The sequence below is a fragment of the Pollachius pollachius genome (assembly GCF_949987615.1).
Source record: "Pollachius pollachius genome assembly, chromosome: 16".
Lineage (NCBI taxonomy): Eukaryota > Metazoa > Chordata > Actinopteri > Gadiformes > Gadidae > Pollachius > Pollachius pollachius.
Window position 1 is genome coordinate 7,919,961 of NC_136949.1, and position 72,089 is coordinate 7,992,049.

Consider the following 72,089-nt stretch of genomic DNA (forward strand, 5'->3'; position numbering starts at 1 on the left):
GATGGGACCTCTGGGTGGCGGTAAATACACGTTTCATTAGGCTTGGCCGCAGGGGGTAGCTGATGGACTATGTTGACATTTCTATACACATACTCCATTTAAAACGCCATTTGAGCAGATCAGCTTGTATTATTGTGAGAATAGAATGCAGAGGAAAGAATTTATCAAATGTTAAATAACCATACATGGATGTAAACACTTTGATATTAATATAAGTCTATATAAAGTAGAAGACTTTAGAACAGTAGTATAATTAATAATTGTTTTCTGATTGTTCAGCTAGATTGTTTTAACCGATATACTTAATCTGTAAAATGAGGACACATGCACTCAAAATGTATGAACTACATTCTATTTGTTGAATTCTCTTTTTAATTGTTATATTGCATATCCATGAAGCCAGATGCAACATGCTCATAGGTGCAGGTTGAATAGAGGCATGGGTACATTGGCTCTAATGATGTTCAGCTCACTAATACAGCATTTCCCAAATGTTCCTGGGATCGGCCAGAAGAGGCAGTGTTGGGCTCCGCACAGCTGGAAAATGCTTAGTGCCTTTGGCTAACAGGTCCTGTGCTGCCAAAGGCACAATCGATTGAACAATATACCTATCTATTCACACACACACACTTACACTCACACTCACACTCACACACACACACACACACACACACACACACACACACACACACACACACACAGCTGATGCTCACTGGGGTCCACTTCAGGTGACAGTCATTCCCTCTATCCTAAATATATGATTGCAAAAAGAGGGACGACTACCTGAAGCTTCATTATGTCTGAATGACTATCCTACACCTCAGAAAAGTTATGCCTGTTTTTGGTCAAAACAGGCAATTTGAGAAAAAAGGTGCAGAGGGTTTTACAGCTATAGAAAAGAAACATATATATATATACAGATATACAGATGCAACCTTTGTAAAAATGCATTTATTTTTGGCATATTGCATGATGTGTATTACGTTACAGAAATCAGTATTCTATTAAGCTAATGTCAGACAATGGCTCGGATAGAACACATAATGCTCAGACAAAGATCCCTTCAGCTTCAAGATACTTGAGGGCAGAAAAGGTTGTCCATTCATATTAAAAGTCGATGTCAGGAATAGTGAAGGATAAAATCAATTCCCCACACGTTAGTCCTTCAGTCGACTCATCCCAAGAACCAGAGGGCCAGCGGTGGAACATCTCCTAGGAGAAGTATCTTCACGGTGTTTACAAGCATACATAACAGCAGGCTCCCCGAACCTGAAACACAAGAAACACGACTTAGTACAACATGATCAGGCTACACAGGAATGAATGACAGCAGAGAACATGATTCATGGTGAGCTGTCATTCATTATAGGCTATTATGTTAACGCCGTTGTGAATATAACATAATATATATATATATATATATATATATATATATATATATATATATATATATATATATATAATACATCGTTATTACATTATTTGTGTCAACGATGGATTTAGAAACTAAGCAACGATTCTGTTTTCATATTACACTAATGTATACGGGGTGAGCCTGTTTTTCAAGTCGTGATGCTATCATAATCAGTTAAATAATATAAAAATAATAAAAATCACAAGCTAGTAATAATCGGTTTGGTTATTACCTATGTAGAACACCACAATAATAAAATATATGTGACCTAGCATAAACCTAAATATGCATTTCTTATATAAGATTCAAGTAAGGTGATCTTACCATTCAGGCCAGATCCAATTTCTTCTGTGTTTCTGTGAGTTTCGCCTGTAGACGCTTCTTTCTCCAATCAAGAAACTGTCGTCTCATTCGGTTTGCTTGCCAGCCCGATGCGAATCCGACCGCGAAGGAAATCGCGATGGCAACTTGTAACGTCCTCTCTGATATGTCTGCCATATTCACCTCTGCCTGACAGATGAGTTGAGCCGTACAAAAGGCATGGATAATTTTGGTTACAGGAAGTAGGAGGTATCTAGTCTCGCGATAGGCAGTATTCTCGCGGAAACACAAAAGAGGCCATTCAGATGCATTACACATATTGAGTGCAGACTCTGAAATAAAAAATACGTAATGAAGTAAGGAGATAATGAACATTTTCACTTTTATAATCATAATTCAATAGTATAAAATGTTTGTACACATTTACAAATAGAAACAAAACAGAACACCACCTATTGGCCCCGAAGGCACAAGATGATAATAAAGTAGTCCTTCAAGATTAATATTAAACGATAACATTTTTATACGAGTGTATAGAAAATGCATAATCCATGAAAAGACAACACAATTATATAATGTTACACATAAATATATTGGCCCAAGACAACAAAAGTGTTCACTTGAGAGGTTGTTAATGAGATTGAGCATTCATTCATATTGAGAACAATAATTAAATCCTCAATAATTTAATCCTCAAACGGTGTGTGTGTGTGTGTGTGTGTGTGTGTGTGTGTGTGTGTGTGTGTGTGTGTGTGTGTGTGTGTGTGTGTGTGTGTGTGTGTGTGTGTGTGTGTGCATAAGCATAAAAACGTGCATGAACAGCAACGTTGCGGAGAAGTTGAGACATTGTTGATTGCAGGGTACCTGAAGTCATGTCAAATAATGGCATAGGTTATTCTAGTAAACACTATGAAAAGGGTCCTTCAAGTTACAGGATTCTGCTACACATTCCTCTCAATTGAACCCTATTGGAATGCTTCCACTGGAAAAGTGAACAGGTTTACAAGACTGCACTGTTGGAATGCACAAAGGCTGAGAGTGTTTCTATTACTTTCTGCTCTGTTGGTGGTGAAAATGTGTATGCTGCACCTGCTGACGAGGAGGGGAACAGCGTGCACCGAAAACATGGAGGTAATTCGTTGTCATGCCAACCAAACACCATGTTGGGTTTTGTTGGTCATGAAATTACGGAGAGATATCAGAGATATTATTTTATAAAGGAAAGCAATCACATCTTTGTTTACTTTGCATTCCACAAATAAAAGCCTCTCAGTCCTATTTTAAATACCAAGAAGTCAAAAATAACTGTACAGCAGGCCACAGGTAAAACGACCAGCTTTACAGAGAATAGGAGTTCAAATGTGGCGGTGAGGTACAGACAAATGCAGTTGGATTTAGTATTTTGCTGTATCAGAAAATGAGACAATAACTGTACAGTTAAAAAAAACAAAAACATTTGCTATTCCAGGTCAAATATTCGTAGCTGCCATGTGTCCAGGAGGACTACCTTCAACCAAAATCCATTCGGAAACCTGCAAAACAAAGATGCAAACCGTGCCTCAGTAATGTATATGGTTTCAGGTGTCTGAGAAGCAAACCACGAACCAGTAGCGTACGAAAAACGCACGAAAAACGTACGAAAAACGTACAAACCCGACACTGGTCGGGAACTACTACCGACAGGTGTAATCTTGAAAAGATCTTCTGGAATAAACGGTTAAATAGGGTTACTCCATCCAGAGAGAAAGCTCTTCTGGCCCGTCTTCAGTGAATCACGGTCGGTTCTGTCGGAGCCTGTCGATGTGGTAGCACAGTTTGAGCGCGGGCCCCAGCTTCAGTCCTAGGTACTTCATCATCATCTCACTCTTCAGCAGCAGGAGTGCATCTCCATCGATCTCCTGGAACACACAGGCGGACCAGAGGAAGAGATCATCCCTCTTGAAGTCGCTACAAAGACTGGTTGTGGGAATTCTTAAAGGAAGAGAACAGACTTCGTCTTTTTTAAGTTCAGCGTAATTCAGGGGGAACATGTTCACAAGCAATTCAGAAGTGTCCTCCGAGATAAAGATTCGGAAGGTTATGCAATTGACACAGCTGGCAATCATTCACTATATGGTCCAATGTCTATAATCTTCTCGCAAGTCAATAGTTCACCACAGGAGTTATGTGGGAGGATATACTGTAAATCACTAGCCTTGAAATTATCCTTGAGGGAATCCTCCACTATGGATTTTTTTTCACTTTTGTTAACAGAAATTGATTTTTTTCCATCTTGTTTTCCCTCCACAGACCAAAAAGATTGTGAGAGAATAAATCCGTATTTTGATTTATCACTCTTTTACCCACAAATATATATTTGCCTCCCATCCATATGTGGTGGGTTGTGAATTTTGAGTTTTTGGAGAAATGTTCTTATTGTCCGCTCAATACATTATACTCCTTAATGGAACCAACAAATAAAATATTCCTGAAAAAAGAAACTCTGAACAAAAGTCAAAGCCGCAGTAAGGTGAATTTGTACAAAAGGGAACCCCTGAACCTAATGCTAGTACTATCGATAGTAGTATTGTGAGAGTACTATGAACTCACGGTTTCATCAAGGTTTCCTCTGAACCTAGTACTAGTACTAGCGGCGGTAGTGTTGTGTACTGTTGTGTACTGTTGTGAGGGTACTCTGAACTCACGGTTTCATCAAGGTTTCCTCTGAACCTAGTGCTAGTACTAGTGGTGGTAGTGTTGTGTACTGTTGTGTACTGTTGTGAGGGTACTCTGAACTCACGGTTTCATCAAGGTTTCCTCTGAACCTAGTGCTAGTACTAGTGGTGGTAGTGTTGTGTACTGTTGTGTACTGTTGTGAGGGTACTCTGAACTCACGGTTTCATCAAGGTTTCCTCTGAACCTAGTGCTAGTACTAGTGGCGGTAGTGTTGTGTAGTGCTGTGTACTGTTGTGAGGGTACTCTGAACTCACGGTTTCATCAAGGTTTCCTCTGAACCTAGTACTAGTACGAGTGGTGGTAGTGTTGTGTACTGTTGTGTACTGTTGTGAGGGTACTCTGAACTCACGGTTTCATCAAGGTTTCCTCTGAACCTAGTGCTAGTACTAGCGGCGGTAGTGTTGTGTAGTGCTGTGTAGTGTTGTGAGATAACTCTGGACTCACGTGTTTCCTGAAGGCTTCTGCGTGCGGCCCAAGGGCCTGAGGGTCCGAGTCTCTGATGAACCAGACCACCTCCTCCACCCCCCAGCTGGACGGGTCTCTGCCAGCGGGACGTTTGCAGTCCCCAGCCTCAGAACCGGGGCTGTAGGCTGTACACGACCAAGGGAGGGGGGGTGGGGCGTGTTGACATCATGTTTCCAAGTTTCAATAAGCTTCAACAACAAGAGCGCAAAAATACTTATGACTATGATCGGGGTTGACAGAGATGAATCAGTAATCTGTTACACAGCCTTTTAAGCATACCACCGGATCAAGGAGTTTCAGATATGAATAAAGATAGCATTTGTTCCAAGGTGGTTGATGATATAAGCGTTGACTTTCTTTGGCAAGCAAGCCATTAAGGAGCACACATCGTTAAGATGTCTACAGCTAAGCCAGGTCACAGACTTTGGGGATCTTACCCAGAATCCTTGGACTGGGAACACTACCCTTGAACACACTCACCTGTGTTTCTGTTGGGGTCCTGGAAATTCCTGGGACTAGATGCTTGTCTGCACATGGTCATGGAGTTGGAGCAGCCGCTGCTGCCGCGGTAACCGTAAGAGTGCTTGGGTTGGAACCCCGTTGCCATGACACCGAAGGCCGAGTCGCTGGGGTCGACGGCGTAACGCTTTGAGTCCACCGGGTCGCACAGAAAGTCGTCTGGCACCGAGGTCTCTGCTGAGGTAGCAGGAGGCAGGAAGTGATGTCAGAACAGCTGTGGTTTAGGACGGTGTGAACACTTGCAGGATGTAATGGGTTTCAATCATCCCGGTAACCAGTCGTACTGTGTGCAGTAAGAATGTGCAGGTGATTTCATTAGTATTTGGCCATTCATGAGAATCATGAATAAAGGATCCATGATCACTTTGTTAACACTCTATTTCCCTGTCTATTAGTTAGTCATAAGTCTAAAGTAGACGTTACTATGCAGAGTAAAATCCAATGAGTGGGTCTCATTTTAAACTGTCCTGCTACTTAACGACAGCTTTGCGTCGGACATTAAATGCCCAAATGTGTCATTCTGTACACTGTCTTTAATATAGAAAGACAAATGGCAACCTGCCTATGCGTATAGAATAGCCTCAAGCAGCAACAGCATGCAAATTGTAAATTGAGGGGCCACCAAATGGCTTAAACAAAGCCATTTCCTTGATTTAATGGACCATGTTCTTTGTCTAACCTCTGTTATGACCCCTAATTGTGGTGTGAACGAGAAGATTTTCCTGGTCCCATTTATCACTGTTGCAGGAAAAGGTAAATACGTCTACAAATATAATGACACAAAAAGGTAAAAGTTTGGTTGTTTATGTTGTAAAATCAATTAAATTATGAAAAAAATATCACCGGATTGGAATGTATTAATCACCATGTTCCCTTCCATAGACACATCGAGCCTATCTGACGCACTATACCACACACATACCAACAGAAGCTTGCACACATTCATGCATATATATAAAACTGCAGGGCTTAAGTTTTCCTCCCAATGGTAGACCATTGTGTTTAATGTGAAATGTAATACACACCTATCATTCTGTTCTGGATATCCCTGCTCTAGGAGGCAATAACCTCAATAGGTCCTATAGGTATAACTTGCGTTGAAACATCTTCCCACAAAAATACATGAACATGCTAGTGTTTTATAAGGAAAACATTGCGAATATCAACATAAAGCATTGGTATCCAATGAAGTTAATTAAAAGGAAAGTTAATTAAATTGCAATTATACTCTGTACCAAGAATCACATGAATTATGCATACAATATACAGTAAGCTGTTCCGAGAGCATCTTAAATCTGATTCGCTTAATGTATGTCGTTCTTTTTTCCCTCCTGTATTTAATCAGAGAGCTGCTTTACATGTCTGCCTTTGTGTGTGTGTGTGTGTGTGTGTCTGTGTGTGTGTGTGTGTGTGTGTGTGTGTGTGTGTGTGTGTGTGTGTGTGTGTGTGTGTGTGTGTGTGTGTGTGTGTGTGTGTGTGTGTGTGTGTGTGTGTGTGTGTGTGTGTGTGTGTGTGTGTCTTGAAAGCCTAACATCAGGCGTATCCATGCTTTACAGATCGGTGTGGTCTTTGATTCTACTATTTGTAATGCAAATATTTGCGAAGCCATTTTGAAGCATTTGGGAATAGAGTAAGCTAGAAATGGTGGAAGTGGGGAAACATAAATATATGATGAAGGAAGGCTTGACATTCCCTTTGCTTGTATGAAAGATCACACACAACTTTTGTTTTCTTATCTCATGATTTGCAGCAAAGCACGAGATTATTAGACGATAACAAATAAATATTTATGAAAATCATGTGAGGACATATGTATCATGTGAATACGAACATAATGAGACTTGAAATTTCAATTGAGCATGTGAGCACAAAAACACAATCTCTCTCATACACAAACAAACACACACACACACACGCACACACACGCACACACACGCACGCACGCACACACGCACGCACACACGCACACACGCTGTTTCACAAGTGCAACCTTCATGCAACAGAAGGCTTTGTTAAGCTGACTCAATGCATTCATGTTTAGAGTTAAAATCTCTTTTCTGCTCAGCTGTCAGGAGTGAAATTTCCCAAATCAGGAACAGATGATGTATGATGAAACTGCATACCTGACTGCTTCAATGTTTGTTTCTGTGTGTGTGTGTGTGTGTGTGTGTGTGTGTGTGTGTGTGTGTGTGTATGTGTATGTGTGTGTGTGTAGAGGCTCTTCCTCCAAAGAGGGCAAGAAGAATGGTAACATTTAAGCATTTTGCTCAATGTGTTTATGTGTGTGTGTGTATATGTGTGTATATGTATGTGTGTCTGTGTGCGTATGTGTATGTGTGTGTGTGTGTGTGTGTGTGTGTGTGTGCGTATGTGTACGTGAGTATATGTGTGTGCGTGCGTGCATGTGTGTGTGTCTGTGTGTGTGTGTATATATGCATGTGTGTGCATATGCGTGTGTGTGTCTGTGCGCATATGTGTATGTGTATGTGCGTGTACGTGTGCGTGTGTGTGTATATGTGTGTGTATGTGTCTATTCCGGTTTGTATGTGTGTGTGCATATGTGTATGTGTTTGTGTGTATGTGTCTATGCGTGTTTGTATGTGTGTGTGTGTGTGTGTGTGTGTGTGTGTGTGTGGGGGGGGGGTACCTGTGTGGGCCTGGGGCGTGGCCGACCGGGGGACGATGGCCGCGTCCTGGGGGAGGGAGCTCAGCTCAGGCTCCGGGGTACTGCTGGGGGCGGAGTCAGCTAGAGGGGACATCAGCATCCTGGGCTTCAGCTGCACACACACACACACACACACACACACACAAACACACACATACACACACACACATGATAATGTATGCACACATACACAGACAAATAGACACACACACACACACACAAGAACATATTTCCCCAAACACACACAGACAAGAACGTATGCACACATACACACACACGCATAAGAATATGCACACATACACACACAAATACACACAAGAACATATACACAAATACACACATGTTCCCACACAAACACACAGACAGACAAGAACGTATGCACACATGCGCACACACATGAAGGCATCCAACCCCCCCCCCACACACACAAACTCAAACGCGAACACCAACACCAACACCAGCACCAACGCACACAAACACACACACACACACACACACACACACACACACACACACACACACCAAATCAATAAGCAAAACGACTAGACAACTCAAACATTAGTTATGTTTATTTCACATACAGACAGCCTTCATACCTTGAAACCAGGCTTCCTTCCTCTCTTCTTAGGCACTTTCATGGCAGAAAGGACTTCTGGGTAATGGTGCTGAAATTCCATCTTACGGATGGGTGGTCGGCCTCTCTTCCTGCCAGGCACCTTGGGTGGGGGCCCCACCGTGAACTGGGGGCCAAGACCGGGGTTCTGCATGTCTAGAGCAGCAGACGATGAGATGCTCATGTGACCTGAGTGAGAGAGTGAGAGTAAGAGAGAGAGAGAGAGAGATTTAGAATCCGAGAGATTTAGAATTTCACGCCGATTTAGAATCAAGGAGAGAAAGAGAGATAAATAGTTTACAGAAAATAGTTTATATATAATAACTACCCCCTATTCCTACCTCTTTATATATTAGTCAAACAGTTAACGTTTACAAAATGTATAACTATTGCTATTTTTATTTGTATGATGTATCATTTATATCGTTTTTCATTTTGTGCCTTTGCAATGTAAATATATGTCTTCCAGCATGCCCTTGCAGCCCTTTGAATCTGGATGTCTTGTTAGTGAGAGAGAGAATGGATGAGAGAGAGAGACATTGGGAGATAGAGGGGGCGAGGGGGAGAGAAAGGAGGGGGGTGGTAGGGGTAAAAAAGAGAATACAAAGTAGACTAATTAAATGTTTTGACAGAAACAAAAAAGAGAAGCCTCTTGGAAGCAGATATCCATTGATGTTAGCACTCCAAGGCAGGGTTAGTAGAGGCTTTGTTAACCCACCCAACCCCCCCCCCCCCCTCAAACCCACTCTCTCTCCCACACAAATTGACAAAACTCACAGAAACAAAGCAAACGTACTGCTTGAATGTTGCCACACCCTCCTCCTCTTGCGCTGCAAACAAAACTCAATAAATATCATTACTGTCTGCATATAGCTGGAACGAGAGACACAGAGAAACCCTAACCTAGAGCCCATGCACAATAGCACACATGCACACAAATGGTCACACAAATGCACACACACACACACAGGCACAGACATAGGCAGAGGCACAGGAAGGTTAACAGGAAACAGAGAAATGCAGACATATAAATATAGACCGCAAAACTCCTAGCTTAATCTATACACACCCACACATACACACACACATAAACCTACACACACACACACACACACACACACACACACACACACACACACACACAAAGACATAAATTCCCACACATACATCTCCTTACCTGATATGCCCCTCTGCAGTTAACTCTACCAGGGAATAGTGTAGGCTGGTTCTTTACTCGCAAGCATACATGTATGTTTAACTGAACTACTGAAATGTGTCAAGACGTTTCAAAAGACACCCCGCAGTTGGTCGACTCAAACGCCCTCTCTTTAACGACTGTTGAAGGAACTTTAAAACTGCCCGTGTGTGCGTGTGTGTATGTGTGAGCATGTGAGCGTGCGTGAGAAAGAGAGAGGTAGAAAGGGAGAGAGAGAGAGAGAGAGAGAGAGATGATGGTGTGTCGATGAGACAGAGGAGGAGAGAGTGAAAGCTATAAAATAGAGCCAAAAGCCGAGAGAGGTGAGAGGATACGACGGCAGCCTTCAGAGAGAACGCCAGAGCTGGTGAATATTTATGTGCCCTGCCACGCATATTCCACGCTCCTAAATCCTCCCTCTCTTCAGCCAAACCACAGTCACATGGCATCAAGGGAATAAATACTCTTTCAGCATCGCCTACCTTACCGTGGTGCAGCGCCCTGACAGGTGAAGGACGGACGCCTCGCCGGCGCCTTGGTCGGGGGCAGAAGGGGCCAAGTGGATGTTAGCTTGATGGATCTGCTTGCAGTATCTCTCTCTCTCCTGGCTGTATCTGCATGTATAGCTCCCGTTTGGTGGATGCTGCAAAAGCACCGGCAACTCTGCAATCCCCCCTTCTCTCTCTCTCTCTCTCTCTCTCTCTCTCTCTCTCTTTACTTACCCCCAACCTTTTTTTACTCTGTCTCTTCGCTTTTCTTCGCAACAGCTCACCCCTCCTCTCTGTGCCCCCCCCCGCCCCTTTGTGGTCGCCATAGCAACACGCCTCTAACATCCCGTGGCAGAAGGCAGACGTGCTGTGCTCAATGTGTATGTGTGTGCGTGTGTGTGTGTGTGTGTGTGTGTGTGTGTGTGTGTGTGTGTGTGTGTGTGTGTGTGGGGGGGGGGGGGGGGGGGGGGGGGGGGGGGGGTGTCTGTAATGTAATTACACTAGCTGCAGCTCAGGATTTTTTCGTTTCTCACTCTAAAAAAATACAAAGCTCAGGGGCTGGGAGAAGCCATCGAGGCTGGGCCAAAGCGTTCTACACAGAGGGACAGGTTAAGTATGCACGTAGCAAACTAATAATATAACCCTGTAAAATATGGATGCAAATACAAATAAAGAATACATGAGTGTGCTGGGTTGATGCACTGATTAATGCATCAGAAGATTGATTTCAAAAACATATTGGAGAAATGTGAGGCCAAAGATTATTAATCTCTTGAGCTCTTACAACGCTCATACTTCAAGAAAGACATTTTTGCTGTCATTGTGACGTATTTCAATGGGTGAATGAATGAACGAACGAATAAGTACGTTCTAGCGGACTGGCATTTGCCTGGTACCTGGTATCGATTGAGCGATGCAAAAAGGTTGACGTTGTGTTTTCCTCCCTAGCCGATCAAAGAACCCATCATTGTGGGTTCTAACACTCGATCACGACCAGGTTGACCTTTGAGAGCGAGCGTCAGTTGGCTGCCTGACCCCTCTGCGTGTGAGACACAGACCACGTCCAATGGAAACGTCCCATAGAGGTTAACCATTCAGTTGATTCTTTGCGAAGGACTAGATACCCTTGATCACAAGGCATTTTCAACACAATACATTACATACAGTAACATTACTGTGTCATGGAGGGCCTGGTTTGGGTACACGACAACTGGTGAGCACATACAACTCAGTATTCAATGAAAGACAACGATACGTCATTGCATATTGAGACAGTGTGTGGTGATGGTCATGGATGGTCTGGAACCATCTGGGAGTTAGCCAGAGGAATAAATCACAGAAGTAATTATGGTCTGGGATTAATCCTGATGATCCATCAGTCACTGCCCATCACACCAGACGACATCACCCCCCGAGAGAGACAGAGACAGAGAGAGAGAGAGAGAGAGAGAGAGAGAGAGAAAGAGAGAGAGAGAGGAGGGAACGAGTACAAAAATAGATCAAATCATAGAGCATGGAAGTCACACTGCCAGGGTAAAGGGTGCGAATCCCATTGGCACTGCCCATGCTAAGAATGTATGTACTGTATGACACTTTGGGTAAAGGCTTCCACCAAATGGCATATACACTTTCTATGCTATTGCTTAAATTCATTATATAAACTATACTCATATTATTATATTTTAAAGCCCCCATAAAATGAAACATTTGAATTGTTGAATTACTTCATTAATTACTTTTATTATTATTATTATTATTATTATTATTATTATTATTTTTATTATTCTATTATTAATTCACAAGATACGGAAAACAATCAATAATTTAAATGTAGGCATCTTGCGCCAAACAATGTATTTGTGCTTACTTCTGGTTAACGGGTGTATTAAGTACTCAGGATACATGCCTGCACTGGAATTAAACAAAGAAATATTTCAGCCAATAGCATTACTCTGTAACATTACAGCAACGCATAGCACGTTGATTGTAAGCTATCTTTGGTTTTTGAGATACAAAAACCAACCTACCCTAGTCACCATGATGAACCTTCCCACTTTTTGAAAAAGTGTGCCACATCTTTAACTCCGGTTTGAGGCCGACACCACATGAACATTTTTCAATAAAAACACCTGACTTCCATTTGAAAACAACTTTAAAGACGATTTTTAAGGGTGTATTTTCAAACCAATAGATTCAGTCTAAAAGGAAGGTACAACCACTTGCCTGTGTGACCACCCAATTGTTGTGACTAATGACCCACACAGAGAGCTGTTTGCTTACCTTGCAGAACAAAAGACTGTCTACACTGAGATCCATATTGGGTTGTATGCTGGCTGAGGGGCCGCTGCTGGAGTTTGCAATCACTAATGATTAGTGATTCAAGACAAATGATTAGCAATGATTAGCATAACTTAATGGCTGGCTCTAGGGGATGGAGCTCTGTATCTGTTCCCACTAATGCAGACGAATAGCGAAATAACAAGTAATGCTCATCCTTTCTTTCCTACCGCATCTAAAACCACACTGCACTAATCTGAATCTGTACAAAATGATGCATAAATGCACGCACAAAGCAAAGGCAAAAAGGCTTTTTAGATGTTGGGAGTTAAGCTGTTTGCATTTTAAGTATGCCCTGTGTGCGTGTGTGTGTGTGCACAGAAGAACGTGTTACAGGTAGCCCCTTAGCCAAATGAAATATGCATGTGTGTGTGTGTGTGTGTCTGCGTGCGTGTGGGTTAGTTCGCACATGCACAAAGGAGAGAGGGTGAGGGAGTCCGAGAAGGAGACAGGAATTGTGGCTTTTTAAATAAATGTAACAAACATTCTGTAAATGCTATTTTTTTGAATTTATTTACAGGCAAAGGCAGGGCCGTAACCATGGTAACAGACAGAGAAATTGGATCCTGCACCACAGTCATGTGACGAGGTGAGAATAAATAAACACATAAACAAACAGTGTGCATATTAGACATTCACACACACTCAAACCCTCACACAGACACACACACACACACAGACACACACACAAAGACACACACACAGACAAAGACACACACACACACACACACACACACACACACACACACACACCGTTCCTTACTGTGTGAAGAGCAGGTCTGGGGGTCCGGGTTCACTGGTCTCTTGCCAAACGATCTTGACTCGGCTCCCGGCTCCACGAGATGCCAGCGCCCCCGAGCCCGGTCGCCATGGCGACTCAGACGCAAACGCAGACACACACCTCCGTCGAGCGGGCCAGGTAACCAGGCGATGGGGGGGCGGGTAGACTCCGGGCCGGGGTCGGCGTTGGGGGCCCTCATCTCACCCTCGCTGCTCGCCCAGGGCATGGGACACTCATAACACTGGGGAGAGAGAGTAGAACGGTTATAAATAATATACATGATTATTAATTATAATATGAATCATTTTGGAACAATAATACTAACTAAGTAATAACTATTGTAATTCAATTAATATAAATGCATATGAAGCATTCATCTTTGCAAAGTAAAAAACTTGACCTGTGAACTAAAGTTGTGCAGCTTTAGAATAACCCACAGCTCCCCCTTCACTCAGGATTAGCTGAGCCATTAATCCTTATCTCAACATTAATCATCCACCCCTACATATTCATTTCAGACCCTTCACTTTTCAGATCAAAAATCTGCTTTGTGCTAAAAGAGAGAGAGGGAGAAGGGGGAGAGAGAGAGAGAGTTTAATATGATGAGGATTTTGCTATTCCTGGTGCAGGGATCATAACCATAAGTGAAGCCTAATGGGGGTAGAATTTATTAATGATTTTTGAGAGGTGAAAATTTGTCTCTTATGCAAAAATGAGCACAACATGGGTCCGGTGAATTGGCTCAAACCTCAAAAAGACAAAGACTCAACCTTCTTATCTTCTATGAGGCCATATGGTCAGGAAAAAACAGGTTGAGGATAAAGAGAACAAAAGAGGTTCTCTGTATCTTGAATCAAATATTGCTGATCAGTGAAATCATTCACTGATCAGATGGTAATGATGGGGAAGACGTAAAGAAATAAGCAGTGAAGAGGCGGATGAAAAAGAGGCTGCATTATTTGGGGGGAGAAATAAAGATAAGATTGAAAGAATAATATATTATGATGTGATAAATACAAACAATTAACGGAATAATGGGAAGAATTGTGAGAAAATAGTTAGATATCCAGAACAAGTTCAGTGGCAGCACAACTCAATTTTCCTTTCATTTTATGATCAGCCTTTATTGGTTTTCATGGTCAAAATAGGATAAATAAATTGTATCCAAATCAAAGAGAAAAGATAAAAGACGAAAGAAAAACACTTTGGATGAGCTTACTATCATTGCGCTTTGACTCTGGAAAACAACACATCAAACACTTTCTCACAGAAAGATGAAAGAATTCAATTTTTCCACCTGAATCCTTTTTCCCCTTCATACACAAGCAAAGGCCGATTTAGCCGATGAATAATGCTGAAATCTTGCATTTACATGCAAACGTATTTTTCAGAGTACTTTCTGTCATGCAAACAGCAGATGTGTGACTTTCAACCTCTATGAGGACAGGAAACTGTGGTTTCCTGGTAAATACTCTGCCGCAACATGCAAGGTAAAAGGTAATTTTTCCCATCACACACATTCTCACACATAATTAATATTCCACAATGCTTCTCTTTAGATCAATTTTTGGTTGAATGATTAGTTGCATGATGAGTCTTTATTTACAATGAAGAATCAGAAATTGACCTACAATATAGTGGCATCGAGCTATTATTTTTGCGTCCAAGAAAAGCAAACAATCACTTTCTGCAAACAAGGTCTCACAAAGGGGAACAATAGCGACAGGAGCACCAGGGGATCAGAAGATAGGGGGAGAGATGAAAAGAGGGGAGGGAAGAGGAGGTGATGGAAGAGGAGAGGATTGAGAGGAAAGGAAAGAAAAGAGAGGGGTCTCCTTGCTCACCGTTATACCACCAGCCACCGGGTCGGTCCCGAGGGAGTGCCAACTCCCTCGGCTCACAGCTTTTACACCTCAGGTCAAAGCACGTGTGGTTTTCCGCTGCATAGTTAAGTTGGACACTATAGTAAGTCCTGTGCAACAAACTAAGAGCTGCAACACAGTGTTTACGGGGTGATCTGTTCTATAATAAAGAATAAAGTCTCCTTTTAAACACTGCATTTCAAAACAGAGACCTTAGAGAGAGACAGACAGATGTTGAGAAGGACTGAGGCATTAAATATTTACCTTTTGCGATGATCAATGATGGATTATTCAATTCCCATAAACATCTGGATGTCCAAACCTCTTTGCATCCTCGAGGGCATCGAAACCATCTGGTCCAAGTGACACTAGGTAGGGTACCGCCCATAGAGGTACCTTCCTCACAGGTGCTGCAGCATGCACGAACAGCCAGACAGTTTGCAGCTGCACTCAGGAAATGCACAACCTGAAATGTCCTCACACTTTGGGGATGTCCTTTATCATTCAGGTTAGGGCAAATGAGGCTGCACTGTTGCATAGTTACTGTGGTCATTTGACAGCATCTCCATGGGACTCACTCCCTTGAGCATTATATTTACCTGTACTTCATTAAACGAGCAATCCCACAAATCACAGCAAACCAAAGAGGTGGCTCTCGCTCTTTGGTTCATTGACTAGCCCAAAATGTGTTATGATGGTTATATTTGACAGATCAACATCAGTTTTTAAACAGATATATCTGAACAGGCATTACACGAGTCAATCATTTTGCTGACATCCTCCCTGCAAGGAAACGACAAAAAAGGGGCTACGAATTTCTCGTGCTCACAATACATCCCTTAGCCTACTGCCCTTTAAGTGAACCTCAGACAGCCGCCTCCCTCTCACACTTTGAAATCTCAGCCTTTCGTTTCCCCTGGACAACGACAACGGCGCAGTTCATTTAAAAGTTATTTTATTTGAAATGATTTTAAAATACAAATAATATATTTTTTCCATTTACAATGACAGTTCCTTTGTAAACAAAAGTGGCAGAGAATCACCGGGGGTAGTAGTTTGTCCCAAACGGGGCCACGTAGGGTCCTTATTCTCCCGCTCCTGGTCTGTTGTGTGAGGGGATCGGGGGGGGGGGGGGCGTCTTGTATTTACACCTCTCTGCAGTTATTTTCCACACAGCGCCCACCACCGCTGATGCTACATTCTGCTGCAGAGAGATACAAATACTCAGAATGAACCCTTTTGACGACGGTAGTGTCACACGGTCACAGAACGGGGGTATTGTGCGCAGTGTGTCTATATGGTGCTAGTAGTCATAGAAGTACATGCACCCCGATAGTCCAAACGTTTTCTCTCCCTCTCTCCCACACGAACACAGCGCACAACAGCATGAAGCAATACAAAACATACTCCTGCAGTGCGGACGCAGATGGGAAAGATGGGGTTTCTTTCCGCAAACAGAACGACAAGTTAATCCTAATAAGAGTCAGCAACGCTGTGCAATTTGCTTTCGTGTGTTTCTGCTGCTGAATCCAGTTTGACAAAAATAAAATACAGGTAAAATTCAAAACACAAGTAACCGTTGGGTCTACTTGATTCAGCGAGTTGAAATGAGATCTGAGTTCAACAGAATTGAACAATGCCTGGGTGTTAAAGGAGACCTTTGGGAATTTTCACTCTGGACCATATATTCCGATAATATTAGCTACAAGGGACTGATGCGAACAATATTATTTGCAATTAGTTCAGCTTCGAGGGAACTGCAGCTGTTTTGTTCTTGCTCAATGCTGGACCAATTCAAAATATTTTGGTGAGCATTACCTTGGACCTAAAATGTTCGGAAAATAGGGTCCAGGTTGAAAAATCCCCAAGTTGTCCTTTGACCATGAAGGAAGCATAGGCTGAACCTTAAACAAATACTAGGAGGTTGGGCAAACCTCCCAGGTAACCTAACAGTTGTCCAGTGACATGAACAGAAACCAGATTCTAAATGAAAGTCAAGGTGCTGAGTATTGTAAGTAGAATGAGCGTTGAGTGACTTCATACGGTAACATTTCACAAACCCTGTTTGAGCCCAAAAAGATAACAGAAATACAGACACTTATTAGCATTAGCTGCTATGTTTGCCAAGGATATATGAGAAACACTTATAGAAATATTGTTGTTGTTGTTTTTTACTGAAAGCTACAAAAAAGTTTGAACAAAAAAAAAAAAGAAACAAAAAACAAACAAACAGTTGCTCTCCCAAAAAAAACATGGTGCATAGCCTCCAAGAAGTGTCTATAATATCGTGGTATACGGTAGGATTCATAAGGCCGTTTTGGACAATGAGAATACACTGGAATGTGCTACGACTGTTAAAAAAACAAAAAAAAAAAACAGGAAAGCAAAAGACACTTCTCCGAATCGAGCAGTCAGTATAATCAAATACAAACAGGTTCCTCCCATGCACCCCGAAACCCCTAGAGGGTCTCCCAACTACGGTGGCCATCGGGAACCCCTGGTGTAGCGCACGGACAACAAGGTACACCACTGGTAGCGACACGGCCAAAATTAAACACTGATCGCCTCCGCCCCCCTGCGGCCACTCTCCTCCGCCCGGTTCGTCAACGGCATTTGTCAATTCGTTATTCAATTCGTTTTTGCCATCGTTTTGTCTTCAAATAAAAATAAAAAGGGTGCAATTGTGTTTGCGGACCGCGGAGTGTAGAGGGAGCCGGGGCAGCAGAATGGAACGCCGCCATCTTGGCTCTCCGCTGGAGGCGGGGTCAACGTGGGCGGTGACCTCGGGAGGGGGGAGGGGGGGGGTGACCCAGGGCTCTGGGGACCTGGGCGGGGGGGTGCTGGGGCTCACCACGGGCAGCGGTTAGAGGATGTTGTACGTGGGCAGGGGGGGAGATGTGTTGTGTCGTTTGATGCTGCAGCTATAGGAGGCAAACACGAGCGAGGAGGAGGGGGGGGAACAAAAAAAGGAAGTGAATGATTTCAACGTGGTGGAACCCAACGTTTTTTTTTTTTTTTTTGTCAAAACGAAGTTTCTCCTTTTACATCACTTTCCACTCTTGAAATTACCTATCCCCCACCCCCCCCACAAAAAAAATGAAAACTAGTTGCCCAGATAATAGGTCCTCCAGTCCACAGTGTGTCAAACTGTCATACCTGTACAAATTGTCACACACACACACACACACACACACACACACACACACACACACACACACACACACACACACACACACACTGAAGTAAATATTCACATATCTCCGTTGGCAACGGAAATTGGCTGAACGAGTCTCTCGGAGGTCTCGGTTAGAAAGCGGGTATGCAAGTGGGATTGTGGTGGGGGGGGGGACGTCACAGCCCATGACACTGCGTGTGTGTGTGTGTGTTTGGAAGGGGAAGGGGGTGGACTGACTGTTTAAACTATCCCGTCGGTGTGGCGATGTAACAGCTCTCGAAAAACCCGCTGCTCTCGACTACGGGGGGGGGGTGGGGGGGGGGGGTAAGGGGATGGAAGCCAACTGTGTGTGTGTGTTCATGTGTTTGTTGATGCGTGGGAGTTTGTGTCTTTAGAGGTGTGTGTAGGCATGTGTATATGCGTGTGCGTGTGCACGCACACGTCTGTGTGTACAAAGTGGGGTGCGCGCTCAGTCGTTGTCCTCGTCGTCGTCCTCGCTCTCCTCGATGCCGTCGCTGTCCTCCTGCTCCTCGTCCTCCTCCTCAGTCTCTGGGATGTCCCACTGGGGGTGGTTGTCCAGCACTGCCTTGGCCTCGTGCACCTCCAGCTGAGAGGGGCGCGGGGGGGGGGGGGGGGGCACAGAGGCACGCAGGTCAGGCCCTTGAGCTTCCGTTTTCATCCCATTTTACATCTAGGGGACACTTTTATCCAACTTACAACCCATCATTCAAACAGTCCCACACCGACGGCGGAGTCGACCCCCGGAGGGCGACAGCAGCCAGCTCATCAGGAGCAGTTAGGGTTAGGTGCCTCGCTCAGGGACACCTCGACACTCGGCCAGGAGGAGCCGCGGATCGAAACCAGCAACCTTCCGGTTACCAGCCAGCCCGCTCTACCTCCTGAGCTGCTGCCGCCTCGACGGCTCACAGTCGCAGTTTAGTTCACGGGGAGGACGCGCAAACGCGGACCGACGCAGCGGTATATATCAATGCGCTGGTTCGGTGATTACCGAGCGCACTGGGAATGTTCGGGCGGAGCGGTTTGAACACCGCGGGTCGGTCCTAAGAAGTGAACCGACTGGAGAGAGCCTGTAAACCGTGTCGTGTGCAAAGCACACTCGGCCAATCGAATCAGATTCTGGACCTAAATAAATCTCCACGAACCTACATGCAGTCAAGCAGGCTGGTCAAGAAGAGGAGACAAGACTGCCCCCTAGTGGTACACCAGACCACATGCATCCCAGCATGCGCTCCGAGCTTGCGTTCCTGTTGCTCCTCGACTCCCATCATACTACAGTGTAACCGGCTTGTTAATGAATGAGACATTAGTTTCTGTAGGATTGCCCTTGGGGACGCGCACGGCTGCACGAGCAAGAGCCAATTTCTCTGGGCCGATTACGCCCTAATCTGCAGTAGTCGCCTCTTTTAATTACACTAATTCATGCTCCAAAGACACACACAGCCACAAAGGCACACAGACGCAGATGCTCACCTTGAGAGGTTTGATCTGGTCTAATCCCAGGTAGGAGTCCGAACGCAGGATGACTGAATATTGGTAGTTGCCTGTTTTTGATGGGGCTGGAAACTTCAGTTCCACCTGTGGACACACACACACACACACACACAAAGAAAACACACACTTGAATACAACAATTGAAAAAAAATCAAGTAGTTTGCGATCACCCAGAAACAAATGGCTATGGATTCGATTAAAGTCGGAATAATAGGAATCCAAAAGGCAGAGCAAGTCGAGGAGGCAGCCGAACCTCTAAAGACCACGAGTGTAAACACCATCAGCGGTTGAAATTATGCGCAAATTAAAGATTAATAATCAACTGTGACTTATCATACCCAATTATCTCGCCGCAGCAAGGGGTGGTGGGAAAGCAAACGCAAAATGTGTCGGGCAATTAATGATTTGAATAACCCAACAGCCAGCGCGATGGCACCGACGGGGGAGTCCAAACGGTAAATATTAGACAAGCATTAACTACACTTGTGATTAACATGTTGGGTAATTACACGGCACGCGCATCTAATCATCAGCCGCGCCACGCTAACGACGGGCCGGGCTGTGGGGGGGGGGGGGGGGGGGGGAATGAGCCGTGCAGCCGAACACAGAGCAGCCGGTCCTAACAGACACGCCTCCGGCCCCACAACATGCAATCATACACACGAGGAGAAAACACACGCTGCCACACAATGAACTCAACCCTGCCCTCAGAGTAGATCTGTGTAACCAGACCCCAAAACTACATCTGTCTAACTAGCCTCTCACTACCAGCCCCTCACCCTACCCTCAAACTAGATCTCTCTAACCAGACCCCAAACCAAGATCTGTCTAACCAGACCCCAAACCAAGATCTGTCTAACCAGCCCCTCACTTTGCTCTCAGACTAGATTACTCTCTCTCTTCTCTCTCAGCCGCCCCCCTCTCAGATGATGAGCAGTCAAACAACAACAACAGCAGGTGGAAGTGGTAACTGTTAAAGGAACAGTAACTGGTAACTGATGATGACGGGGGCCATTTGGCGGGGGGAGGGGGGGGAAGCTGTCACAGCATCAAACGCGAGGTCAAGTCGGTCCCGTAAACCTCATTTAGCGCTTACCCCGCCGCCAATCCTTCATTGTTCTTTAAAACAGCAGGATCAGAGGGCAAACCACTCACACACAGGGGACAATACCACCAGCACAGAGCGGTTGCCTAGCAACTGAGTGTGTGTGTGTGTGTGTGTGTGTGTGTGTGTGTGTGTGTGTGTGTGTGTGTGTGTGTGTGTGTGTGTGTGTGTGTGTGTGTGTGTGTGTGTATTGGGTTGCGGTTGAGAAAACCCAAAACCTTGGAAGAAAGTGCACAACATCGCAACACCTGCTAAATGAGATGTGTACACACACACACACACACACACACACACACACACACACACACACACACACACACACACACACACACACACACACACACACACACACACACACACACACACACACACACACACCTCCTCTGTGTCTTTGAGCGTGCACACGTGGTAGGGCATGGAGACGAGCGCCTGGTCGCGGCGGTCGGCGATGTAGAGCCACCACCACTCCTGCTTCTCGTCGGGGTAGTAGAGGCTGTACACCGGGTGGGTGACCTTGGACTTGGTCTCCAGCAGGGCCTTCTCCCGCCGCTGGATGCTCTGCTGCAGAGCCTCCCACTCCTGCAGGGGGGGGGGGAGAGAGGGATGGCTGGTTATGAGGCCGGTCGCTCCATGGTCTCGTCTGCTAACGATCAGGGTGGAAGCATTGAAAGAGGGAGGCTGATTTAATGCGGACGGTCTGAAGAGTTGTCACTACAACATGTGTCTCATTCACTTGATACAGACAAAGGGTAGGATTAGCATCATACTCCATTTCTGAAGTTACAATGTGTCCTTAACCCTTATCCTTCTGTATGACCCAGCACTAACACACACACACACACACACACAAAGACAGGGTGAACTTTGACCTCCTCGTCGTCGCCGGCGATCTCGTCCACCTCCGTGTCGCTCTGCTTGTCGCTCTCTTCGTCCCGCTCGCTGGGCGAGTCCTTATTGGCCTCCGCCTCATCCGACTCGCTGCCCTTGTCCGAGCCCTCCTCCTCGTCCTCCTTGGGGACCACCACGGCATCCTGGGGGGGGGGGGGGGGGGGAGGATAACGAGGAGCAGAGTTCAGAGGGAGCCTCTGCATATAAATGGTGCAGAATAAAAACACACGTTTTGTAAAAGGGTGTTTTTCCAGTGTTCAAACCAGTAGGAAAAGCAGTTTGTCCATGTATCTGAATCAAATGTACGCAACCCTTTCTGGGATTGCTTTTGAATAAATGTTATTCTTTGCTATTATTATCGCTCAACCAATTCACCAATGCATATGAATGTGGAACCTCTCGTTTCCTTTTTTGATTTCCAAGGGGCGTTTTCAACGGGCTCAGCCAAAACACCTCTGGATGCCATTGGATAGACTTACAACCAATAAAGAGGAACGAAATGGGTGACTTAGCGCTGTAGGCTCAGTTGATAAATCAAACTTTTACCACATCCTGTCAGAAATACAGCCAACATATCTTTCTTAACAACAAAAGCCTTAAGCACAGCTGTTATGCCTTTGAGCTTGTTAAATACTGTAGCATATTCAACAGACTGTTCCATACGAGTGACAGCCATCTGGGTTGTTCATAAAATGCCTCAACGACACACCTTTGGTTCAGTACAAAAGGGATTCTGAGTGATCGCCCTCGTCCTTTGACGATCGATTAGTTTCAGATTATTCATGACCCTTGACCTTTCCACGAATGATTTATTGACTGATCAGAAAATGAATAGAGTAATCAGGTTGGAGTCATCGATTGCAAGTTGCAGCCCTGATAAGAGTTTTGGGGGTTGGGGTGTGTGCATGCTTACGCCTCCTGCCACGTTGCCGTTGGCCTGCTTGGTTTTGGAGGATGCGGGGGTGGTGGCAGCTGCAGCGACGGCTGCGACCGCGGCGGCGGCGGCGGCGGCGGCGGCGGCGGCGACGGTGGCGGCGGCCGCAGGGGCTTTCTTCTTGGTGAGCTTCTTCTTCTTGGACTTGGCTGTCTTCTTTGTGGCTTGTTTCTTGTTGTTCTGCCAGACTTTGGTCTTGGCTTTACTGGCGTCGGCCTGCAGGGAGACACGAAAAACGTCAGGGGAGGGAATCTGTACAAGTCGATCTGTACAAAATGGATCCACGCGATTCTCACATTTTTTTGACACACGATTCACGATCAAAGGCTTCGTCTACAAATGCAAATGCTTTTCCTGAACAAGGAAGGCTTTGGGGGGTTCATAAGTGTCACCTGTGGGCATGAGGCAGGACACTGTCAAGTTTGGGGGGGTGCAATGTGGTCCCCTTTATGGGTGCTTTGTGTCTGTTTGGACCTACCCCTTCCTCTGTGTTGGCCCCTTCCTCCCCGGGACACGGGCTGCCGTCCTGCTCCTTCTCAAACACCTCCTTCAGAAACATAAAATCACATTGGACAAACGCTCAAGCATTTACATAGGCACATTAAAGGACCATCCTGAGACAATGAGTGGATCAACATAAGCAATGCAGATGCTTGCATATAACCTTGCAGCATCATCCGGTTAAAGCTGGAGCAGACAATGTATTTTAGAAGCATTATTTTGTCCTACATGTTCAAATTATCTTCGCATCCCAACATTAATCAATAAATCTAAGGATTGGACGAATCAACAAAACATCAGGTACCAGGGGCTGTCGCAGGCTTGTAATAATTTTTATTGTGTATGTTCCCTTCGACTGGTCACCAGATTGTCACAAGTGCAGTCCAGAAGTGCCATCTGGTGTTCAACAGTAGGAATGCATACTGTGGTTTGCTTCATTCTGGAACAGACCACTTTTGTCCACATCTGTGGCCTGCAAGCGTCCAAGTTGAATCTGTGTCCCACTAGATGAACACAGGCCTTACCGCCATTCTTTTCCTGGTGAGGGTGACGGTTACTGTCACGATGGAGCCTGCTGTGATGTTATTGCTGTCTTCATCGTCAAGAACTACAAACAGGAGAGAGAGTATATGAGTGGGGAGGAGGAATATTCACACATCTCCAGATACATATCACCGAAATGTGCATAAGTACCCGCTCTTTAAAACCATTTCAAACACTTTCACACCCTGTCACTGGAGAATGCTTCCTTTTACAGCAGCCCCACTGACACAAGTCTGAGTCATATTTTCCATTTGAATAAGCTATTAACATTCATAAAAGAAAAATACTCAGCGAATCCTCAATTAATAGGGAACCCCACTGTTGCAAGTTACAAAGGACACTCAATTTAGCTGAACTGTCCCTGAGGCCACTAAACTATCACACAGGGGCCTTAACCTGAGGCTGAATAATAATAACTGTGTGTGTGTGTGTGTGTGTGTGTGTGTGTGTGTGTGTGTGTGTGTGTGTGTGTGTGTGTGTGTGTGTGTGTGTGTGTGTGTGTGTGTGTGTGTGTGTGTGTATATCTTCCCATGGCGGACCTTGTAGTTTGGTTTCCATGGCGATGTGAGGGAAGCTCCCCAGCACGGAGATGACCTCGTCGTACTGCTTCTCGACCAGGAAGCGCAGCATGCTGCGTCTCTCCGAGTCCTTCAGACTCACCAGGTCCTGCAGGCTCCGCACCTTGTACTGCAGCACACGGGGGGGGGGGTCACGTACGTCGCAATGCATCATGGGACTTATTGTTGGCCATATTGAGAGGACTCGAGAGAGTGGTAATACTTGTAAAATACTAAATTGAGGTTAAATATCGATAACCAAGGCTAATGAAAACTTTGTTTTGCCATGTCTCTCAATGTGCAACGGCTGTGGCAGTTTCAAACACAACAGGACCTCCCCATTATGACAAATAATTTCTAGATTTATTACTCAATGTGACCAAAAAACATCCATAAAAACATAATGCCTAACACAACCGATGCTCCCAAAACGGCGGCGGTCATTGCACTGTGATTTCACGATGTGATAGCCCTATAGAAATGTATACTGTATGAGTAACATACAAGGAAACAATTACCTCCCATTCCTTATGGATCCCTTGTGCACACGATGCCACAACAACATACAGCAGGAGAGCCCTACCTTCTTTGAGACGCAGTAGCGGAGGTGCTCCTCGTCAAAGTGAGGCAGCTGAAGGAGCGGAGACTTGGTCTCCTGCAGGCCCTGCACGATCATCTGGGTCAGCTTCATGCAGTTCTCTATGGACACCAGCCGGGGAGCGTGGAAGCCTGCACACAGCCACACACACACACATTCAGAGGTACCCCATACTCATAGAAGCTGAGAGGGTTTTCGAACCCAAAGCCGCGTTTGACGTTTTAAACGTAATCTTTTTTTTTTTTACGATAATTAAACCACGTGTGTGTGTGTGTGTGTGTGTGTGTGTGCGTGTGTGTACCTCCTCTGCTGTTGGCCATCATTGTGAGTTGGCAGCCCACGTTGACCATCTCCTGGAGCAGAGCTGGGCTCTTGCGCACCGCAAACCTCTGGTCTGTGAAAGGACGACCGCCACATAATACAAACACTGAGTCTCAGAGCCAAACCAAAAGTGTGATCCATGTAACACATGAATGTAGTACCCAAGGACAAAGACAATACACACCAAACTCACCAGGTGTAATTGCTCATGTTAGGAAGAAATAACCTAAAACAGGCCATTACTGCTGTTTTGTGTTTCAGGTTGATGCTCCCACAAACACTCCAATTGTAACAACAATGTAGCAGTTACAAATAATAGAAATTAAATAGAAGTAGTGAGACTGAGTAAAAAAGGGAACCAGCCCCTTCCACCTTGCCTTTAAACAATGCTTTCAGGTTCTGTTCCTTGTGGGGCGGCCAGCTCCCCTTGTTAACACCCCTTTAATTCACGTTCAATAAGCGCAGCGCAGCTGTGTTGTAATCAACATATGTTTGGGTCATCATATCGGCCAATAAGAAAACGTCCTCATCTAACACAAGCTAATCTGCAGGCTGGTTGGACCTCCTCTATAACAGGTTGTGTTTGGGATGAGAGCTACCAACCCTCTTCCAGGTCCTCGCAGATTTCCATGCGTGACAGGTGGGCTAGCACCAGAACCCTGGCCTTCAGGCTGTAGGGGTAGCAGAACGGAGGCTCCTTCTTCTTCACGTTGATGTTGCCCAGTTCCCTGATCAGCTGTCACACACAAACAACCCAGATTTAGCTTTTCTTTTAAGTTCCGACAAAATGGAAGATTAGCCCCGTTTGGTCAAAAAATGGTTACCGATAGTTTTAAATACCTCAATACCATGATATACACCCAAAATGATTCAATCTTTCATTCATCTTGCGGATATTTGTTCTTACGGATGTATAACGTAGTTATGACATAGGCCTGCAGTGGTGTTAAACTGACACAGTATTTCATCGAATTACATTGGTTTGTTTTTTGACGGATTCAGATAGCAAGGTGAGACGAAGAGGAGCTTTTTCCCTCACCATGCACTTTTTTTATTCAAATGTCTCATGAATGGACGTTCCTAAAATTGCTTGGCAAAAAATCTGACATCTGTTGGGTGGCGCCTTTAAAAACCTTGAGTTTTAAATCCATTTCTTATGCCGTGTCATGCGTGCGACCAGCCCCTACCTGGGGCACCTCGATGTTGTCCGTCGGTCGTATGGTGGCTTCTTTATTGCTGCGAGGGTCGAACTCAAATGCTGCCGTGAGCACCATGGCTAACCCTAGAGGGAGCAGGGGACACCCAGGGGTTAAAACACATACACTTCTGAAAAGATTCAGGAGAAAGAACCTGTAGTGTATGAGTGCATTCGATTGAAAGTCTGTGGGGATTTGAAATTAGGGGTCAGAATCTTTCGGTATCTAAAGTTTCAATTTCAAATCGAGAGATTTACAATAAGATTCTAAATTAATTCTAGATTGCAAAAGATTCAGTTTTCAAAAACGACTCAATTCACTAACCTAACCCTAACACTTAGGGGTACTTATTCCCGGATCTAGTCCAGTCCACTGTGTGCTTAGTAAGATACTGCGGCAAATTACGGCATGAAAGTATAGTAAAGGGTGTGCAGGATTATGTCGTTTTTTTATATTTGAAAAAGGGTTAGTCATCTGATTGCAATGATGTGGATACCATGGACAAAAAGGGAAAAAATATATACACATCGGATCCAGGATTATAGCAGTGTGTCCCCCAGAAGATGTCTTAGTCAAGGTGGTCTAGGAGGTGGCCACCTTGATAATAACTATAGTTGTAGTAGTAATAATAATATTGTGAAAGACTATTGGTAAAACTGAAGTACATTTTCAGTTCGCAGTAATATATAGACCCGTCTGATGCCGTCGTTTCAGAAAGCTTTATGGCACGACTATTGTTGCGAACAGTATTACCAACGCATTATTTATCTTTATTTTTTGTACCTGATGGAAGTATGTTTTCTTTCCCTGCCTTAACCTTACAGTGCTGGGGGAAACACTGTGTAGCATATAAGAATCACGATTCTTACGTGAACCACTTTTCTTTCCCAACCCCTAGTTGAAAGACTTAATGTATAAGAGTGATCTAGAGCAGTCAACGCATCGTCACGGCTCATCCGCCCTAAATCACTCATGGTCATAACGTCCTCCATAACCATCGGTCCATCACCTTGAATCACATCATGTGAAGGCCATGGATGCCATGCAGACCCAACATTGCTTTAGTTTAAGCTGTGAGATGAGCTCCCACAGAAAGCGGGGGTCGGTCAAGAGGCGAGACTCACGCTTCATGTTCATGTTGGGGGTCTTGTACATAAAGTGCATGAAGAGCTGTGTGGTGTTGATGAGGATCTGGTCGCCGCTGTACCGGATGGAGCGGTACCACCAAGTGCCCTGGGTGGAGCGAGAGGAGAGGGAGTCAGAAACAGGCAGCCCCGCCGGACACGAGAACACACCTGGACAAGATCACGGAGACTGGATACACATCACAACAATACGTAGACAACAATAACACGTTGTGTTATCAACACTCACCACGACCACGGGAAGGATGACCATGAAGGCTAGTCCGTAAACCAAGAGCACCTAGGATCAACGAGGGGAATATTAACCGTACGAAAGACGATCAGTTTTTAATGATATATAAATACATTTATATAGTCTTCTTTTAGGACATATTCTTAAAAATGTCACGTTTTCTACTAATCTTCCCTTCAATATGGCTTTTAAATTTTACACAACACACATCATATAATAAACTAGGGAAGACCGCTACTATTAAGTTATAGATGCATATGAATATCAACATTACCAGCATAGAGTTCTTTTGGTCCACAATCCATGCAGGCAGGGCGATGCCAAAATTGGTGGCTGGAAACGAATGGGGGGAAATAATTCAATGAAGTACACGACCGATTTAAATAATTGAATATAAAAAGGGCAACTTTTTCATTTTGCGGGCGGGAAATGAGATGCTAATTTCATATAGTTAGATAATAGGCCTGGGCTCTGAGGTCTTTTCTGTTCCAGCTGCTGAACGGCTTGCTGTCAAAGTGTGTTAATAAAAACATTCTCACACCGAGGGCAGCGCCGTCGGGTGAAAAACCGAACCCAAGGGGAAAACATACCTCTTGGACCATCTGGGTCGCCGTACAACTCCCAGTTCTTCTTCGTCTGTTCGTTGGTCAGTCTGTGTTGGGAAGAGATGGCAAAGAGAAGAACTATAGAAATACGTGAATAATAGGCGTAGACGGATACATAGGGTATCTATCAGTAACCCCCCACGTTTACAGTGTACCATGTAGGGTTCCGTAAGCACGAAGCCGAAGGAATCGTTACCCGTGCCCGCTCATTAACAGCATGTATCTACGATTTTTTGTACAGAGTAAAACATTCAGCAGACGTACGCAGCGTAGGCCTTCGTGATCATCATGAAGGCTGCCTCGTCGCCACCCTTGTCAGGGTGAAACTTCTTCGACAGGAGATGGTACTGTTTCTTGATCTCTGACGTTGTCGCACCCTGGATACAAGACATGAGAAAGAGGCTGATGTCATCAACTGCCGATTGTGGGGGGGGGGGAGGTATTTAGAGAGCCGTGTGTGTGTGTGTGTGTGTGTGTGTGTGTGTGTGTGTGTGTGTGTGTGTGTGTGTGTGTGTGTGTGTGTGTGTGTGTGTGTGTGTGTGTGTGTGTGTGTGTGTGTGTGTGTGTGTGTTTACCGGGTCCAGGTGCAGGACTTCATAAGGGTTGTACTCCTGGTACTCTCTGTCTAGCTTGGACACTTTGTAGGCTAGGAGCAGAAACACAACCCAGCCAAATAACAAGGCGGCTTTTCTGCATACGTCATAGACAGGAAACAAAGAAAACCACAGTGTCATTATGTGCAAAGATCAATCAAGGTTATAGGAATTATCAAACGTTTTAATGAATAAATAAATGCACAAGACAAGCATAACTGAACAGTCTTCCAGACAGCCTGTCCTTAAGCTTGTCTTTGAATCTGGATGCATAATTCAGTCAGACAGTAATAACTCAAGTAAGGGGAGAGTGGATTAACAATGCCGTTGACGGTGATGTGGTTTTGTATTCAACGAGGATGCTTCGAGTCTCAAGGCAAAGCTCTGCGGTGCGATCTACAGCATCTGTTGCCATGACACCCACGTCCTCACCAGAACCTTGTGCAAAGCTGAGCCAGCGAAACGATCCGAGGTCAGTTAAATCATCCCGTTGGGACCTTGATTGCCACATTTAAAAGGGTAAGTGAACCACAGAATCACCTTAAGCACTTGAAAACTGTTCCGTTGGGGTCTCACAAAATTGTATAGAGTTGTTGAACAGGGTTTCTATACTAAACAAATGAGCGTAACCTAGCTCTATCCAGTGTGAGATGAGCGTTTTTAAAGCATTTGCCAGCGCCCCTGGCACTTGATCCTGTTGAACCCAATGCGTTTATATTTCTAAAACCTTTAAGACTGCTGGGACGGCTCAGATCGTAGGCGAATGTTATGCTCCTTAATCGGGGGTAACCTACCCTCAACAGGGAAAAGATCGTTATGAAAAGCGGATGACTGAATTAAGAATTTCAAAAAAACGAGTAGCAATTCTAATACATTTTCCAGTTCCTTATACCTCAAAAGCGTTATGGGTCCACCAGGTGGCCTGATCTGGACAAAAAGGAACGGATTTACAAAGACCCCCGATAAAATAAAAGATGGCACAGATGTGACAAATGGTGGGTAAGGGAAGAAACTTTCACGTCAGAGGGAGCCTGGGTGATGAGCGGGGGAGGAAGAGAGACTGCCGGAAAACAAATCATTTCAAACCCGGAGGCAAGTTGTGCGAGTTGAGTAGGTGTGTGTGTGTCGTTTGGACGTCATTGGGAGGTTGAGTCAGTGATCACCATACCAGCGATAACACAAATGTTCCAAATCACTGCACGGTGTTTATCTAAACTGTACACACTCAAAATACAAACACACGATTGCATAAATGGAGGCCATATTCGTACAAATCCAAATACGTGTATACACGTCCACCGCAATTGCAATCTCCTTGACACGACTTTAAGCACACTCAGGCCCTGACTGACCCTGTGTAAGTGGTGTACCTTCAGCTAGTGGTCAAATAGGCTGCAGAGCTGCTGATATTTAACAATGAGATTAGAAGCATCTTAAAAAATAAAAAATTAAAGTTCAGCTAGTAAAACAACATTTGAATACAACAAAAGAAAAAAGTTGTGAATTACCAGCATTCACCTGTAATTTAAGAAGATGAAAGATTGTCATGGCTTCTTTTTCGTTAGTTATCCATGTTACAAAGGACATAAACAAATCCCAATTTCAAAGACATTCTATGCAGGCAGATACTAGATTATGATCAATCATCATTTGGTCAGCATTGTATCATTGTGGTTACACCCAAATGTGGATAAACCTTCTTAGGCCGCAGAGTTACTAAGATAATGCTATGCAGCTGTATTTTGTATCTGACTGACAAAGATCCCTTTGATCCGCTACTGTCAAAAGTGTTTGTAAACGGCTTACCACTGTAATTTAGGAGTTGAACTTACTTTAACGTCGGGACAATGCTCTGCTGTGATTTCATCAACCTCAGGCGGTACCATAGACACCTGCCATGGACCCGCCTCAGGCTCTTCAGACGCAGTTGCTCTGGGGAAGGGGGGAAAGGCAATAAGTAAGGGTCAACGAGAAATATAAGGTCATGACATATTAAAAAAAACAACTTTGGGCTTGAAAAAAGGTTGAAGATATCCCACCTCCAAGTCAAGAAAGAGACGTACATTAACCTCAGGCTGTGATCTTTAAATGCATATGTATCCATCACAGAAAACGTGCATTACCATAAACAGACTGCCATTCCTAATCCTTACTAGCATATGGATTGACATAGGGCCACTAAGAAAAGTAAAACCGGCCTGCACGTTGATATTACAGGCTAGACAAATGCAAATGAGACGTTTGACTGCTAATCAAGATCTCGATAGGCCTAACCTGAATATACAGCTTTGAGTTGATAAAACCACTGACGAGTAGTGAACCAGTGAATTAATACAGGGGGTTGGCGGTGGTTCGACCAAACAGATGATGCAAAGACTAAACGACTAACAACCCTCCTCATATTTTCTTTGACTGAACTTGCAAACTGGCCCTTTACAATGAGGTATTGACACAACACGCTAAGGGGGAATTCACCAGGGATGTTAGAAAGCTACTACTGACCCATGTCGGCTTACTGCAGCTAGAGGCTACACTGCTAGATGCCCTACGTGTTCACACCAATACACATGGTGCCCTACATCGCATTCGAGCCAGACCCATTTGTTTAGCATACAATAGAGCTAAATAGTACACGTTTATGGGTTACAAGATGCTAGCTTAACAGTTGTCACCAGATGGGCTACCACAGTTCGCTAGCACTAAGCCAGACATCAGGCCTTACCAGCATTCTGGTCTCTGGGCCAGAGGTAATATGTGGCTGGGATCACAATAAGTCCAACGAAGGACGTTAGGAAGTAGAAAAACGTGTTGCCGCTGTCATCATACTGGAACTGTTGGCCGGCCATTTCTTAGCGGCGGTGGGGTACTCCTTCTTCTCCACCGCTGAGCTTTCCCTACCGAGCCCAATATGTATGACTTGACAGACCGTCAGCCAAGCCGCTAGCATTTAGCACAAACAGCGGCGATCGGTGTACGTGGTTTACGCCTGCGCAATGTGGTCCCTGTTCTTCTTCGGGGAATAATGAAAAAATAAAAACAATAAGCAGTCACTGCCACCTAAAGGTATACAAAAGTAATAGCCATAGTAGGTAATTTTCAGGATTAATACATGTTTTTTTGGTTTGTTTGATTTTTACCAACAATTGAGTGAGGTGCCATTGCCAGCGAGTTGATTGATTTGAGTTCATGATCAGGGTCAAATGTATTGTCTAGATTGAACATGAACTCTGACAAACAACCAATTCTATCGATCTATCATTAAAAGCTCATTTTTTTGGTGTCATATTATATATATATCAATACATCACTTTTATAGTTTAAAACCTTTAACTATGACACACGGAAAGTGCATTCAAAAGTCTTACGTGCAGGTACGTATTAATTAGGTAAATATAATTATAATAAATCATCATTAACCACGGTTGCATAGATAACCACACCTTGTATCCTTATACAACACCTATATCCAGGTACCATATATCTTGCTAGCTCCTGCTCCATATTTGAGCCAATATTCTGCACTATAAGCACTCTCGACCTAACATGCACATACATAGCCCAAGATGCAGTATAGGTGAACCACAGTATATACATCGCATACACTGTTACTTTTTAATTTATTTTTTAAGTAACGTTACACGGAGACAATTTGCCAGTAGAGGGAGACACGAGCCAGTATAGTGTTTTCTACTGGTAGAAGGTGGTTTTATTTTTATCCCCCATTGACCATTGCTCTGAAGTGCATCAACCCTGTGGCCCTGGCACGGAGGACAGCAGGATTAATCATTAATCATATGGGGAAATTCATGAAAGAAACAGATTTAGGACCAATATTGCAGATAGAATAGGACACATACCCTTTTGGTGCAAGATCCACTTGCTGGTGGTATTTGACAGTTTTATTAAAATAACAAATAATATTAAACAAATTTGAGGTTGTATCTTGGCAGACTTTTGCAAAGAAATGGATGAAATATGAAAATACTAACTGGAGACATAATAGAAAGAGGTATGATTTATCAAATCAATTTTTAATTAATTTAACCTGCACTATCGAGCTTCTATTGCGTCTACTTCTACATAAAACAATATGTGAACAATGTCACATATTTTCTCCAGTATAAAATGCAACCATCAAGTCAATACTATAAATGTCCCACCTGGGATGAGTAAAATACATCTCATATAATCTTAACGTATCCTAATAAATCTAACGCCATACATAAATGTTGGAAGAACAAAGAAAAAGAAGCACAAAGAGAAGCACACCTAAGAAGCACCAATCAGTTGTTCTTACTTTATACTTTGACTCCTATATCATGCAGCCAAATGATAATGCTGATGCTATGCTCAGCACGTCTCTTATCATTAAGTGAAGTAGATAAAGAGATGTATTCACAATATATCAAATGTGAACCATGATGTCGTCCAAGGGCTTGCGCTTCAGGTCCGGCACGGTGGCATCATCGGAGGGGTAGCCGATGGGAAGCAGCATCAAGAGCTTCTCATTGGCTGGGCGTTGAAGGATAACTCTCAGCCGCGGTCCACAGTTGAGTGGTGTGGACGTCACCGTCACGAGACCCACGTTCTGAAAAAAAAACGGTTTGAAAAACGACCATGAACAGGACACAAGTGCCTTTCCAAATAACGGCTTCATCCAAGCCTGCTTTTTGGATGATTGTCACCCGGATTGTGTTTTGGGCGTTCATTTCATTTTGACTGAAGAAGGGGATGTTTTACCTGTAGTGCTGCCAATAACATTCCACAAGAGATAGAGACACTGATTTCATTGTAGTAGTGCGTCTTCCTTTTGCCACCAGTTCCAATGCCATACGTCTGTTTGAATATCAGCAATAAATATGGCGCCACATCTAAGTATTCCTTCACCCAGGTAGTTCTGGAAAACAAAAAAGTGTGGTGAGTGAGGGAGTGTGCATGTTGTGCGAAATTATCTTCAGAGGGTAAAGCACAACATCTTGCTGTAACCAAGCATGGGTAGTTGATTCAATGCAGCTGGATGGCAGGGTGCACACAATGTTGCCATCAGAATCCTGTCTTCTCTGAAGCTACTCTTCAGAGGGTCGTCTTTTAAAGCTTACATTCTGTCAGGTTGATTCTTATCCAATGACTTCTGCCTGCAAGCATGGGGCGTCGCCCCATTCAGGCATGGTGATGACTAAGATAACATACGGACCAAATATACATTTCTATTATGACCAAGGTATCGGTATAGCTTACAAGACAGGTTATTAACAAGGAATTACTAAAATGAGCACAAACACTTGAATTGCACCCCTACAAGTCGTGTATTTGTGCAAGCTTGCTTGGGTACATGTCTCCAGGAGGGAAGACGTTCAAACCCCATGCTGCAGATGCGCCGTCTCACCTGATCTTGGCCAGATCTTTGACCCACTTGTTCCCCATCCTCTGACGGTAGTTCACCTCCTCCTCCTCCTCCACTATGGTTCTGATGGCGTGCTTGGTGTCTGGGTCAGACACCACGACGAAGGTCCACGGCTCAGTGTGCGCCCCACTCGGAGCGGTGCCTGGTGAACAATGAGCAATGATTAGCAAGGTGATCCTTTTGAATCAATGTGAGTCGGTCAGTGCACACTTTGTAGAGCAGTGAATCAACAAACATTAACTTTACAAAAAGTCTCATCACAGAGAAACAATGTGCTATATTGCTATTGTTCACATTTTTGGCAGGCATGTTCACTGAAAACGCTCAAGGTACGCACACGCGTGCTTGTGCGTGCGTGTGTATACTGTATAGGCCTTCCCAATGAAAACCCACCTGCGGTCCGGATCACGTTATCGATGACCTCGCGAGGAACCGGCTCCGGGCTGATGAAGCGGACAGACCTCCTCTGGTTCAGGAGAGTGTAAAAGTCCCGAGATCTCTCCAGCATGGAGTCCACCGTGTAACGGGGCGGAGCGTAGGGCACATGAGGAAGGTCCAGCTCTGACCCGGGATCACCCTCTTCATCATCTCCTAAAGTTAAGTCAGACAAAATGAGCATGTGAGGTGGATGAATGGCATGTGTGTGTAAATGGCTCTAGTAAGGGTACAAGGGGCAATTCAAGGACAATGTACTGTGCTCATTGCTGCCATATAAAATTGCACAACAACACCAGCATGAGCTGAGCAGCACAGCTAGCTTAGCTTTGAATTCACACAATCTTATTTAAGCTGTATTATGTATTTTACATTAATGTGGTAGTTAAGCCCTCAACACATTTTCTTTGGCATGATTACAGTGCTCTTTGAATAATTGAATTAAAAAGCAATATATATTTTTAAACCACAGTTCATCTGTAACTAGGCTATTCAATAACCTTTTTCACAGCAAAAGGAGACAATTACTAATTTACTCCAGTGACCCATATGGGGGCCATCTGGACAGCCTACCGGGATTTGGTGATGGTATTTCAGTGTCATCCTGCAAGTCCTGATCGACCCATGGCTTGGCTTTGCTGGTGGAGTCCGATTCTCCTTTCGATTCCTTTGTTTTCTTCTCTCTTTGTAACTGTATCCAAAAACAAACTATTAAAACACAAAAGACAGCAACAAAATAGGGCGTGAATCCAGACATAAATGCCATTTATACTCCAGGAAAGTACCCTCCCGGCGTGCTAGATCGCTGCTTTGTCTGGAATGCGTGCAAAGTTAAACTGCAAGGGTGCTTCAAGGATCCGTGCGTAAAAGTGGGCTGGCATACATAACTTTTAACCATTTGCTGTCAACGTCGTTAAGTAGTATCCTATAAAATGTATCATAATGATAGTATGTCATCGATTATGTAACGTTCTTGATTTTATAACTACTTTTATGTCATTTAAAAAAGTATAACCTTCTTTAATTTATGACTACTTTTATATCATTAATGGAAACATAATGATGTGCGGGAGGGAGGATTTATGTTGACTTCACCCCGCAGAGGCGACGACTGGCCGAATTCATCACTAGAATCAATCCGGAGTTCCGCAACAAGTATATAGATAGCTTCGTTTTTTAGTGTCCACAAATGTATAGGTCTGCACACATGGGAAGTGAAGTCTAAACTGTATTATGTATGTAAGACCTGTTACCTGCCTTTCTTGCACCGATGAACAACTAGTGGGACCTGGCTGAGAGACGCCTAGCAGAAATAACATCAAGTAATTAAATTAAAGAAATGAAACTCGTAACACGCATCACTCGTTGCGGAATCACACTGCATGATCAAATCCATAAGAACCAAGATGTAGTCCATCTACCCGGGTTGAAGATCGTTGGTGCTTAATTTCTCAATGAAGTTGGGCTTATATGAACACGTGGAGGGATATATACATACAGAACCACAAGGTGGCAGTGCAATACCTCCCGATGTGTGTGTGTGTGTGTGTGTGTGTGTGTGTGTGTGTGTGTGTGTGTGTGTGTGTGTGTGTGTGTGTGTGTGTGTGTGTGTGTGTGTGTGTGTGTGTGTGTGTGCGCGCGCGCGCGCGTTTACATGATCATGTCATGATAAGCCTCATTATTTATAACTACACTTATAGACTATAGGTAAGAGGGTTATAATACACACACTAACATACACATCTACACACACTCCCACACCCACATCGACCCCCATCTCAACATCTAGGGCCCCCACCTCACACCTTTATGGATGATTCCAACAGCTTGTCTTTGCACCGTCTGCACAGACCGATAGGGATGCTCTCTTTTTATGACCTACATTTTCAGTGTTTTGCCTCTAAAAAGAGACAACTGCTGTCCCAGTGAATGTATCGCTACTTCTTGGCCTGACGTATTGCTGGACCTGGGTCCGGGGATCTATTCGTATCCTAATCTTCATTGACAACTCGACGTGGGGTGTTAATGGCTCCGGCGAAGATGAAGACGCACACATGATGAGGATGATGAAGATGCGCCCCGAAATGTCCATCGTCGATGCGTAAAGCGTTAATTCTAATTGCTGGGGCCGGTCCGCCACGCCCCGCCCCCTCGGCTGTCTCCGGCGCTGCTCTTTAAATAGCAGGTGTTTAAAAGCTCCTGCACTCCTCCATTCTCCGTTTCGTTGCGTTCATCACCACCCAGCACCACGCACTCTGTCAGTCCCACTCATTCCCACCACATACCTTAGCAGCTAAAGCAGTCTCCCCCCCCAAAAAAACATGTCCTCCGTCAGCACCGAGACGAGTGCTTCGCTGTCCGCCGCGGGCAGCCGTGTGTTTTTCCAGCCCCCGACCGGCGTCGGATGCGTCGGTTCGGCGGTTCCAATCACCAGGGACGACCCAGTGCAGAGGAAGCAGGGGAAGGTGACGGTGAAATACGACAGAAAGGAGCTGCGGAAGAGACTGGTCTTGGAGGAGTGGATCATCGAGCAGCTCAGCGAGCTGTACGACTGCGAGGTGAGGAGACGCATGGGTCCTCTTCAGCGGCGGCTCCAGCGGGTCTTTGACTTTCACCCATGGGTCTTCCGATGGTTGGGGATATTCCGCTCATAACCGTCCAGGGATAAGCCAATTGGCACGTGCTCTAGTGAAGGGGGTTTCTGGTGACTGACTGTCTTTGTGTGTTATTGTGTTAAAACGGTCAGGTTAACTTTGTTCACTTTTTTACTCTGCATTTGATCAAATTGGGTCGAGCAGAAAGCCGAGGCCTTTTGAAGGATGTCGTCGACTGGTCGGATGCTCTGTCCCCGTATTGCCCCTTCTCAAATTGTCATTCATTGACTATAGGCTATATATTACAGATACTATTTTTATGTTTAAAAAATTTCAGCTAATGTTTTTAAGGATATATGCATATAACACACAGACACACACACATGTTGTTTTGAAGTTGTTATTCACTCAGATGCATTTTCAAACACAATGAGCTTAATGCAACCACTGCACACGAAAAACCTGCTTTAGCGCCAATAAAATCCCATCTAGAAGGTAGCCTGATTGAAAGAGTAACCAACCGTAGTCGATTTGGATTTTGAAATGAATGGCTTTTGTGAAAAGGCTAGGAAGGGGTTTCTGTGGGGACGGGACGGGGGGACCCACTGCTGTGGGAGCAGGCTTTATATGCGCCAGGCGCTTTCATACGGCTTCTCGAAAACAACTTCGAATAAAAAGTCATTAATAAAAATGGAAATGTTTTGGTGGGACCTGACGTGAATTCGCAACTTTGATTTGGGCTTGCAAAGCGGTCGTACAGCGAATATACCCCATGCTGCATATAGTAGCCTATCGCATGCACAAAACGCGTTCTTCCACATTTGAGCGAAAACTGCAAAACGTCACATCTGCAATGTGTGCGGAAAGGTCATTTTGCGCTCGCGGTGCGCGTGCAGAAGACGTAGGCCTATACATGTGAGACGTGATGTCTGCTTATGTCCTACACAAGCATGTAGGTTGGAGGTTATGTCCCCGTGCCGTGCAAAATATGCCGTTGGATTGTCGGAGGGGGTTGCACGAGGAGAGGAAAGAAGGGCAGTGGGTTAGACGAGGATGCGCTGATGCTGTGACTGTCAGATTCTGACCAATCAGTCTGCTTTGGCCTCATTCCTCGATCCCCACAGACGCGTGAAATTCCGTTGCCTTATTTTACACTGAGCGTATGCGTTTGCGTGCATGCATGCACACACACATCACACGCGCGGATATCGTGTTATTCATGCGTGATGCAATACTGTGTAGAGAAGGGCTATGTGTCTGTCTGTCTTTAAGGCCTACACAATCATATATGCAGTGCAGGGAGGAAAAAGTGCAAGGCTGAACGATGATTCTGAGATATTTTGAGACATCGGTCTCTCTACTAAATTCACTTAATGGAAAGGTCACATCTCTCCCATGCATGCAGAGCAAGCACTAAGTGCAGGCCAACGATGCATCCACATGTACTGCAACGTTTGATCTCATGTTTCTGCCATAACACCGCTATAAGCGTAATCATATATGCTTTAGTGCAGCTGAAATTGAAAAAGTGGTATTTGGTATATACCAACACAGTTACTTCTATGAACGAGTAACTCTGATGTTGGTCATGTGCTGGACAGCCTCAAAGCACATCTGTAACAAGCAGATGTGCTCCCTTCACACGTTCACAACGAACAACTATTCCAGTGTATGGTGTTGGTTGCCGTCACCAGTGAAATGTCCCTCTGTTCTGAGGCTTCCCCCTTTCAGGACTTTGAGTAATTGTCCCTCATTTGTGATTTCACTCACGTTTTGCAATTATGGCCGGGTTTGGACCAATGCAAACGTAGTATTTAAATGACCAGTAACTACATTAAACCACACAGTGTAAAATAGGAATTGATATAAGGGTACGGGTTTAAATGACCTTGAGGTAGAAATATGCAGAAAATGGATACGTTTCAGCAGAAATAGTAGTGATGGATAGTTGGGAGTTTATTTTGTGACATTAAATAGCAATTTTACATTGACTCTTAATATTGTGTGTGTGTGTGTGTGTGTGCGTGTGTGTGTGTGTGTGTGTGTGTGTGTGTGTGTGTTCACATGTGTGTGAAATGTATAAGGGGGCTGCATCATAAGTTATAAATAAACACATAAAGGCATTCAAATGACCTTTCTACCTTGTCGGCCAGAGCATTTGTGTAATGCTGTACTGCCCACAGATGCCCATACATGGTGCATGTGTGTGTGTGTGTGTGTGTGTGTGTGTGTGTGTGTGTGTGTGTGTGTGTGTGTGTTTATGTGCTTGCGTGCGTGTGTGCGTGTGTACGTGTGTGTGTCTAACCATCTTACAGCATACTACACACATTAAAACACATCAGCACTTTTATTTCACTTGTGTGCATTACACAGCATTTGTGCTGTTCTTTCGCTTTTTCTCTCAGCTCACCGCTCTCTCGCTCTCTCCCTCGTACTCCCTCTCTCTTACTCTCTGTTCTTTCTGGGTTATGGGATAACAGAAGGGGAATTTTGTCAGAGATGGATTTCTCCTCTTCCCTCCCAGCGGGTTCTGTGTTCACACTTTTCGGAGGACATAGAGAGCTGTGAGAAGAGAGAGGGAGAGAGGTAGAGAGAGAGAGGAATGGAGAGAGAGAGAGAGAGAGAGAGAGAGAGAGAGGGACGGAGAGGGAGAGAGAGAGAGAGAAAGAGAGGCTCCTATTTGGAATCCACATGCAGGAAAAGGATATAAAGATAGATGCAGTACAGAACTCATATGCGGTTGTTACTTGTTACTCACATTCATTCGTTGTTTTAAGGCATTCCACATTTTGGACAATGATACCATAGGAATCCTGGTTCTCACTCGCTTGGAACAATGTTTGTCTCAATCATTGAGAGGGACTGAGAGAAAGAGAGAGAGAGATTGATATAAAAGAGTGAGCAAGAGAAAGTAGAGAGAAATCTGGACAGTGGTAAATCCATTATGGGCCTGCGATTCTGCAGTGTTGTCTACTTTGTTGTGTGCTGCGTATGTGTGTATGTGCATATGTGTGTGTGTGTATGTGTGTACAGGTGTGTTGTGTATTTCCTGATGGGCACGTGCTGCAGAGGAAGGGGTGTGCTTGACTGTAATGTCCTACTTTGTTGGCTCATAGACACATAGAATAGAATAATAATGCATAGAATGTACTCATGCCCTGGAGTACACACAATTACGCCATAAGCGCTATGTTGCAGACAGTACTTTTCATGCATTTTCAATACCATAACACACATGCACACACACACACACACACACACACACACACACACACACACACACACACACACACACACACACACACACACACAACACACAGTAGGTCAATGTACTGAGGGGGGATGCAATGGGTGTAAGACCCCTGCCCGGAGGCATGAAACATCTTCTGATGCATGATGGGTTTACTTACACACACACACACACACACACACACACACACACACACACGTACACACACATTCTGCTCCGTCTATAGAGAATCAATGCAACCCGTGTGGTGCTGTTCAGCTCTCCACATTCCCGCTCGGTGCAGAAATGTTTGTATCAGGGCACATTTCTTTTGTGTCTGACAGCCTATGTGTTCTTCTCTAACCGCCTCCTCCCCCATCGTGACTCTCTCACTGCTCTGTCAGTCTCTCTCTCTCTCTCCTTCTATACCTTTCTCTCTTTCCTCTCTGGCTCTCTCCCTCCCTCTCTCTTTCTCCGTCTCTGTCTCTCTCTCTCTTCTCTCTGTTTCTCTCCCTTCCCCCCCCCCCCTCTCTCTCTCTCTCTCTCTCTCTCTCTCTCTCTCTCTCTCTCTCTCTCTCTCTCTCTCTTTCTCCCTCTCTCTCTGTTTCTCTATCTCTCTCTCTCTCCTTTTTTTCCTATCTCAAATGACCTTGTCAATAACCAATCTCCATGCCTGGTGGTGTTCCGCCGGTCTGAGCCGGCTGAAATGTATCATGCTGTGAGAGCCAATGCAATCTAAGCCCCGGTCATTAAGCTATGGTCAGTGGCAGTGCGGTGTGGTTGACAGTAAGGGTCAACGGTAAAGGTTAACACTTAAAGTCATCTTGCAAGGCATTTGTGAGCCTTGTTTGCGATGGTTCCCACCTTGACAACACATACGGACACAAACCAATACAGGCTTGTACACTTGATTAACTCATTATACAATGAGTACATGCATGCATACTCTCACTTACTCACTCTCACACACACACCCAGACACCAACTAAAAGAATGTCATCCTCTAAAAGCATCAAACGAGTGAGGACACAACCCACAATATTTTGTGCGTCAAAACAAATCGTTGATGTGTGGCAGTTGGGTTCAACAGATTGGAGACAATGGATGGATGGTTGATAGAGATCGTTTTCTGTGATCGATTGGACATGTCTTACTCCCTGACTGATGCCTGGAAATGGTCTGGTGCACAATGACCTCCTTATTTGGAGAATGGCTGCCAATTGTAAGCACCCGAGAGTGTGTTACACCAATCCAATATGTCCCAAGAATCGATGGAAGCAATGGGTGTAGCAAAACTGTCTTGAGTGACAAACTGGGTCTACAGGACTAGATCCAGTGCTTTCCCAGCCCAGATACAACCAGCCTATTGGAGCACTAAAAAGGGCCTGGGTTTTACATTTAGATGGACAGCTCCCTCCCCATTGGGAAATGAAGGTAAGGTATCACTAAAGACTAACTCTGTTGTGTTTATGGATCCACAGGATAGGAGATCATTGTCACTTTCATTTGTCCGATCGACTGCCATCAGATCTGTGCAGAGGCTGAAATAGACCTTTGGAGTTATATAATGTGTGTGCGCGCGTGTGTGTGAGCAAACATATTCTACACTACCTGCGGACACACACGTCCGCTGCTAAACCAATCAGAGTTGTTGACAAGTGGCCTTTCAGTTGTCCACTGGCCGCCAGCTGTTACAACAGATAATGAAACACTCAACACACTACAAATACCCACGCAGCCACGCAACTGCGCACACACTCCGAAACGGCATTGGCCAAATATCTATCCTAACACCACAGGGTGCTGGTGATGGATTTGACGGATTAGGCGTTTTTTAAACACCAACGCTGTCCTTCGCGTATATTTGGTGATGCTTTTTGTGTAATTGCTGTAGCTTGCTATTCGTATACAGTATAGAATACTAACCCAAATAGACACACTCCTTTTTTTAAATGATTTATGGGTCATTAGAGGGTAATTCTGAACCCTGGCTTCTCTTGGGCTACTGATAGAAAAGTTGATTACCTAGAGATTAAAATGAGGTCATGAAATAATAGGTTCTCTCTCTCTCAAGCTCTCTATATACCGTCCACCGATGAAGGCTCACTGCCAGTGAGCCTTCACTGGCAGTGATTTGTTGTGGCAATAATTCAAATAGTGTTACTTGTGGAGGCATATGTCAAAACAGCACAGGCTTTTACAGTCTGCCATAAGCCAAGCCGAATATATATATATTTTAAATTTCATTTAATGTTTTAATGAGCCATATCTCATTAGGAATGATGAACAATAAAGAGAGAACTGCAAGAAAATGCTATTTTTCTGCCAAAACTTGGACCATTGAGGTTATTTGAAATTACAAATCTGATTCCGCATTTAACTTTGTTTAGTGTAGATTTAGTTGCTGTAGCAGAGCCCAAGACAAATGATCATGTATCACCTTGATCCCCACTTCTGTCTTCTGTCTTCTGCTGCTCCCTCGTCTATTAACCCTGTAGGCTAGAACTGACTTAGGGGGATCCTACTTATATTCTGTCATTGTGTTTCCATATTGTTGTCTGGACCCTGGAGAGACAGCAATCTAATAATATAAACAAAACAATCAGAGAGAGAGAGAGAGGGGGAGAGAGAGAGAGGGGGAGAGAGGGGTTTACTTTCGGTATTACAACTTGTTTTTCCCACTGTAGCCCTATTGACCTCTTCCTACACTCTAAACACCTGCACAGATCCATCCATCAATGTGTCATCTATCTTCAGCCAGAGCTGATTGGCCAACTGACTGACAGCTGATTGGTTAAGTGGCTGATGGCTAATACCGGTCAAACTGATCTCAGTCTGATCTCACAATGCTTATTTAGCCAGCATGGCTGAAAGTCTTGGCTTTTTAACTGCAGGGGGCAAAGGTTCTGCTGTTCTCAGCCTTCAGTACGCTCACCTCAGGGGTAACATTCAACCAAAGGAAGTGCTGCTGTGTAATTATGTATTGTAAACCAATAAATCAAATGCACATATAAATATCACCTGACATTGTAATGTTGTGTCTACATATTTCGCACCGAGGCTAAAGTTAGAATTTAGTTATTAAATTGTGATTGAAACACACACCCACTTCTCCTTCTTCCTCTTTCTCTCTCTCTCTTTCGCTATTGCTCTCGCTTTTTTCTCCCCTGTTGTTGTAAATAAAAATTAATTAATGTGTCACACTCTCCCGTTAGACTGAGAGACAGATTTATACCACCTTGAATTCCCCTTCACTTTGATGTGACTCTTGCGAATAAAGAGTGCTAATTCTCCTATGGAGATGGACTTTTGTCTTTGTATCAAGTTATTCTCCTATATAGATGTGCTGTTGTCTTTATATCTAGTTATTCTCCTATAGAGACGGTCTGTTGTCTTTATATCTAGTTATTCTTCTTTAAAGATGGGGGGTTTGCTTTATATTGGCTTATTCTTCCACTGAGCTGTGCTGTTTTCTTTATATCCGGTTATGGATTTACAGACGTGCTGTTTTCTTTATATCTGGTTAAGGTTGGACAGAGCTGTGCTGTTTTCTTTATATCGGCTTATTGTTCCACAGAGAGCTCTCCTGCTGCTCCACTCATGTCCCTCCGTCCGTTTGCCCTTTACCTTGTCTTCATCTCTGCTCATTATCCCAACCTTTTCCAGGTGATGACTAGTCCTCTCTCTCTCTCTCCGGTTTTCCTCCGTCCTCTGCCCTTCTTGTGAAACCCGACGAAATCTGACACAGGAAATCTGACACAAAGGTTTTTGTTATGTAATTATTTTCTCTTGGAATATTGTCTTTCACTTCCTGTGTCCCTTTTCTCTTTATCAGTAGGGCTGGGTATCGTGGCGAATTTCCTTAATCGATTCAATTTCGATTCATAAGGTTCTGAATCGATTAATTAATTAATTTGATTAGATTCAATCTGCTCTTAAATAATGAAAATGGCTCTGCTGTGTTACAAAATACAAATGTACTATATTTTTTCTCTTCACCTTAAACAACAGGTTTTAAGTGCAAACTTGTAAATTGGACAGTTTAAACTTGAGCTGTAAACAAAACTGTCTGAAGTCTCAAAAGTGCAATTTTGAAATTATAAAGGAATTGCAGGTAAAAGTGTATTTGAACTACAACATTCTATAACTGCAAATTGCATTAAGGCATTTTTTATTAAAGTGCAAAAATAATAATAATAGTAACAAAACAAATAAAATCTCATGGTCGATCTCATGCCCTATGATTCGATATTGCAAAATTTTAATGAAATCGATTAAATTGATTTTTTTACCCAGCCCTATTTATCAGTGTGAGTTTATGTGTTTGAGTATGTTTGTGTGTGTGTACGTGTGCGCCGTCTGTGCCTGTTTATGTTCTTGTGATATTCCTAAAACAAACATGGGGATTTCCTTGGGGATATATAGATGCACAAAATAATCATTTGCATTGTAAACAACACACTCCCTGACGTCGGCAACATCTATTGTTGCTAAGTAGCTGTTTGTTAACTTATCATTAGCCGATCACTGACATGTGCTGATGGATATCTTAGCAAAAAGGCCCTTTGAACAATTCTAATTGTAAGGTAACCCTAATATGCTTTAAAATTGTCCCCATTTCTAAAGAGAGCTGATTATGGAAGGCAATTATGACTTTTCTTTAGTGCGGTATAATCAGCCTACTGTATAAGCGGGTTGAGTTACATAATGAAATGCAAACCAGTTATTATTCTTACACGCTGGACATGAATAGAGCATTTCTTTTGAATCATTTCAAAGCAATTCCAATGTAGAAGGCATGGTGCCTTGTTGATTCAGGTAGAACTGTTTTGAATAGAAAGAGAGAGAGAGAGAGAGGCGGACAGAGAGAGTGAGAGGGAGAGGGAGAGAGGAAGACAAGGAGGGCGAGAGAGGGAGAGAAATAGAGGTTACTTCAGGTTTGGATTATACCCATCCCGAACGCACCAGACCGAAAGAGCTTGCGGCTGTTTACAGGTCCGTGAAAAATGAAGGTTTAGTCTGACTAACAGGTGTGCCCACACACACGCACGCACACACACACACACACACACACACACCCTGCTTAGTGCTAACACATGAGTGTGTGTTTGTTTGCACACCCATAAATATGTATAAATGCACCCAAACACACAATGCGTAATTAAACGCTGTTTCTCTTTCTCTTTCATTCCTTCTCACACTCAAGTCTCTCCATTTCCCACTCCCTCGACACAGCTCACGGCGAACCCACTTATACAACTTCCCAGTCCATAACAAACACTCTCTCAGACATACACACACACACACACACACACGTCTAGTTCGAACAACAAACACATCATTGACCCTCTTGTATCTTTTCCACTCTACTTTCTCTAAACAGCCATTTTTGCTCTCGCTCTCTCACTCTCCCCCTCCCTCTCCCTCTCTCATTCACTCTCTCTTTCTTCCCTTCCAACAAGCAGCCTTTATACACAACGTGAAGTTCTCTCGCTTGTCTGTCTCGTTGCTAGCCTCACACAGGGCTTCATTCATCCACTTCATTAAAGTGTCATTGGTGTTAAAAATAGGTGATATTGTTATTAATTTCAGTAACGTCAATGTTACAAGTATGTGTTTGTGTGTGGGCTGACTATATGCATATGCATTCCCTTTATCTCTTTGTGTCTGCGTGTCTGTGTGTGTGTGTTTGTTTCATTTGTTTGTGTGTGTATGTGCAAGTGTGTATGTGATATGTGTGTCACTCTAATGGTTCAATGGAAATTATGAGTTGCAGGCGTGACCACTTTGTCTTATTTTTAGAATCCGAAACACCAACAGTACAAGCCAGGGTGTGGTGTGTGTGTGTGTGTGTGTGTGTGTGTGTGTGTGTGTGTGTGTGTGTGTGTGTGTGTGTGTGTGTGTGTGTGTGTGTGTGTGTGTGTGTGTGTGTGTGTGTGTGTGTGTGTGTGTGTGTGTGTGTGTGTGACTAAGAGTTTGAGGGAGCAACAGGTACAATTAAAAAAATCTCGGCTGTTCCCCCAAAAAATGTGCCAAAGCCTTTTAGATGTATTTCAAATATTTGAATTAATTTCATCATCCCAGTCTGCTATGAAGGGCTGTCATATTTGTGCTCCTCTCTTTCCATTTGTTCCCTTATTCTACCTTGTTAATTTAATCTATCTTGTTCATCCACTCATTCGTTCATCCATCTTTCCCTTTCATACATCCATCCATCAATTCATCCATCCATCCACACATCCATCCATCCATCAATTCATCAACACATCCATCCATTCATTCATCCCTCCACCCATCTTCCCCCCTGCCTTCCATCCATCCACCCATCCTTCCACACATCCATCCATTCATACATACATCCATCCCTTCACCCAGCCCTCCATTCATCCAATCATCCCTCCACCCATTCCTCCCTCCACCAATGGGTCTGAAGTGTCTCTCCTGTTACCCTGTTTCGGTCCCTCGAGGTATCGAATAAGACACGCACATCCATACAAATAGATGTGTGAGAGTGTGGATTTCATATGTGAACCACAATGACACACTAATAGCTAACACACATTATTGTAAGTAGGAATATGTAACTGTGACTGGGTCAAACATAGAGTTTATGTAGGGCATGGCATACATATAACATGCGCTTTGCATGCAATCCCTCTCATCTAACATTTATTCGTCCCCTCATTCTAATTCTTACACAGCGTGCAAGGCACAGGACCGCGTTGTTTCAGGCAGCAGTGGCAGAAAGCTAACACTAAGAATTACGATGCAATATCCCTCCCGTTCACTGTACATATTAATGTTGCGCATAAATAACAGTATATCCTCTAGGCATGGATGTATGTGCAAACGCGCGTGCACACACACACACACAATCGTTCATAGAGAGATCGCAGAAATCATCCTGCATAGGGGATCCTTGTCTGTTTTTATTGTGTGCTTGTGTTCATATGACACACAAACACACACACATAAAGACACACAGACACACAGAAAGACCCAGAAACATAAACACACACAGACATACACACACACACTCAGACACACACAAACACACTGAAGAAACACAAACACACAGAAGAAACACACACACACACACACACACACACACACACACACACACTCAGAAGACACACACACAGACTTCAGGGTTAAGTTAACAGGCCCTGGAGGGTTTGGTAGACCTTTTGAAGTGGTGTTGAGCTGAATGGAAAGTCTTAACATAAAACCATAAATCCAAACCAGTAGCTCAAAGTACTTCATGTGACATCCAATGGCATTTCTTTTATGACGTCTATAATTACCATTCTGCATCTGTTTTTTTTTAAATATTTACTTACTTACAACAACGTCTGCCTAGGACAGGCACACTTGATTTTGTAACTAATTGATGATCACAAAATAACTTTCTTATATTCATTGCTACCATTAATATGTTGTCGCATTCCAGAGGAACCTTCTTCTGTGTTCCTTCTCCCCTCCTCAGTTTGTGGGAGTTTCTCCATGGCTTTTTATAGGGACTAGCATAAGGGTTGGGGGGGGTTGTATGGTATGGGTCGTGAGAAAAGAGATATACCAATAACACTGACTTACCCTCACCTCTAGCACTAGAGAGGGCATATAGATGATTGGGGCTACACTGGCTTGTGATGTTCGTAGAGCTTGTCCTGCTTCTGACGTGGCAGTTTGTTTGACATTGAGAGATATGAATAAATGAATATTCATCAAAAACATTGCCAATGGTATCACAATGAGACGAGGACTTTGATGTCCTATCGGTAATCACATCTTTGTCCTGATCAGTGTTCTATGACAGTCAATGTTTTAGAGCTGCATTACATCAGCTCATGCTTTGGTTTTAATCGTCTTCACTCTGTCTTCTGGTGATTACAGTCATCTGGATGATGTTGTTGTTGTTGTTGTCGTGGTCTATGGCGCGCATTAGTTGGTGGCTAAGCCCTGACAGTGAGTGTTACTGCTGGTGTGTTTCAGGAAGAAGAGATGCCCGAGGTGGAGATTGACATCGATGACTTGCTGGAGGTCAGCGGTGAAGACGAACGGGCCATCAAACTGCAGGTAGGCAGACGACAGCCCTGCTCACCTTGACTTCTGACTCGTCGCGCATCGGTGCAACACAGCACCTTTGACGAGACCTTTCTTCCGAAAAAGATATCAAATACCTCATTGATGATTTTGAACGGAACAATGTGTTCGGTTGTGTTTGTATTTTGTCTAACAGCCTCAACCCCCCTCCACCCCTCTCTGTTTTTCTGTCCATCTGTCTGTCTGTGTCTCTCTCTCTCTCTCTCTCTCTCACTCTCTATCTCACTCTCACTCTTACGCTCTATCTCAAAGGAATCACTAACAGATTGCTACAAACCAACAGAGGTAAGTGTTCTCCTAAAATATCTGAATATAATAAATGCATACACTATAGATTTATCTTTTAATATCTGCATTGATTCATTAACAAATTCTACTGGGATATTTAACATTATCCATTGGAATTGCATCCCAGTTTTGTTTATCAACTAATTAATGCTCGCCCACACACACACACACATGCAGGCACGAACGTGTGACCTTACCACCATGGTAAGGTCAGACAGAAACAGCCCTGAAGCTACCAGACTGTATTTGTCGCTTGTTATTGCTTATTTCTGACCTGAATACACACACACACACACACACACACACACACACACACACACACACACACACACACACACACACACACACACACACACACACACACACACACACACACACACACACACACACACACACACACACTGAGACACAGTGAAGAGCACAAAAGGGCAATACTGTCTTGACTAATGTCCCTGTGTTTGTTAACTGACCCACTATCTTCCAAAACAGCTATACAAACAAGCAAAGACAGACAGCAAAGACAGAAAGACAGACACTTACACACACTCATGCACATGCACACACACACACACACTCACACTCACACTCACACACACACACACACACACACACACACACACACACACACACACAATACTCATGTAATGTAAACTGATTTGATCCATGGTGTGTACCTGTGAGAACAAGAGAATGTTTGAGACCGAAATAGACGGGTACACAAAACCATTTGGATGATTAAAGGTTGTACTGCCAATCCCTCCACCACATCCTGACACACGGCCATTCCTTTCTGTCCCAGCACCCCATCTGTCATCACACACACACACACACACACACACACACACACGCACACACGCACACACGGACACACGGACACACGTATGTGTGTGTGTGTGTGTGTGTGTGTGTATCATAATGCCCACTGGCATTAGGTCACCCAGCACCAACGCCAAGGTCGGGTGGTGTGAGGAGGCCTCTAGTCGGCCAAGTTAGCAGCAGTCCCACACACACACACACACACACACACACACAAACATACGCTCACACACAAACATACGCTGACTCACACACACAGAGGTGCAACAGACGCAGAGAGGGGGGCCTCAAAGAGAGAGGATGGAGGGAGGGTTAGAGACAGAAAGAGAGAGAGAGAAAAAGAAGCCGGTAGGGAGGGAGGGAGATGAAAGAGAGAGAGAGAGAGAGAGAGAGAAAGACAGAGTGAGGGGCCGAGTGTGAGAGAGAGAGAGAGAAATCAGGGAGGGAGAGAGAGAAAAAGAGCTAGTGAGAGAGAGTTTGTTAGTTATTGTTAATATAAAATGAGATCATAGTTTTGTAAAACCTTTATCTCAAGCTGAGAGAGAAAGAGAGACAGGGTAAGAGAGAAAGATAGAGGAGGGAGATAAAGCTTTGTTGTAATAGACTAGTCATGATCACCATGTAATAATTACATCATCTCCTTTGCCACATTTCCTCTGCTCTCTAGCTCCTTGTACCATATTTATTTTTAGGTTAGTCCTACCTTCAAATGACATTCTTCAAGATTTTTAACATGAAAAGCTAAGCCATACCGATACATAATAGTTTGTAGAGTAACTAAGTAACTATTTAACTAACAAAAGGATGAATGAACATGGAAGTGTGGGACTGAGAGGTTTACACTTAAGAATAAGCCAACATAAATTACCTAAATAATAATATATTTGTATGATAAGGAGGTATACAGTTGCATTATTGATAAAATAAAAAATATATATTTAAAATACTATGAATACTAAAATACCCTCTCTCTCTCTCTCCCTCTCCCTGTCTCCTTCTCCCTGTCTCTCTCCCTCTCCCTGTCTCTCCCTCTCCATGTCTCTCTCTCTCTCTATCTCCCTCTCCCTGTCTCTCTCTCTCCCTCTCCCTCTCCGTTTCTCTCTCTCTCTCTCTCTCCCTCTCTCTCTCCCTCTCCCTGTCTCTCTCTCTCTCTCTCTCTCTCTCTCTCTCTCTCTCTCTCTCTCTCTCTCTCTCTCTCTCCCTCTCCCTCTCTCTAGGTATTCGTGCGTGACCTGCTGGCCCGGATCAGAGGAATGAGGAAACTGAGTGCTCCCACCAAGAAGGGTCTATAATGCCTGGAGCAGACCAACACCTCTAGTCTACCCCACGGCCGTACATTAACCCTCACATCCACTCGGCTCAGACTGTCAGACACGGACCACCATCACATGACCATACGCTCAAGGAATCACGACCAAACCCATCCACAGCCATGAAAATATTCAAATTATAACAACATGTCACATCCTGCTTATAGTCCTTGTATCAAACCCAATGGCACACTTACAGTTGAAAGCGGGTGTTTCTTTCACATCTATCACATTTTAATAAAGGGCAAGGCTTATCGCAGTACACTGGTGGAGGTAAACCCGTAATCACACCAGGAAACATCTTGCTGCAGTGTTGACGCGTAGCACAACACACCACACACATACACAAACACGCACATGCGCGCACACACACACACACACACTTCGCAAGTAAGTCAAGCACAGGAAACATGCTTAGAGAGTTAGCCGTGCGCTATTGATGTTAGCCGTGCCTCAACATAAAGAGTGTCTTTAGGTGTACTTGTGGCACTGTGAACACAGTAATTATGGACTTTTTATCTGGGGTTTTTCGCCAATGTACGTCGTCCGGTCGACATCAGGCCAAATGTGGTCTTCTGTGTAAAAATAATTGTTTCACCCTGTTTCCTGAATCAACATTTCACCCTTTGCAAATCAGTCTTTCTATTATAACGACATTTTTATTGTTCTCATTATTATTGACGTTGTTTTCTATTTATTTAGTAGTTGCTCGTGACGTGGTACCACACACCCCTTCCTGTCTCTCTCTTTCATTAAAGGTATACACTGAAACAAAACATGGCTATGAGGAGGCAGACATTGTTACCTACCTAACACCCCACAGAAGCCTGTCATACACACACTGTTCTAGACAACACTTTCACTAAGAAAAAAACCAGGGCATGATGGGTTTTGAAGTGCTCCGAAACGGAGAGAGAGGGACTTCAAAACCTGCATGATTGGAAGCCCTGAGCGCCTTCCATAACATCCACCACGGGATTTTCCCCCACAGCCGCACAATCAGGATCACATATCAGTTGGTCTCAGTTTGTGGGTTTATGTGTATGGGTTTCAGTGGGTGGGTGGGAGGGCACCGTCCACTTCAAATTTCCCACTGCTTGTTGAGAGGTTTCCTCAGCACCCCACCGTGTCTCATATGGCTCTACTACCTTCCCTTCACTCGAACCCGGATGAGGTGGCCTTGAAGGATGTGTGATTGAGGTTCACGTTTTTAAAAGAGCCGGCAGGGAAGCTTTGATGAACACGATATTTGTAGGTAAAAATATATAGAATATAGCGTCAGTGCCTGAGGATGGTTACCTATGCCCTTCAACCAACGTATCAGCCAATCCCAGCGAGGGGCTAGGAGATAATGGAGGCGTGCCAAAACCAAGGTTTAAAAATAATGCGATTCCCTCAGAGGTCAGGCAGGTATTTCCCTGTGACTTTTTCACAGAGTGTGTGAGTACTGTTTGTTAAAGAGAGGTTGTTTTTTAAAAGTCGAATACTGAACTACCGGATACAGAAAGTATAAGCTTATGAACAATTTCCTGTTGGTAGACACTGGTTTAAACGTTGCATCATGTCAGATTAGAAGGGGGGGACTTTAGATACATGTCGTTATTAATATCTCAAACATCTGTACGTACGCTTATTACTCTGAAATCTTGGAGTTGGCTGGGTTTTATTTCACATACTGGTCAATACTTATAAGACCATAATGGCAACAAATCCCTTGAACCTGTCTACTATTCCCTCAGTTGCCAAAGACAAAAAAAATAGGGCAATGTTTAAACTGAACATGAAGCTCAAAAAACTAACTGGACTTGCATGCTAACAATGGAGAAAACAATAATATATTAAAAAAAAAGAAAGAAACGACTATGTTATGAACTTGTACTCATGCAAAAATAAACGTTTTTAACATAGTTCTATTTAACTTTGTAGGATTCATGTGTTTTTAACGGCGCTGCTGTCACGCTGCGAACAAGCAAAAAAAAGGACATTTTAGAAATGGTGCTGTTTTCTGTTGTTTGTTTTGTTTAGTTCTTCCCATTTCTGGGACAGATTGAGGGTTTTTCTACGTTGATTGGTTGGTTCGTTGAAACCGTAAGAGTCCGCCTTTAATAATCTACATGTTACAGAAGTCATATATGAATCAGAATGGTCAGAAGTAGCTTCTTTACTTGTTTTAAACACAGCCAGATTGAGAGTTTGTGTTGGATCTGTGTGTTTTTTTTACCCGATGTGTTTTCATGATCAGAAAACTTGAAAATAGAAGAAGAGGTGCCATTCTAAACCCCCGGAGACGCGTTTGTCACGTGATCGTCGAACACATGGGGAATTTCTCTCGTCTATGATTATTTCGATGGAAATAGGCTCATACATTGGAATTTATTCATTTGATAGTTCATTTGATCTCATGTGTGAGCGAGTAGTATTTCTAGAGCATCCATATTAGAAAGCTTTACGTTTGCATGTACAATGAAAGTAGCATGATGGGAAGCAATATTATTTTATGATTGATGAACCCTTTTCTTTTCATACCTCACTTTTATTGTGAATAATATATTCTCAATTTTTTTCTGTCGTTTTTTAAGTTGTTCTGTACATTCACAAGCGATTCTCGTTTATAAAAAAGTACTATGTGTGTGTGTGGTCTTGTTTTTTTGCTGATAAATAAAAGGAGAGTGAGTCTGTATTGTTTAAATAGACTGTATTTTTATCTCCAATTGAGGTGTGAGGTGAGTCCTTGTGGGCGTGTGTGTGAGTTTGCACACACATATGTGATAAGAACCACAAACAGACTGCGTCTCATTCTCTGGGTAAACTCACACACACACACATGCACCAGTTCTACTGAAGGGTTGGTTCCGATCACACATGAGCCTCTCATGGAACGGGTCCAGCACAGTATGGCATCATTGTTCATTATGTGCATGAGTAAATCTTATTTGTAATTCATTTCACTACATAAGGTCCACTGGCCTACTGCACATTCACTCATGAGAATCCTGAAACAAACCTTCATCCACACACATCCACACACACACGCACATACATATACAAGATAGATAGAAAAGCACCAAAGGTACAAAGAACAAATGGCAATGTTGAATAAATCATTGATCTGGGGGCGAAGGGGGAGACAGCCTCCGCCTGAAATCAAATCTCGTCTATGTATTGCAGGGCACCCATGGGGAGAAATGTAGGCCAGCATGTACACGGCTACAGTGTGTTTTGTATATTTCCCTGCCTGTTTTTTTTCTTTCCAGGAGAACATTATTACAATCCTTTCATGATTCACCAGGCAGACACTCTATGCACCCAAACAGACTAGTGGGTGTTTCACAGCTGTATTAAGTGTAATTTGGCCAGCAGGGCTACATTGTGTGTGTGTGTGTGTGTGTGTGTGTGTGTGTGTGTGTGTGTGTGAGAGAGAGAGATAGAGACTGAGAGGGAAGGAAATAGAGATAAGGATGTGTGATAGAGATAGTGAGATCAATGAAGGTGTGTGTCTGCACGTGTGTATGCATGCGTGTGTGTGTGTGTGTGTGTGCATCCTATATAGACAAATCCCTGGCTTTGGGGTACACCAATCCAAACACGCCTGTGCCTTTAAATCCTGTGACCCACTTTTCTCAGCTGCGGCCGGCTGGCAGGACACGCCGCACGCCGCTGTGAATAATCGGAACTGCAAGGTGGATGTGAGCGGAATAGCTAACGACATGCAGCACTCCCCCTGCAGGACGCCCAGACACCACCGGTCTGAGAAGGACCGTAGTGGTGCCATCAGCGCCCTCCAACCTGTCTGTCTCGTACACCTGTCTGTGAATGTTTCCGTAAAGGCGAGCTGCTCCGTACTGTGGTTTTGGATCTCCTCGCTTACTGACTAGTCCCCTCACGGGAGACATCCTAGGCTACTGCGTGTTTCATCCCTACCTCACGGCCCCCACCACCCCTTTATTCTGCTCCCCACTCCATCCCCCCCGGTTTTTCCACCTCTCCGATCGCTTTCACCCAACCCCCATCTCCCTGTCTCCTCTCTCTTATCTCTGCCTCGCTCCTTTTCCCCAGTGACATCAGGAATCTATCAAGCCACTGGGGGGGGGGGGGGGGTTCGAGAGATGCACACTGACAGGAAGGCAGGCAGGCAGTATGATGGACGATAGAGAAAGAAGTGTGAGATAGAGAAAGGTTGAGACGAGAGATAGGGGTTCACCAGAAGCATCACCTCCCCCATCTGTGGGCTCTCCATCTATCTCTCTTTCCCTCAATCTCTCTCTCTGTCTCTCTCTAATGCCCTTCCCTCCCTCCCTTTCGCTCCCTGGCTCTCTTGCTCTCTGGCTCCCTCCCCGCTCCCCAGTGTCTCTCTCTCACTCTCATCTCGATCTCCCCACCACCCAGCAGATCGTATCAGACGCTGGGACTGCCGGTCACGGTGCTGTGTCCTCTGCTCACTCATTCACATGACAGCCATCTTGGCTTCTCTAGCATCACTTCTCGAGAAGGGTGGAGGAGAGAGGGGGTTGGAGGGGGGAGAGAGGGGGAGGTAGAGGGTGGGAGGGAGTAAGGGGGAGGGGGATAGGGAGGAGAGAAGGAGAGGGACAGGGAGGAGAGAGGGGAGAGGGAGAGGGAGGGGAGAGGGACAGAGAGAGAGTGGAAAAGGGAGAGGGAGCAAGGGGGAGAGCTTCTGTCACCTCAATGTGAGCAGTGAACTGTTTACCCTTCAAGGTAGGTGGGTTGCATCATGGGTAAGGAGGACAGCGCATGCTCCATACCAACCTGTCTCTTTTCCCTGTATCGGATAGACATACCGGCAGAGTTCTAAGAACAGCTAGATGTTCCATCCTAGAGACATCAAACATCCCACAATATCATTAATGCATTAGGAAGATAAATAAAATACATTAAACACACTCACACACGCACACACACACACGAACACACACACACCCACACACAAACACACACACACACAAGCCAGCACAGCACAGTATATAATATCCTTTAAGTACTGCCAGTGAAAAACATTTGACTCATTTTGGAAAAATGAATCGCAAGCATTTCAGAATGTGTTTTGATAGCCATGGAAGGTGGCATCGATGTCTCATCCGCCACAGAGGAATGCCCGGGTTGCTCTGTGAGGGAGGAGCTATCCAAAAGATGGGTTGCAGGAATGTGCTGTTAATAGCTCTATTTATTGTAGGTCACAACAACGCCATATGTCCGCCTGCGTGGCTGTTTTTCAGGTTTTGCTTTTCTTTCTGCTGCGATTGGCTGATTCTTTGCCTTATTGCACCAATGAAGGGATGCGATTGGTAGACCAATAGGGATCTCGCACAGATAATGATTATAAGGTTATTAGTGTGTGTGTGCGTGTGTGTGTGTGCGTGTGTGTGTGTGTGTGTGTGTGTGTGTGTGTGTGTTTCTGCATGAGTGGATGCATGCGCACTTGCGTGTTTGTGTGTGTACTTGTGTCTGAGTGCATCCTAGTGTGTTTGTGTGTGTGTGTGTGTGTGTGTGTGTGTGTGTGTGTGTGTGAATGATTTTGTTATCGTCTTGGAACAAATTACATCACTGGAATAGCGATAGCAGCTTAGACAGCTTAGTATATAAAAGTGAGACAGGTCTGGCTCTGGGTGTGAAATGAGGGGGCTGCAGTAAGACAGCTTAGTATAAAGCAGAAGTCAGACAGATCTGTCTCTTGGTATGCAACGATTGGGCTATAGACAGCTTAGTATAAAACAGAAGTGAGACAGGACTGTGTCTGTATGTTTTGAGGGGCTACAGTAAGACAGCTTAGTATAAAGCAGAAGTAAGAATGATCTGTTTCTGAGTATGTAATGATGGAGCTACAGACAGCTTAGTATAAAACAGAAGTGAGACAGGACTGTGTCTGTATGTTTTGAGGGGGCTACATTCTCAGTCTTTCTGTAGGGTGGGGGGCTTCAGAGCCCCTCTATACCATCTGCTTCTGGTGAAACAGCGCATGAAATGAGACAAAAAATTAGGTCTCCAACCTCATGGTTGGTGATAATAATCATGACCAAAGGGATGATGTAAAATATGTTTGTTTGTTTTGAGTATGTATTTATTGATTTATTATAGATGTGCTTAATTGTATGCATAAAACAGAAATATCAATCAAAGGGACTAATAATAACATACATTTTACATGATTAAAATAATTCTAACCAATGAGAGCCCACAAAATAGTATTCCCGGGCAGGTTCCCCTGGCAGGAGCAATCTGATTGGCTGGGACCTCGGTTATGAATGAGATCTGCTAGGGAAAATTGAGGCCGCAAGATCAGGCCTGTACAGTCAAACTAATGACAATGGAAGACACTAATGCCATGTTGCTATGGAGAGTTCTGTCTGCCACGTCTTTAAAAAGAGAAATAGAAGGAGAGAGAAAAATATACTGATGAAGAGAGAGCGCGAGAGAGAGAGAGAGAGAGAGCGATAAAGAGTGTGAGGCAACATTAAAAAAGTGATAAAAAATAAAAAACAAAGCTCAAGCGAGGAGCAGTTGAAGGGAAAAGTATTTTTGTTACCTCATTATGGTAAAATGGGCTTGCTCATTTGATTTGCACTGTTGTGAGCCCTGTTTTTTGTACTTCATAAATACTGTGTGCATCTCTCCTAAAAGCTGTTACTGTGTGAATGCATCAAGGATTATGAGCTTTGTATAATAAGACCTAAAAGCTATTTAGTTTCCTCTTCTAGATTTACTCTCAGGATAGGTATGACTAAACCCAAACATCACTGCTTGGGAAGCTGCTCCCTCTGGAAAGGGACCCAGACTCCCGCTGTCCTACTGTCCGTTGACCCACACAACACATAACGTGTGTTCTCAAACAGGCAAACGAGAGCCCAATGAATCAAATGTCCATGAGACAAAAGTCTCCCTCTCTATCTCTGCCTCTCTATCTCTTTCTCTCTATCTCTCTCTATCTCTTCCATCCCCCCCCTCTCTCTCCCTCCATGTAGGAACAGAGCCAATAGATGAGCAGTACCTTGTGTGGCTGAAGACGGATGTCTGTTGTGTTTGTGTGAATCCCTGTGTGTCTGTGTGTGGGTTTGTATGTAAATGTGTACATGTAGTGTATTTGTATGTGTGTGTGATATGTAAGTGTCTACATGCATGTGTGTGTGTGCACTTGTATGTGTGTTTATGTTTGTTTGTTTGTGTGTGTGTGTGTGTGTGTGCGTGCGGCCATCCGTGTGTGTCTGTGTGTGTATGAACATGTGTGTGTGTGTGTGTGGACCATTAATATGTAAGAGTATGATGGCTGCAACATGAAGACATGCACTACCATCAATCCTTCATAGAGGTGAATATGAATGCCCATGATTCATATTCTCACTGGGGCCAATTAGAAAAATCATGAGCAGGTGTTCCATACGCGACACACAAACACACACACACACACACACACACACACACACACACACAAGTAAAAGCACAAGCATGGACACACCCTTAATAGAGAAATACGTGAAAGCTTGTGGGAAAGAAGAGATGCTAGGATCTTCATTGAGACCTCCTGAGGTAAAGATAACAAAGGGCAAGCAAAGAGGCATAGAGGCTGAGAGAGAGACATGGCAAATAGAAAGAGAGAGAGAGAGAGAGACAGAGAGAGAGAGAGAGAGAGAGCGAGAGAGAGAGAGAGTGTGTGTGAGCAGCCATGCTGGGTAGACTAAGCGGGACGTCCAGCCATTCAGTTAGTTCCTAGGCCAGTCTCTTGGTCCATCTCTGACTAGCTCTTTCTTATCACCTCCCCCCCCCCCACCCCCCCCTCTCTCTCTCTCTCTCTCTTTCTCTCCCCCCTGCCTTTCTCTTTGCTGCTCTCTCACTCTCCTCAACTCTCTCTCTCTTCCTCTCTCCTCCTGCCTCTCTCCCCTCTTGTCTCTCTCATCCTCTTACGAATACGCTTCTTGATGTGAAGGAGGGAGAACATGCATGGATATTAAACAATTCCTCCCTCCGTTCCAACGGAGGGAGAGACTTCCAGTATTGGTGTTGCCTACAATCCCAATTATTTCCGCTCAAATATCCTCAATTATTATTTCAAGTGGCAGGCGGAAAGCAGATCTCTGCCAATTTGCCACGTCAGTGTGCTCTGAAACGAATGATGAAAGAGACAAGCATGTCATTACGAAACTGCTTCTTCAATTGTGCAGGACAAAAAACTGGATGCATTTAATGTTTTATAATTTATCTTACGTTAATTATATGTAGTTGGTCATATTTATCATATGCCTCGCTGCTTGATATTGAAATGTATGAAGGGATAGGCCTCCCTCTAGTGGTAAAACCAGAACTCTCACAAAGATATCCAAGCGGACGCCAAAGACAAGTTCAGCCAACATCAGAACAGGTATGCTAGCACTCGGTCATCATTTTCAAAAGATAGGCTAATCAAACACTTAATATGTTTGCTTTTTACAGGCTGCTGTATGTAATTGTATTTGATTAGTTCATCATTAGCACTTACAGTGAGTGACAGCTCGAAGGGTAGGCCCTATAGCCTATATGAGTAGGAAACAAAAATGCTAAATAACTGTGAATTATTATTATTATTCGTACAAAATTAAAAGTTATACGAAGGTAAAGCAGCAATAATACCAGCCTAAGCGTTTATACGAAATCAGCCATCATGAAGGAAGGAAAGAAACAGCAATGGCAAATTAATAAGATTCGATTTAAATTCAGGCAAATGTTTGAAACAGACATAGTTGATATGCCTTATCGATGTATACCTTCTTCTCTGTACATGTTTTCTTTACAATAGAAACGCCAGAAGGGGAGTTATTTGTTTCTTTATATAAGGTGTATCTTACGAATTTCCCCATTACCTTCACACCGTATCCAGCAGCGAACTCTTCGTCCTCAGTTCGCCCGGTGTTGGCGGTGTGGACGGTTAGTTCACCTCCGAGCGCTCCCTCTGAACCGCGGGGCTTTCAGTAAGGGACTATCAACAAGTTACTGTTTTAATGAGAAAAAAAACTATGTTATTTACATCACCTTCAATTTGACTTGCTCTTATTAGAGAACATTATAGTTACACCATTTTTTTTTCTCTCATTTAGTACCTACACCTTTTTTTATTGCCTATTTAATTATCTTGATGCATGCATTTTTCTGTGGATTCCATGTCATGTGACCAGAGACGCCATGCCAATAACAGATATCTTTACTATACTGGACATTAAATAAGACAAACCTATTTTTGTTGGATACTGCGTCCTCTATTTCCTATTAATATGTTAATGCCAATTATTAATATAAAAATAGCTCCCATGTCATGTGATCCACGTGACCAGAGCTGGGTGACTCGAGTCACATTAGGCCTACTTGACTCGATTCAGTCTCGAGTTGCCCATTTGAGGACTCGACTTGACTTGGCTTGGTTTTCATGACGTGTACACTTAATTGTGACCTGAGACAGATCATTTGAAAGGACTTGACTTTTTTGTTTGAATTACATAGAAGCATTTTTTTTTTTGATATTTATTAGTTACGTGTTGTATTTGAAGGTTGCTTGTGCGTTTTACCTCCTGTCCATTATTTTACCTTTCACCGAACACTGAGTGGAGGATATCTAAAATAAACCTTCGAACCTTACCGATATGACCTCGATTGTTGACTGCAAACGCTGTCTGCATATATATGTATATAAATTTATACATATATACAAATATTTATATAGATTCATATACATATTATTTCGACGGACTCGAAATTTGAATTGAAAATTCGGCAACCTGGAAACTTTGTAGGACAGGGCAGACCAGCAGAGGCCACTGCTGGTCACTTTTCTATTAACTTTAGAGCTGTTTGAGCTATGATTTCAGAGCCCCACTCTCCATTATGTTAATAAAGGCAGCTGGTAATTTATTGCTACAAAGTGTCTAATATCACGTAATAAATCAAGATCATTAATTATAAAGTGTAAGCAGGCTCGGAAGTTTCGTTGTTGTTTATAAAACGTCACCAGGTAAAAGGATCAAAATATGAATTTTCATATTTTTTAATGCAAATATTCATATAAAATAGAAGAGTCATATCCGACCAAAAGAGGCCTATTTCTCCAGTGTAGTTATACTATCTAGCATTGATTAGGAGTCACTAGGACACATAAGAGTTATTCCAAACAAATGATTACTTTCCATTAAAATAATCATATTAAATAGAAGAAGCCGTAATGTCCAATAAAAATAATTGTGTTTGTTTCCTGCGCAGGGATAATTTAGTATTCATTAGAAATCACTGGGTCACAACTCACAAGACATTGGAGCTATTACAAAAAAAGTATGCACTTACCATTAAAATATTCATGTAAAATACAAAAAGCCCTGTATCTGTCAATGATGAGGAGTCATGGGTCACATGACATGGGAGCTATTAAAAAAATATATACATATATATATTCATGAAAAATAAATTAAGCACACATGAGCAATCAAAATGGGTGTGCTACAAGGGTCAAATTAATCATAATTTTCTCTAATATGGGCAAGTCAGCACGAAAGCAATGTGAATATATATTTTTTATTGATGCTCCCTGTATGTCAAACTCCTGTGGTTTAGAATGAGCACTCGGGGTGAACTGTCCTCTAATGCCAACACTGAGAGGAACTAAGCCGCTGGATCCAGAGTGAACATCTGTCGAATATCCTTAAAATATCCAACTTAAAACTATCTTACGCAGCGTGACTTACTTAGGTACATTATTCAACGTCGGCAGTAACTCGTGTAGAATTGCTCTAATTTTAAACATCGCCAGCCTACAAAAACTGTCATCACCTAATTCAATGGCTGAAATGAAGCTGATCGGTGAACAATGAGAACCAGTGTGGTGAGTATCATCATGGCTGTTGACTGCCCTCTTATCAACAGAAACAGTTTTAACATGCAGTGTGGCGGGCGTGCATGTTTGTCATTAGGTGTTGCTAGGCACTCCCACACGGGCCACTCAGGGTTGAATTTGAGCTGTGATTGGCTGAGCCGAGGTCACTTAGTTCCCTCCTCGGTTGGAAGAGAACAGATGAGGCTGGCTGCTTGAGCCCGCCCACCACCCACCTCCCCCGCCTCCCCCCGCCCTCCCCCTCCTGTATCTGGCACCCCCTGCTGGGACCTGAACTGAACCCAAATGAACCCTCATAGAAACAAGCAAACAGACACTCTTCCCGTCGCACACCGGGCCTGTGAAGTGCTGTGTGATGCTCTCCTCGCCGCAGAATAAGAACAAAGCGTGTGTTTAGGGATCAGCCACGCTACGAGCTTCCCTCTGCACATGACCGCCGGGTTTGATTGGTTATCTTTGTGTTCTCACACGAGAGACGGTTCTGTGGACAGGCCAAGAATCTGATGAGTCAGCCTTACATTTGAACCCTCTATGGAACAATATTCCTAATGAACTAGGGGATTGCAAAACACTGTATTTTCACCTCAATTCACCTCATTATCAACAAATTGCCCCCACCCCCACCCCAATTATCGAAGAAGTGGATTATCATGCGTCGTTTGAATTGAAAAGGCATAACAGGATTGTTTGTGGTGAAATTCTGTCTATTTTGTGTTGGTCTAAGTCTCTATGCCCATCACCCGCCACCACCGCCTCTTCTTTGTTGCCACTCTATCTTCCTAACCGTCTGTGTCCCTATCTGTACCTTGCTTACAGTTTTGAGGTGCGTCCATGTTGGTTGTTCTGTTATTCAGGAGTCACATTGCTGTGTCATGTATGCGTCTCCGAGTCAGTGAGTGTGTTGCTGTTGTTCTCCTGATCTTCCGTAGGGCTTTCATCAGCCGCCAGGGTAAAACATCTGGCTGTGCAACTCTGTGGGTCCGTGTATCCATCCTTCACGACCGAGAGATGTCAGAACCTATTGCCATGGAAACAGGGCGCAAAAGTTTTAAGGGTCGACCCCATTGATTACGTAACACTGGATCAAGAAATATATAAAAAATCTCTAAACATTGTGAGAGAGGGAGGGAGCGAGAGAGTGGGAGAGACAGCTGGAGGGAGAGAGAGGGAGGGAGAGGGAGGGAGAGAGAGAGGGAGAGATGGAGGGAGAGAAGAAGGAAGGTAAAGAGAGAGAGGGAGGGAGCGAGAGAGAGAGAACAGCCCTACTGTGTGTCCGTATCTTTGATTGTGTGTGCTCGTTGATGTATGTGTGTGTGTGTGTGTGTGTGTGTGTGTGTGTGGACACGTATGTGTCTGTGTGTGTGGGTGTGGGCATGCGATTTTAGTTTTCTGTCCAGGTCCTGGTTTCGTTTTTTTTTTTTGTAGGTACTGTCTTTCATTCGTTCGGTTATGTGTCTGTCGAAAAAAGGGATGAAAAGCTGTTTGTGCCTGCTAATATATACCCCCCTCCTCCATCTCTCTCTCTCTCTCTCTCTCTCTCTCTCTCTCTCTCCCTCTCTCTCCCTCTCTCTCTTTCTCTCTCTCTCTCTCTCTCTCTCTCTCGCTCTCTCTCTCTCTTCTCTTTGTGACTCAGCATCTAGCCTGGACATCGAGCAGATGAGCGGTTAGAGGCAAAAAACTAAGAGAAGGGACCCGCCAGAGAGAGAAGGAGAGGGTAGGAGTCGGAGGGTGACTCATCCAATGATACACAACGGGCGGTAGCCGCCGCCGCTACCAACGCAGCCAGCCTGCGTCTCCCCAAGACCCCATCTGTCTCCGTGTCTCGATATCTCCCTCCTGAACCTACCTCCGTCTACTCAGTGAACCAGAGTCTCCGACACAAGTCGCTTCTGCTGTTGCTGCTGGTCGTGCTGCTGGCACCCACTTTGGTGGTTTATACCCCCGGTTTGCCGGTTTATTTTACTGTCTGTCATGTGACCGGCCACCAAAAACCGATCCGGCGATAAGGTCATCGGCATGCCTGGTAATTAGGCAACGGCTTTGGAAGAGGCGACAAGAGACAGGGCCAGGACGGGATGGGGCGGCAGGAGGTTAGTGGAGGTGAAGAGTGTGGGCAGGAAAACGTGACAAGAGGAGGTGGGGATTTGTTGAAGGGCTTTGTCTAATAAAGCTGGATGCACCGGGAGCCAGGAGCTGCTCATGGGGGGTGGGGGGGGGGGGGGGGGGGTGGAGGAAGGTAGGATAATTAAATAGAGGAGACAGAACAGAAGGGGAGAGAGAGAGAGATGGAGCCGGTAAACTGAAGAAAAGTTACAGAAATGCTGAGGGAATCGGGAGAGTTTTTGGATGGAGCTACGTGCAATGCCCTGGGTTGAAGGCAATGACAGATTGATTTTCTTCTGACTCAAATGTATGTGAACTTCCATGATGTCGTCCCCATTCGAGCAATCAAACAAGCATACACTAAAATACCACACTGTCTTGCGTACAAACAACAACAAAAACAACAGATTGTTGTCTGAGGCCTAGTCAACTGAAGGGCTTTGCCTCCACCGCTGAGTCACGTTGCCAACAACAACACTAGAAACCGGGTCCTCTGTTTGACGCTTCACACTGAGGCATCCGAGATGTCAACTTCAAAGTAAATGGGACTTGGCAAGCTGCCCAGTAGCCGACACACAATCTCACCTCAGTTGGGCAAAGAATAAGCCTCCCACAAAAAGGACAGGCGGCAACAACAACTTTGTGAACTCTAGAAACCAACGTGTGCAACACACAGATGGATGAAAAGGCTTGTGAACCACATTGTGTGAAAAGGCGCATTTTCTTTTTTACAAGCGATTTTATGAGTGATGCTGAACAGGATGAGTACCTCATGGCATGAGTTTGGCCCAGAAATGGTGTTGTTCCCCCTATTCAGCAGAACAAGAGTCAACATGACTTGACTGGCCGTAACAACATGTTGATTATGCAGAAACATGTTGATTATGGAAAATCTGCAGCAAAACAACTTTGCTTCTGCAGCCAGCTGTGTGTTACACAGGTCAGGTCAGAGTCAGGAGGTTATACGGTCACAGTTGTGGGTTGCATCATCTAGGTCAGTCCTTCCACGTTGCTGGCAAATGCAGGAGAGCCATTATGGAGCATGGACAGACAGAGAGAGAGAGAGAGAGAGAGAGAGAAAGAGAGACAGAGAGATTGAGTGAGTTATTTTGAGGTTCTGGATGAAATCTGGATTGTATTACAAGACACATATCTTTGGCTTGATAAGAAAAGCTGATTTTATATGTTTGGTAATCAGATGGCATGTGCCTAAGGCAATGCATGTGAACAGACAAAGCTACTCTCAACCTCTTCCGCAATGATCCGTCAACCCAGGTTTGAGTGCCAAACCAGGACACACACACACACACAACCACACACCTTCTACTGCCTTGTAATTTTGGGGCCACTGTAGGACGATCATATTGTTTGCTAGAGCCATCATACTGACGTAAACAGCTTGTTGACACAAGAGACATGTGAAGCTCTCTCTCTCTCTCTCTCTCTCTCTCTCTGGCTCTTTGTGTGTGGGCCAGATGGAACACAATGTACACGTTGCAGACGACAGATCCTCACTTGACCGTCTATGAGACAAGTCGTTGTTGCCTTTGTTGTTGTTTATGTTGATGTTGCTTTGGTTGTTGTTCTTCCTGTTGGCGTTGTTGTTGCTGTTGTTGCTTTGGTTGTTGTTGTTGCTGTTGTTGTTGCTGTTGTTGTTGTTGTTGTTGTTACTGTCAGTCAGTCGACCAGGTCAGTGCTAGGGACACACATGAGCGGAGCCAGCCGTGAACTTTATATGGAAATAAAGAACAGGGAAAGAAGTAGACAGAGGCAGCAAGGAACATGAAGATTTTGAGAGAGGGATGGAGAGAGGGGGAGGGAAAGAGAGAGAGAAGGAGAAAGCGATTCGGAGAGAGCTGGAGAGAGAGAGAGAGAGAGCAAGTGGGGCGGAGAGAGGGCTGAGGATGCAAGATAAAAAGAGACGGAGGAAGAGAGAGGTAGAGGTGTACAAGAGGAAAGACTCTTTGTTCGTTCTTTTCTTTCCATCTGAGTGAGCAAGAGGAGAACACTTCAAAGGAGATGGGGAAAAAATGTAATACAGTAGTGAGAAAAAAGGTCTGGTCAAAACAATAAGGATGAAAGGTTCACTGTGTGTAGCATCAATCTCAGAAAGAACATTTATTATTTGCCCTTCTTTTTCAAACCTTATTACATTATATTGCATAACTCTCCCCTGACAGTGTTCCCGCAAAATGTTACCAATAGCTACTATGTCTCCCAGTTTTATTTGGTCAGTTGATATGCTAATAACCACATTGTACTTGTGCAACGAAAGCAAAAAAGTTAAGGCTGCTGATGAACCCTTTTTTTTGTATGACTGCTGTACTTATAGAAGTTGAATAGATCAAATTAGGAATATAATAATTGTTGCTAATAACATCCATCCACTACTTTTAGTCGAGTTTCTGTTCAAACTACATTACCAAACTCTACAAATTTGAATGTGCTAAACCAGTGGTTCTCAAACTTTTTATACCGCGTACCACCACAGAACATATTTGTCCCCCAAGTACCACCATTATGACAGATGTTATAAAATATAACAAAATACAGTAGCGTAGGCCTGCAGCCTACTGTAGGCTACGCACATCTCATGCAGGAGGCACATCTTAAAAATGATATTATTTATTGTTATTACACGGGTCTTCTCAATGCCGTGGAACGCTCCGTTCACTTGCATGGGCCCTTCACAACTTCCGGCGTTGAACTATTTTTGAAAATTCACCGTTGCTAAGTATAATTGACCTCTCAAGGAAAACAAAGGATTTTTGCCTCTATTGACGTCTTTGGTATCACTCCGCAAGTAGGCCGGCAACTTGTCAACCCCAGCGTCTTCGATTGCTAAGCGACATCAACGTCTTTGGCAGAGTATTTCTCTGCTGATCAACACTGCGAATGCTGGTAACAAATAAATTGTAAAAAGTATTTTATTTTTTCATTTTGGCAAGTAGCCGTGTAATAAGCGGGATAATGTTTGGAACCTCGCCGGTCATTATCAACATGACTTGACTGGCTTATTATCTTATTATCGGGAAAATAAGCCCCTTTAGGGCGGGGCAAGACACCTCCGCTGCGCGTCGGTGTCCTGTTCGCACTGTCGGGGCTTATTTTCCCAATAATGACCGGCGTTCTATACATTATCCTTTACTTAGCTGTTGTCAGCTGTACAAAGTGGTAGCACTGGAACAGACACACGGAAACACATACACAAACACACACAGCAAGTGAGAACATGATCTCATGGTAAATGTATTTCCATTCGTTCTAGTATTTTGATAGTATTGTTTTTATTCTAATGATTTTTTTTTTCTAATTCCTCTGCGTACCATGTGATAGTGCATCGCGTACCACCAGTGGTACGCGCACCATAGATGGAGAACCACTGTGCTAAACAGTGGATAGTATAACATGTTTTATACATGTTATATTTTCTTCTTCTTTCATGGACAATGGGTGGATTTTAAATCCCAGAGCATGCATACTTCCTCTGCGATACCATCTTTAAAAAAAGAAACTATCCCAGAAGAAGCATACATATATTGAGCAACCCTGAACACTATTGTATTCATTATTCACGACGCATGCTCATTGATTTAATAACGACATGAATATAAATAGAGAAAAAGTGGTTTTACTTTCCTATAAGACCACAGTGGGCTAAGATGCGCGTGTTCGCGTGTGTGTATTTTTTTTTTGCATCCAAAACCACATGACTGTGAATAAAAATAAAACAATGTGAAACAGGCCCCCAAATTAGTCATGTACGTTAAGTAACAGTACTCCATATTACACAACTGAACTGCACGAGGACCCAAACTGAGGAGGGATTGTGTATGTGTGGATGTGCGTCTGTGGGTGTGCATGTGCACACATGTGGGTGTGCGTGTATGTTTGGCAGATGCAGACAATGATGACTATCATCTGGCGATTGGTTGTGATTCATTGCTTGGGTGGACGACAGCAGAATACCCTATAGATATACATGAGAGCGATGGAATGGGTTGACAATCGGTTATGTCATCACTTAATGAGGGATTCAAATTGCATTTGAAACACTCTCACGGTGGATACATTCCGAGAGGTTGTGGTTCATCATCAGCAATGGGGATCGGGGGAGTGAAATCAATGCGCTTTTGGCTTCTCGCTGTTTTGTGGGCAATTCTGATGGTGAGTCAGAAAGACATTTTAACAGACCCAGTCAGTGAAGGACTGCCGTAACTACCGTTAAACCACACATAAGCACAGACAGACACAGACACACACAGACACACAGACACACACACACACACACGTTCCTGTAATTAGCATAAAAAAAATAAACCAGGTGAAGAAGGCACCAGTGAAGGGGTCGTGTCCCCCTTAAGGGTGAAGCACGTCACCGTGGTGTAGCGCATACGTCACCCCCCCCTCCCCCCAGGGCTCTCTAGGGACGCGCTGGCCAATGCAGGAAGATAAATGAGATCAAAAAGAGGATGGACAAGTGTGATGATTAAGGAAACATCGGGTTCATGTGGCAGAATCAGACGCTAGCCGCCTCACGCAAAGCCTGGGTCAGGGGTGGGGGGGCGACAGGTTGCGATGAGTGCAACAGTCTGACTGCTATCTACACACGCCGCTTACCTTCGGATTCCCATCCCTCACACACGTAATTGCCCTAATTGAAACATTTAATTCTCCGTTGGACAGGTAATCCCGAAGAAATCAATTGGAGCTTTAACTGACTGTAATTTGACCGAGTCTCCGCCATCGGCAGCCGCACGCTGTGACATCTGCAACTGTGAGATCTCTAGATAAATTGATCTCATAGCAACCGGATCACCATGGTAACAGGGGTACAGATGCCACGCTGAGGTGATATCCTGAGTGACTGGCTGCCAGACAGCCTTTTTTTTCTCCTTTTATTGAAAAGAAGAAGAAGACTGAATGTTTCATCTAGTTTCCATTACACAATATATATCTCTATCTGTCTTTTCCTCTCTCTCACTCTCTCTTCCTGTCTCTATCCGTCTCTTTCTCTCATCACCTCTTTCTCCTTCTCTTCCACTCTCTCTTCTTCTCTTCTCTCCATTTCTCTCTCCCTACTTCTGTCTTCCTCTCTCTCCCCTCTTCTTATAGAACCTCAGGGTAACACTTCTATCCATCTTTGACCGGATGGTCTCAACACTAATCAGTTATGGAGCTTATACTGTGGAGCTGTTTGCTTTGTGTGTGGAGTAAGTTATTGCTGCTTTATTCTTTATTGTTTGATACTACTTTCCTGTATGCTAGTTATGTTAGTCCTCAATCTTCAGAGATTTTAAACTTGACACCTGACACACTTTGATACTAACAGGATGATTTCAAATTGTGTGGTAATTTGTGTTTTGCAAATGTCATGTAAAGTATTTTGTTTAATTGATTAATCTAATCTATTATGGTCACCTAAATTTAACCAAATGACCAGGGAAAATTAGGAATTAATAACTAATTTGCCTCATCAATAAATTTGCCCCATAATCAGAAATAGGGCTTCGTTTTCCATTAATGAATGGGAAAAGCCTACGGCTAAAAGTTCATTCAGGTTTCATTCATGTTAACTGGTATTTAAAGTCAGCGACCCTGGGATTACCTTTGGAAACCCTCCTTGATTTCCATGACAGTGATGGGAACTGTCAGCTGACTGGATCCTGAACTGTCAGCTGACTGGATCCTGGACTGTCAGCTGACTGGATCCTGGACTGTCAGCTGACTGGATCCTGGACTGTCAGCTGACTGGATCCTGAACTGTCAGCTGACTGGATCCTGAACTGTCAGCTGACTGGATCCTGGACTGTCAGCTGACTGGATCCTGGACTGTCAGCTGACTGGATCCTGGACTGTCAGCTGGCTGGATCCTGGACTGTCAGCTGACTGGATCCTGGACTGTCATGAAGTAGTGGGTAGGTCTAAATCGCTGGTCCCTTCAACTTCAGGTACATAAGATCATGGATGGGTCAAAAATATACCAACCAACCACAACAGCAACTTTATATATTTTGGCATATCATGTCCAGTTTAGTTGATCATTTATTGTTATATTGTTATTCTACATTTTGGAAGCCCCTTCGTTTCAATAGACCCTATTCACAGAGACATCATCCAAATACAAACACAAGTGTCGCTCATAACACAAATTATGGGGTATCTTCCATGTACCAGGGCACGGATAGTAGACCGAGCCGTTCAGATATCACATGTCTCGACCATTGATGGTGCTTTGACACACATTAATGCAGCACAACTTCTTACCAACGTTGATTTTGTGGGTGGCTTACACCTTCGTTTGGCCTGCTATGACAGCTGTGCAAAAAAGGGTCCATGGTAAATGTGAATGATCTTCACTAGTTAATATTTACTCTAGCATTGGTGCATACAAGGAACAGACTCATAATGAGGGAACGACACCTGTGCGTCGTGTGAAAAGGGCCTATTGTCAGTCTCAATGGGCTTCACCGTCTTCACGACCCGACGCTTCTAACAAAACAACAACAATAACAACAACCAAGTCTCAAGGGTGACTGCTCATACGGTGTATCCTGAAATGCCACATCCCTGCTTCGGTGTCTTTTGTCCTGTGATTAAACTGACAGCATGGATGCTTACTAACCCTCTGCCATTCCACACAAAGCAAAAGTGAAAGGGTTAGAAGTATAGAATGGAATCAAATGGGCCGGATGTGGCCCCTCATACTTTTCTTTTCATGTTAGAAAACTCAGTCGATAAGGGGGTTTGACGTCACACAAACCTGGTTCTGCATCGTTGCTAATGTACAGAAGTGTTCTCCTATTATCGTGCACCTTATTCTTCTTAATGAGTGTAAACGTCACAAAGTCCACATAGCCGGCTTAATATGCCCTCTTGTGGTGCTCCACTTTCAGCATTTGCATGATTAGCTGCAGTGGAGGTTGGATAGTGATAAGCTGCGCTGGGTGCTGGGGGGGGGGGAGGGTGGGCTTCAAGGGCGTAACCATGGTATAAAGACAATAGGGGGGGGGGGGGGGGGGGGGGGGGGGAATTCCTCTCCCGGAATTGCGTGTGTTTTTTAAAGTGCATTTCCCACGTGCTTTCCTTAACAAACAGACATACGGACGTGAAAAAACAGAGAGACGATAAATCAGTTTACAGGGTTCATAAAAAGCGGACATATTTAAAGTGTAGGTGAACTTACTGTTACTGATGAAATTATTAGACTTTGAAGAAAAAAAGTGTTTTAGAGCTGAGAGTTCTAGGAAGGAGAACAACGTATTATCCCCCTGGCTATGATCCACACTGACTTTGTGATGTTTTCTTTAGTTCCGTCTTTGTGTATGGTTATTCTAAGAGCGGTGTCATGTATGAAATGTGGCACACACCGTGGGCGTTATACTTTTAGTGTCCGAGAAGCTCAACCCTTTCTCGGATGCAGACGTCCCAAAATCACCCGCTGGACAGAGCTTCACACATCCACACACAACTTGCAGCCGGTGTCTCTTCATCGTGACGTCGAAGATTATACTAAAAGGCACTTTGACGTAACGAAAACAACACTACCTGGATTCAGTGCAGTGCAGAGGTTGTTTGGCAGACGCTAGCAAAAACGTAGGACTTTACTCTTGTTCTCTCTAAATGATGGTCTTATTTTAGTAACAGTTATGAAATCGCATAGATTAATGTT

The 72,089-nt window shown here is 44.0% G+C and overlaps 5 protein-coding genes across 5 annotated transcripts; 1 reads left to right on the forward strand and 4 right to left on the reverse strand.

Moving 5' to 3' along the window:
* Positions 1–945: 945 nt before the first annotated feature.
* lnc.lemp (lncRNA encoded micropeptide) lies at positions 946–1,935 on the reverse strand. Its single transcript, XM_079754225.1, has 2 exons — positions 1,739–1,935; positions 946–1,269 (listed from the first exon to the last, which is right to left on the reverse strand). Exon 1 carries the CDS (start codon positions 1,910–1,912, stop codon positions 1,742–1,744), a length of 171 nt encoding a protein of 56 aa, XP_079610351.1. The 5' UTR covers positions 1,913–1,935; the 3' UTR covers positions 946–1,269; positions 1,739–1,741.
* Positions 1,936–2,156: 221 nt separating this feature from the next.
* Positions 2,157–10,609, reverse strand: scml4 (Scm polycomb group protein like 4). Its single transcript, XM_079754158.1, has 7 exons — positions 10,395–10,609; positions 9,509–9,542; positions 8,696–8,901; positions 8,082–8,211; positions 5,396–5,611; positions 4,895–5,040; positions 2,157–3,633 (listed from the first exon to the last, which is right to left on the reverse strand). The coding sequence occupies exons 3-7, from the start codon at positions 8,894–8,896 to the stop codon at positions 3,508–3,510; spliced, it is 819 nt and encodes a 272-aa protein (XP_079610284.1). The 5' UTR covers positions 8,897–8,901; positions 9,509–9,542; positions 10,395–10,609; the 3' UTR covers positions 2,157–3,507.
* Positions 10,610–16,334: 5,725 nt separating this feature from the next.
* sec63 (SEC63 homolog, protein translocation regulator) lies at positions 16,335–32,226 on the reverse strand. The gene is made up of 20 exons (XM_079753510.1): positions 32,003–32,226; positions 31,113–31,212; positions 29,263–29,377; positions 28,952–29,064; positions 28,673–28,734; positions 28,357–28,415; positions 28,080–28,130; positions 27,830–27,938; positions 26,697–26,791; positions 26,113–26,245; positions 25,490–25,582; positions 25,174–25,319; positions 24,573–24,720; positions 24,015–24,097; positions 23,468–23,536; positions 22,969–23,205; positions 22,037–22,198; positions 21,546–21,746; positions 20,042–20,146; positions 16,335–19,157 (listed from the first exon to the last, which is right to left on the reverse strand). The coding sequence occupies exons 1-20, from the start codon at positions 32,124–32,126 to the stop codon at positions 19,020–19,022; spliced, it is 2,343 nt and encodes a 780-aa protein (XP_079609636.1). The 5' UTR covers positions 32,127–32,226; the 3' UTR covers positions 16,335–19,019.
* A 1,459-nt stretch (positions 32,227–33,685) lies between these two features.
* Positions 33,686–35,885, reverse strand: iyd (iodotyrosine deiodinase; the record flags this gene model as incomplete). Its single annotated transcript, XM_079753291.1, has 5 exons — positions 33,686–33,868; positions 34,021–34,177; positions 34,667–34,826; positions 35,078–35,275; positions 35,693–35,885. 5 exons carry the CDS (start codon positions 35,883–35,885, stop codon positions 33,686–33,688), a joined length of 891 nt encoding a protein of 296 aa, XP_079609417.1.
* A 1,555-nt stretch (positions 35,886–37,440) lies between these two features.
* Positions 37,441–51,497, forward strand: ppp1r14c (protein phosphatase 1, regulatory (inhibitor) subunit 14C; the record flags this gene model as incomplete). Its single annotated transcript, XM_079754151.1, has 4 exons — positions 37,441–37,677; positions 48,935–49,018; positions 49,298–49,330; positions 51,367–51,497. The coding sequence occupies 4 exons, from the start codon at positions 37,441–37,443 to the stop codon at positions 51,439–51,441; spliced, it is 429 nt and encodes a 142-aa protein (XP_079610277.1). The 3' UTR covers positions 51,442–51,497.
* Positions 51,498–72,089: the final 20,592 nt, after the last annotated feature.

Bases quoted from the DNA above. Each gene is read 5' to 3' on its own strand.
- lnc.lemp (XM_079754225.1), bottom strand. From the start codon at position 1,912: ATGGCAGACATATCAGAGAGGACGTTACAAGTTGCCATCGCGATTTCC.
- sec63 (XM_079753510.1), bottom strand. From the start codon at position 32,126: ATGGCCGGCCAACAGTTCCAGTATGATGACAGCGGCAACACGTTTTTC. The intron at 23,537-24,014 runs GTAAGGCCTGTG...ATGTTTCTGAAG, and splicing joins TCACCAGGAAAAGAATGGCG to GAGGTGTTTGAGAAGGAGCA. The intron at 21,747-22,036 runs GTCAAAGTTCAC...CCCCCCCTGCAG, and splicing joins TCGCCGGCGACGACGAGGAG to GAGTGGGAGGCTCTGCAGCA.
- scml4 (XM_079754158.1), bottom strand. From the start codon at position 8,896: ATGAGCATCTCATCGTCTGCTGCTCTAGACATGCAGAACCCCGGTCTT. The intron at 8,212-8,695 runs GTATGAAGGCTG...GTGTGTGTGCAG, and splicing joins GAAGGAAGCCTGGTTTCAAG to CTGAAGCCCAGGATGCTGAT. The intron at 5,041-5,395 runs GTGAGTGTGTTC...GGTCGTGTACAG, and splicing joins GGACCCCAACAGAAACACAG to CCTACAGCCCCGGTTCTGAG.